This window comes from Galleria mellonella, unplaced genomic scaffold (genome assembly GCF_026898425.1).
Source record: "Galleria mellonella isolate WM207_F2 unplaced genomic scaffold, CSIRO_AGI_GalMel_v1 utg57, whole genome shotgun sequence".
Lineage (NCBI taxonomy): Eukaryota > Metazoa > Arthropoda > Insecta > Lepidoptera > Pyralidae > Galleria > Galleria mellonella.
The window spans coordinates 5,100,686-5,161,633 of record NW_026442119.1 but is presented as its reverse complement, the minus strand read 5'-3'; the positions used below and the strand labels follow the sequence as shown (position 1 = coordinate 5,161,633).

The window sequence follows — 60,948 nt, the reverse complement described above, 5'->3', positions numbered from 1 at the left end:
TTAAAGTCAAGGTTCACAATAGTATACAGAGAAGACGTTACCATATATGAAATATTGACACAGAAGGGAAACTCCTTTGATGTGTTTCCAAAGTGTAGTGGACGTCACAAGAAAATTAAATAAATTAAACAAAAATATATTATATTTTATATTAACCAAATTATAGTTTACCCTTTTTCTCATCAGGTGTAAAAAGGATGCATACAACACAGTTTAATAAGGTTTATGAGAGCCTTTAAAGTTTTATAAATTCGATAATCAATTTAATAGAAAATACCAAAATACGTTAACATATAATTAAATTGAATTTAAAGAAAAGTTCAGTTCGAATAATAGGCTAAATCTGATTATTGAAATATCTACCCTTCGGTGACATAATCTATGACATTACTAGATGAAGAGAAAAAAAAAAAAGAAAAAAAAGAAAAAAAAGGGAGAGCCGGCAGATCGGCGGACGCGCGGGAGTCGCTTTTAGGAATTGCGCAATAAAAGAAAAAAAAAAAAAGGAAAATGGCGCGGGAGTCGTGTTTTAGGAATTGCGCAATAAAATAAAAAAATAACTGGGATATAGATCTAGGGGGGACTGGATCGATGAAGGGGTTTGAGATCTTAGTGTATCACTATCGATTAAGTGTGTGAAATTAATCAATAGAAGACTGGAGAATCCGGTGAGCTTGTTCCATTTATTACTACGTAGTTAGATTTTTGACTGTGATCACAGGCAATGTCTATACTTAATATTTCCACCAACTATTGAAATACATATTTACTAGAGTCAATATAAGCTTAGGTAATGCGTTTAATCTTTAAATATTATCACATTTGATAATATTTTGACTTCAATATAACGATGATGATGAATAATCTATATGATGATATATACCTATGTTATTCTATTCATATACAAAACCCTAATTAGACATTTGTTTAGTAGAACTTTATCACTTTGATTCAGTGAAGCTGATGTAAACTTAGGTTCCACTATTACAAAATTGTTGTACTTGTTTAGATTTGGAGATTACTTTAGGAATTAACTATCAAGCGATTATAACACCTATATAAAGACAGCTTATTATTTAATATAAAATTATTTATTTATAACGGACAGGCAAGCTAAAGTTATTATAGGTTGATCAGGGAGTTAGTGGATGCAGGGGCTCGGGCCATTCCTTGTAATAGTCGGTGAAAATTGCCTGTGTTCAGTCGTGGGTTGGTGATGGTTGAGACGATGATGATGATGAAATATTTGTATTTATTACACTATTACAGTGTTGGTTTGGAATATCTGTTCATACTTAACGCTTCATGGTGAAGTGTTTTTATACCATTACTCGGTCGACCAGATTAATGATTCTTAGTCTATATTTGATTATCCATGACTACATGTGGGGATTTGTTTTACACCAGATGTACAAAGAGACAGCTTAACTGTTGCAAGTGATATTATGTGAATGTAATACTTTTAATACATTATTAATTGTGTTACTAGATAAATTCATGTGACTGTGGGGTGTTTATGGTAAACAAGCCTATATTGTATAAGTAGATATTTTGTCTTGATTTGTTATAAACTTTAATATTGATTTTATTGTAGTAAGCAAGCTGATAATAACAATTCTGTATGTATTACTGGTTTCTAATAATATTTAATTATGCTGATATTATAGGTGTGGATTTATTTCCTAATGGTAATAAAAGTACTAAAAGATTCTCTGACTATAGTTACTCTTAATTAGGTATGAGGTTCAGTATAAAATTGGTACTGTATGACGCTTGTGAGACTATGTATTTTACTCATATATAGAAAGGAAGTTGTCCTGGCGTTAAGGTTTGTATGTGTGTTGTTTGTTCATGTTATATTGACTAGACAAGTTCAGACAGGGTTAATATTAGAGAATATTTACTGGATTTATATTTAATATACATATTTTGAATATTTTATGGGAATAGAATGGAGATATACAAGTAGTAAAATATAATATTAGTATTTTATAAATTTAATTATTGAGTTAGTTGTATATGTTGGGCTGTATCCAAGGAGATATGAACCTATTAATATCAAGTTAGGACAATTACTTTAAATATTAATAAAGCAAACACTAACACTGATTATTCACTTCTTTAATAAATTTACATTAGAGGTTAGGAATCAAATAGATAGCATATTGGGAAAATCTTCACCACACATGTATTTGAGGAATGTTTTTGATAATTAGTACTGTATGTATATATTATTGCAAGTACAATTGCAATAAGAATGTTAAACTTCTAATCTTCTGTTCATTCTTGAATTTGAAAGTAAGCTTGACTACTGATATGAATATAAAACTGCAGCATTACTGGATACTATTAATTATTTCTGGTGTAAACCATGATTATTTATGTCACTGATAATTTAGTTGTATATTACGGTTGATATATGATGATTTTATATTTAATTATATTAAACAAATACAAATAAACAAACTTGCTAGTATTTGTTACGTTGACAGTTGTGATAGATAATCAAAATTCAATTCAATACATCAATACGTCATTCAATACGTCATTAATGTGACAGATGTCAAACAAAAGGAGATTATACACGTTATGATTCTATATCTAAGTCTATAGAAAATTTATATATTTTTTGTTATTTTATAATAACTGTAGGGGAAATATTGGAATTATTTATATGAGAAATTTCACTTAAATGATATGATAATTATTTAAAGACCTAATTTCTTAGGGATTTAATCATGATGATTTAAACACTAAAACACTTGTTTATCTGAGAAATCCTCTTAGTAAATAGGTTTACTAAGACACTAAAAGGAAGTAGATATAGTATAACTATAGTACAGCTACAATAATTGTATGGGACTTACTGTCCTTTCTATACAAATATATATTTAATCTATATCTTTCACATTATAATTATGCAATATATTGCCTCTACTACTACAACATACACAAATAGGACTTATTGTCCTTCCTATATACCTATATATAATAATTGACCTGGCACTTTAATGTGTAATTTATCAGTACTTATGACAACAACCAATTAGGACTTATAGTCCTCTCTATAAAGCTACATAATTATTTAATCTGATTATTTCACAATGTGATTAATCAAACCTCTACAAATATTACAAAAGATCTCTATTACTCTCAACACAATAATAGCTTGTTGGACTTAGTGTCCTCAAACTTATAGAAAACCCAACTGGTTATTTCACGAGACGTTGTTAACTTGTGATTAATCAGTGTCTTTTAAAGGACTTATAGTTCCTTTAGATATATCTCTCTGAATAAATAATTGGTTAATTCACAATGTGGTTAATCAACAATAATATTATATATAATTGACTGGACTTATAGTTCATTCAATAGCACTCATTACTTTTAGTAGCTCTCGACCTATGGGTTGGACTACTCGTTCTTAGGCTCCGGCCTAATCAACAGATTTAACTTGAACCTTGAGTATTCTTGGTATTAAGTAAATAATATTAAATTGACAATGCTATGTTATGATATAGCAATTATCAACATTATATGGCTTGGCCAATTCCAGGGTGTGGAAGGTATCCCCTATCACACAAATCTTCATCTCTATCGGACTGTCTTCACAGGTGATCTCTAATGTCACATTATAGGGCCGAAGGGTTATGTCCCAACAAAGTAAGTTCTGGTGTCTGGGTGATCTCACTTCTTGGTCTGATCTCTTGTGGAGCCGAAGGGAAACCCCCATTGAGTAAGCTCGTAACAGGGTGACGCTGGGAAACAGTTTCGTACTGTTAGTGGGTGATCTCTATGTCGCCATATAGGACTGAAAGGGTCATCGCCCATGAGTAAGCCCTCGTGTCGGAGTGATCCTGGGATTTCAGTTCCGATCCTTTTGCCTCTGGCAAACACTAATTTATACTGGAAGCATCGTGGGGCTGGTGGAGCCACTGTAATGTTGAAGTAAATGTACTTATGTTTGGTTTGGAACTGAGAATACTCATTCCCTTATTACCATCAGAGTGCATTAATAAATAGTAATACCCTTCCCTACCTTTTAGGAGGAAGAGTTATAGATAGTTGGAAAGTCTTCCACTGGTCCGGGCGTGTGAGGGGCCCGACCGCTCCCCCATTTTTTTTATTATTACAGTTATTCTGTAATTTACTATTAAATTAACATAACTTCCTTGTTACATGAATTATGAGTATAATTCATTAATTATTCTTAATCCTTAAAGATTTATCAATCATCTTCATTATTTAACTCCTATCATATACCAATTAAAGAACCTTTTAGTTACTACACACACAACGGGTCCTACATTACTAGACGATCACACATTTATTTATCTGGCCAAATGATCAAGTGTTCTACTATAAGATCTGTTCAATATTATATGTTTATTGTAAAGGTTATATGATTCATAGGGTGTTTGGGGTATATAAGGCAATATAGGTATGGGGTTATATTGAGGGTGTTAGGCCATTCCTTAGGGTAAGTTTTCATTAGATTTTCATGAGTTTTCATTAGGTTAAGCCTTCGTAGGCTTTTCTTAGGCTTTGTAGGTTTTCCATGTGTAGGTTAGTTTAGAGGGTAGTTATTTTATAAAGGGGTACACACACAGGGGGGGGAGACCATCACACACTCTTCAAACCGAAACACAGCCATGCAAACAACTGCTTTACGGTTGAAACACGAATGAGACAGAAGTATCCAAGCAATCGACTTTTGTACAAAGTCTCCCTCTGGTAAATATAATACTTTCGTGAAATAATGAAAATATGAAAAAGTAGATTAGAGATGTATTAGATCTACTCTATTCTCAAATATAGTTTTATTTTAACTATTTAACCAGCGAAATTAGACGGTGATAAATTAATTTAAATTTTGACTATACATTCATCTTTAATATCATTATAAATATAAAAGTGAGTATTTGTTACCTCATAACGCCTTAATATTTTAACCAATCGCTATGAAATTTGCTATAGACGTTCTATATGAAATGAAAAATGTTATAGTCTATTTTTTTTCCGGTATGTTAAAATATTCCTGTCACGAAGTCGCGAGTAAAGGTTAGTTATATCACAAATTTTCGATAGATAAATGACCACTTTTTAAACCAGCTTAATTGCAGGGTTTCCCTAGTTAACTATATAGTTACGTATAAAATTTTCTACTTAAGTGTTAAGCAGTATGGGAAACGAGCGAAGATGCAATGGACTATGGTGGCTGTTCATGATGATATCGAGTTACTTTACGGTAGATTGTGGTAAAGATGAGGTTATTAATTAAGTAATTTATGGAGAAGGTAAAATTTATTCACCTATATGAAGGCGATTAAAATTATTATAATTCATTGTTGATTGAACATCTTAATTGATAAAATACGAGTCTAAGCCAATTTCTGTATGCGACTATTCTAATAAAGATCTACGTAATAAATACTAACTGAAGATATTATGCTACGCCATTTAAAGTGGGTCTTAATAATGAATAGACTCTTTAAATATATTTTTTTAATTATAAAATAATACTTATACGAATATAAACATGTACACGAACATATACACTTATGAAGTACCAAAGGTAAATTGCTTTTACTAGGTTCCAAAAATGTTAAATATTGAGTAATTTAATTCCGTCATATTAGGTTGTTGGGAAGTTAAATTTTCGAACATAATATATTTTTAAAAAAGAAACTTACACTATAAAAATAACTCTATTAGAGTTGATCAAACTCGCGGCTATCAAAAAGCGAATATTTAATACATCAATATCAATTCTTCGAAATATTAACGTGCGTTATGACTTCAAATGTAATTTCTAATTATTTCTTGATTATCATTTCAATTATAGCAGCAGTATTTCTGAACCGATACGACATCATAATCTTCGAGAAAAGAGCATATTTCTTTATAAAAGGCCGGCAGCACACCTGCAATGCTTCTGGAATACCCGCAATAACGGATGATCATGGGCGGCGGTAGTCACTTACCATCAGATGAGCCTTTGAGCCTGTGAGCCATGCGTGTTATAAAAAAAATAAAAAAATCAAATATATCCTTACATAGTACTGTAATATTTTGATTTATAACTTTTAAACATGTTTATTATAATTCTCTGTTGATTGAACGTCCTACCACTGTAAAATACAAGCCTAAGAAAATTTTTGTATGCTACGATTGTAATTTTTTTTTATTAAATCTACGCAATAAATACTAACTGGAGATGTAATGCTAAATCATCTAGTATATAAAATATTACAGTACAGATATATTTGATATTTATATAATATATTAACCTAAAAAGTAATATTTCAAATTTATATGTTTATAAATGAATAAATTTAGTATTAAAGCTGTCATCAAATTAACCACCTTCATCTAATAAAACTCCATGACGCCAAGAATCTCACAAGGGTGTAACACTATATCTGCTGTGGATTCACGGAGGCGATGCAGAATTCATTGAGTAACATCAATGGCTTTGGAATTCGGTGACGTAATGTTTATCCTGATAAATAAGTCATAAGAAATGCTATATTTCATCTTAAAAGATTTGAAAAGAATAGGATAACATAACTTTACAAGGGTTTATATAAGTTTTTGTACATGAGTCATAGTTAAAGGATTCAGTGGTATGCTATTACGATTAATCAAAATATATATAAATTACTTTTTATTTTAAAACTAATCCCTTCCTGTCAATGTTTCCATACGGTCTAAATATGCTCGCCCTATAAATCGTCTAGTGTAAATTAATAAAGTGGTAAAATAATGTAATAATTTAAATACATAGGTTAGAAAAAAGTTTTAATTTTTATGAGTAAAGGGGTAGGGGTAGTATCAGCATAAGAGTACCTATCACATTGCCTAGATACCAATTTAGTTCATTGTTAAGAGATCCCAAACTAGGTACTTGGTTTCCAATTAAATTATAATTCCAACATGAAATCCAATTATATAAAAAATAACTTTAAAATATTGAGAAAAATAGTAATATAAATAGTTTTATCGAAAGAGATATGATACGCAATCAAAAACTCGTTTTAATATATATAAAATATACGACCCGTATGTTCAGCTTTCATAAGATTGGAATGATTGCGTGCGTTGTCTATATCTATTTATTGGTATGTCATTGGTTTTACATTTGTGATTTTTATATTTATCACGCTAATAAATCCGAATTTAGCAACGTAACATACATATATCCATAATTAATTTTAATAGTAGCGCCTTTTATTCAGCAATAGGTCATTATAGGATGTTGCTTGTATTAATAACTAATTTGATATTCCTTATATTACCACTAGATGATATGGCTTCTCAAAATGGCTGTCCAATTAAATCATGTAATTTAATCTACCTTCCAGAAGCTTAGAATTAACTATGATTCGAATAACAATATTTGTATATTGATAATAGTCATGATTAATATTAATTATCCTACTAATATAATAAATATAAAAGTTTATCAAGTTGTTTAGATGTTTGTGACTCATCATATCATCATAATATCGGCCGTTAACTTCCCAATTGTTGAACATAGGCCTCCCCCTATTAGGGGGTTTTTCCAGTAGTTGCTTCGATATGTAAGTAGATTGCAGTGAGGCTTTGATAAGGTTTTTTTAATGGATTATAATGAAATAGTATTCCCGCTTACGCTAACGGTATACGCTAACGGGGCACCAGTGAAGGATGATAAGTGAGAGTGAAAAGATAGGTCAGTAAGCACATCATGACTTTTTTTCTTTTTTCTTTTTTTTTATCGTGGGGAAATGCATCATGCAGATCCATATGCCCCGGGGGAGGCGTATAGGTACTGCCGGACTCCTACCAGCTAAAACCACCACGGCATCCCTCGCCGCGCCAATGTGTCGGGGACCCGGGTTCAAATATATTATTACCCTATCCTAACTAATAAATACGAAAGTATGTTTGTTACCTCTTAACGCCTTAACTAATCACTATGGAATTTGGTATAGAGGTACTATATTGAATGGAGAATATTATACTTATATACTTATAGTTACTTTTTACTCCGGTTATTAAACATATTCCGGTCACGCGGACGAAGTCGCAGGTAAAAGGTAGTTAATATTATAATCGCGAAAGTTTGTAACGATGTTTGTTACCTTTTCACGCAAAAACTACTGAACGGATTTGAATGAAATTTGGTACACGAGTAGTTTATATCCTAACTTAGTGTATAGGACTTCATATACTAATTCATGCGGGTAAAGCCGCAGGATATAGTTAGTAAAATATGATTCCTACTACAATAATTCATTATATAAATTAGTTTATAGAAATCAGTACACCCGCCTCTCAAAGTGCCGAACTCTGTAATTTATATATCTCCGGTTCTATATTTAGTAAAGCACAGATACTTACAAGAGACAAAGTTCCACTTCCTAATAAACCCTTGGGGAGTTATCTCCACGCTTAATGCTTGTCCCTGAGCGTTACTTCTGTTTTTCATTATCGCCGACATTTTCCCGTATTTAGTTCCTAACATGAAAGAAACCAAAACTACTTATTGATACTAATACACTTCTTAGTTATAATGGACACATTTCACGTGTAAAATAATATTTGTGTTAGTTACGTTTCTAAGAACAAATTATTGAGAATAAGTTAGAAGTTAACAATTAGGCATTTGGTATCGCAAAACGTTTTCATTTTCAACATTTCAATATTGCTAAAAATAAATTGAGCGACACAGTATACCTTGTTATGCCCATGTTACTGTTCATATCTATTGGCAACAGTTACTACTCTCCATTAAATGACCGTCAGCTTACTTGCCATTGTGAGTTCCAAAAAAATTATAACAAATACGCGTATATACATTATACCACCCACAAAGAGAGAGGAGAGGCATTAGAATTGCTTAAAATTGCTTATAATTATAAATTTTATATTCCTTTGTGGACTAAGACACTGATTCTTACAACGAAAATTCTATATACACGAGATCCACACATTCTGAATTCAAATATTTTCAGCTAGTTGTATCCTGGGGCTTCATCTACGTAAATCAGTATATTTTGCTTGTTTGTATCAGCCGTTAACTGTCCAGTACTGAATCCTCTGTACTGTGAAGGCTATGTCCACCATAAAGAGGATTTGTCCAGTAGTTACCACGCTTGTCACTGTTAGTAGGCGGGTTGGCAACAGTTTGGCTTTTAGTGATGTTTTAAGAGGGTCACTGCTGCCCATATCTCGGTCATAAGCTCCCCTAGTTGCCTCTTACGACACCCACAGAAATGGAAGGGGTGCGCTAATCTACGCCGGGACCTACATGACAAAATCAGTATTTAAAGTATCCTATGTGATAATTCAGAATACAACCTATTTGTATACCAAATTTAACTCAAATCTGTTTAGAAGTTTTTGCTTGAATAAGTAACAAACATCTATCTATACAAACTTTCGCGTTTATAATAGTAGTAAATATAGATTATATAACTAGAAAATATCTCCTTATTTATTGGCTTGTGTGTTTACTATAGGAAAAAGTACTGTAAGAGTTTTTGCGTTGTTAAATGTACTTGTTTACTCACATTGTTAGCAAATTTGGCACTCCTACGTCTTTGTATCTTAAAATATTAACAACGCTACGCTTTAACTGCTATTAATATCACCCTACAAAACTATCATTACAACTAGTTATCTTATAATTAATAACTAGATTAATAAGCAGTTCATTGGCATTCCGTATATTGATGCCAAGCTAATACCGCGTGACTGTCAAAGGGAAACATTAATATCTGGTCTATTCAACCTGTGTGTACTGAATAACTGAATAATAAGAGGTTGCGGTTGTGTAGTCTAATGATGATTATAGCATTATTGTTACCATCTCTCTTTATTGTATTAATAATATAATTAGTTCTATAGATAGGGAATCATAATATGTAGGAGGTAAGTTAAGTAAAGAAACAAAGATCATCATCATCAATATGATATCAGCCGTTAACTGTTATTGTTGAACATAGGTTGGGGTCTCTATTGGAATAATTTTGCCAGTAGTTGTCACGTTGGCAGGATTGCCACCGCAGTTAGGCTTTGGTGATGTTTAAAGAGGGACGCTGCTGTCCATCTCTCGAAGACTAAGTTTTCTTAGTCGCCTTTTAGGACACCCACGGGAAAGGAAGAGGGAGGCTATTCTATGTCGAGAGAACATGGCGATAGAACATAAATATGTTACAACCGATTTTAAAAACTCTTTCATCTATATAAAAATGCATTATTAGCGTATGACATAGGCTATTAATTATTTTTAAAAATTCTACCTACTCGTATAAAGACAGGCCGGATCGCTAGATAATAATATAGTAGTGTGAAAACCAGTTGATTTACGTTACGTTACGTTACGTTACATTAGCTACGTTATTTATTATAAAAATATTGACTAAAAGGATCTACAATGCAAAAACGAAAGATCTAGATACTAGGAGAAACGTAATGGGTGAAACAATAGAATGTATCTAAGGATAGAGGCCTTTGATACTTGATTCTCTACGCTTATCGTGTAGTCTTTGTGTGAATAAGTAGGTAGGATTCTCGTGTAACAACATTAATAATATTCTGAAAATAACAATACAATTTAAACTTAGTCTTTATCCTAAATAATCTTCACTTCTGCAAACAACTACCTACCGTGCTCTCATCTACTCGTAATCCCTGTTTCCACATCTCTATCTTACTTTTGCTTAATATTCCTAGCAAATGTTTGCATGCCCTGCCAAATGTTTCGTAAAAACAAGGTCTTATTATAAGAATTCTGGGTCCGAAATGAAAACACGAGTAGATAAGTACTCCATTACGAAAGGCTTAATTTTAAACTTCGGACGCAAAAGGGATTTACATTTTTTAACCTCCGTGGCAAATAGGGGGTTGGCTTTAAAATGATAATATAGATTAGAGCACGTTTTGTTTGGTACTGATTTATTTTTTATTTCGTATACCAAATAAAATGGTGTTCATGTAAAGCCCCAGAATAATATTATTCCTTTCACACTTCCATTAGTAGAAAAATATATAATTAGGGCATTTATTTGATACTTAGATGAGATAAAAAGGAGCTGGTAGAGGAAACCGTAACGTGGGATTACCTTCAAGGATGAAGTAGATTGAATGACGACCAATTGTTGCAGGGAGTTGAGAAATATAGCTGCGCGTACATTGTGAGAAAATATAAGAGAATTTTATTTTCAGTAGTGAATGATAAATGGATTAATAATTATAGTTATGAATGAATTAATGATAACTTTATTTGCTTGAATACATTAGAAGTAACATAAACAATATCTCTAAATTCAAACATGTGGTGTTTAGATATAACATGAAAATTTAAAGTTTTAATATTGTGACGTAATTGGAACAGAGATTATTTATTTTTTTGTTACTTAGCAAAGCTATGGTACATTAAAAAAATAAAGTGTTACTTCATTTTTTATATATAATATAAGCTTTTGATGCACACTTCAAAATGCAAAACAGTAGGGCCATGAAACCATAAACTGCACTGCACTGTACGGCGATTCAGTAAGTATATTAAATTACAGGTAATAAAAAACTTTACAATGGGTGGCAAAAACGTGTATGCTGTCCGGTACAGTGACGGGCCTGAGGGATGCCTGCGTGAACCGGCCTGTGATTTTATGCGACATTAAATTACGGATGAGGATTTATGTAAAGCCTCAGTTGGTGCGCCCACTGATGTGTGACGAAGTTAATGTTCGAATAATTTTGAAAAATATACCGGATACAATGTTAAATGTATGGTTAACAGCTGGATATATTCTGCGATATTTACTTTTCATTGTGTCATTTATATACTTATATCGAATATGTAGGTGTAAAACTAAATAACTCACTTTATTATCTCGAAATAATTGCCTTCTACTATTTTTTTACCGATTATTTTTTCTATCAAAATTATAAATAATTGGAAAATATTCTAAAAAACATCGACAAATACTAAATATAATATCTTAATAATGTATTACTACTGCAAAATAAGAAAAAAACAGTAAGCTTTATATAACTTTTATATAAGCTGAAAAGCTTAGCTTGCTTTACTAAAATAACTTAATCTTTTAGTCTGTTTATTCTATTATGCAAACATTTATGTGGAGGATAATAATATACTAGCCATGTCTGCAACTTCGTTCGCAAGGTGTTAACTGACTGGAATAAAAATACCCTATGTCCTTTTTTTATCTAAATAATACGTGTATACCAATTTTGATCAAGACTGGTTAACCTTTTAAGACACCAAAAACGTAAATGAACAAACTCACTTTACTTTTTACAGAAATTTGTAAGACTGCTGCAAGTTAATAAAGAACATCAAGATAGATACAGGAAATCAGCAGAAAAAAGAGTGAACTTTTAATATAATATAAACAGATTACTCCTTAATCTTCAACACACTTAAGTAATAATAAGTCGAACATAATCGGAAACTAGCTCCAGATGTACTGGCGCCGTATCAGAGCCTTTAAATTGCACAAGTTTTAAAATTAGGTCGAATTATACATCCCAAGTCGGATTCTTCTAAAGTTCCGCTGTCCGCCGCCCCAGCACCAATAAATTGTTCAAGGAGAACAAATAACTTGACTTAAGAAATTAGCTTCCACTAATTGTTGAGGAGGGAATAGAGTTTACGGATTAAAAGTTCCTTTTTTTGGGAAACGTAATTGTTAAGTTCATGGTCGTATAGTTATCGAATCATTTTTATTAAAAATAAGTTATATTTAATAGTGCAAAAAGATGAAATTATTAATTTTTATTAATTTTTTTTATAGCAATTGTTGTTTTATTTTATATACAAATCTTTTTGAACTAATAGGTAACAGCCATCCATTACTGGTTATTGCAAATTGATGCCTCAATGGACAAAGCTTATTTTCATGTATAAAAACAGAGTGACACGTTTATAGTGACATATTGCATCACAACAGATTTTTTAACGATAGTATAATATTTTTTAACATATTAATATAAAACTTGCAAATACACATATGAGTAAAAATTTTAATATTATAAATGCGAAAGTTTGTGAGGATAGACGTTTGTTACTCTTAAAGCGGATGATGTTAAGAGAGAATAATATTTGTAGAATGTAAACGTTTATTAATACAGTAATAATAGTAATATAATTGTAAAGAAGGAGAACAATAGAAAATATAAAAAAGGTATAATATTAAGACGATATGTGTGCCGTGGCGCCAACAACACATTCTTTTTTACATATACGCATGCGCGGCCTGCGCGCGCAACCCGTAGTCGCCGAGCGCCTGCGCGTCCTGCGCGCGCATAGGTACATCAAACAAGCTGCGTGCGCGACCGACCGTATTACATATATATATAAAATATTTACGCTTGTCTGCGTGTTTTTACAAAATAAATAAAATATATAATTTTATAAGTATGCTACATCACCCCCCTCCAGAGACCGTCTCACGGGGTAATAATATTTAGGGAAGTGAACAGTACGACCTGATCTCGTCTTGCGGATATCATTTCTTCCAGTTTTGTTAGGCGTAGTGTGTTGTGGCGAATTTGTGGAAGAAGTGTTTGTATTGTGTGTTGTGTTATGATTGTTTTGTGTGTGATTGCTTGATGATTGATTACTAGATGTGTGTGTGTCTGGTGTGGTTGTACTCTTGTATGTGTTAATGTCATGCAATATGTAAGCTGGCTTTATTCGGTCTATAGATACTGTGACAGGGTTATTACGTAAAAGTATTTTGAAGACTTTGTCTGTTCTTTCTAGTACTTCGTGTGGCCCAGTGTAAGCAGGTGTTAGAGGTCTGCGACAAGTGTCGTCCCGAAGAAATACGTGTGTGGCTGTTTTGAGGTCTTTATATACAAAAACAGATCTTTTGCCATGATACGATGTCGCTGTGGGCTGTAACCTTTTAGCGAATGAACGTATTCGTGACAAATAATCAGTTACATCTGGGATAGTACTTTCCTCGTATTGGAAGAAATCTCCTGGTAGCCTAAGTGTTTCTCCGTATGTAAGTTCGGCTGATGAAGCATGAAGATCCTCCTTGTATGCATTCCTAATCCCAAGCAGTACCAAAGGGAGAGATTCCACCCAATTAGAATTGGCATGACAAGTAATTGCTGCCTTTAATTGTCTATGGAACCTTTCTATAAGGCCGTTGCATGAAGGGTGATAGGCGGTCGTTCTTCTATGTTGGAAACCGATGAGTTTAGATAATTTTTTGAACAGGCATGAGTGAGACAATAGTATGAGGACAGCCAAATCGAGAAATCCATCCATTTAGTAGAGCCTTGGCCACTGCTTCAGCTGTGATATCCTGGAGTGGTATTGCCTCAGGCCAGCGAGTGAATCTGTCGATGGCTGTAAGGCAGTATCGATATCCTTGTGACAGTGGCAGAGGTCCAATAAGATCAATGTGAATATTACTGAATCTCGATTTTGGAAGCTTGAATGTACCCAGAGGTGAAGAGACATGACGAGTGACTTTTGATCTTTGGCAAGCCAAACAAGTCCTTGCGTATTCTCGACAGTCTTTTTTTATCCCTGGCCAGACGTACCTCTCTGCTACCAGTTTGGAGGTAGCATTTACTCCTGGATGACTAAGCGAATGAAGACTTTCGAATATTCGCCGGCGATATTTCATTGGAACATATGGTCTCACAGCATTGTCTTTCTCATCACAATACAGTTCAGACAGTGTACCTGGCAATTTAATCTTTTTTAGATATAGTGATGTGTTGCTGTTCAGTAGCAGCTGTAGTTCTGGATCGGATTGTTGTGCTTTCGCTAACAGCTCTAAGTCCACTGGTTGAACTATTTCTTCTACTCGTGAAAGGGTATCAGCTACTACGTTATTCTTACCTGAAATGTGCCTGATATCTGTTGAAAACTGCGAAATGAAGTCTAAGTGTCTGAACTGTCTTGGAGAGCAATTTTCCTTTCTTGAGTGAAAAGCGAAACATAAGGGTTTATGGTCTGTATAAATAATAAAGTCACGTGCTTCTACCATGTGCCTGAAATATTTGATTGTTTCGTAAGCTCTTCTATTTGCTGGTTTAAGTAATTAATAGACATACCAGAAGATGTTGCTACCGATGTGGATGCTACTTGCAGAATTGGAGGTACAACGTCATGTATTCTGTCTGCCAACTCGGCTAGTTCTTCTAGTGAGGCTTTCGGTTGTGATGCAATAATTGTCTGTGTACTTGTTGGTAGACGACTGGTCCATATAGTACGTAAAAACTCTTCCGGCACCCCAGGCCCAGCAAGATTCTGGAGATGTCTGACGAACTGAGAAGGTTTGCGATCACCAAGCTCTTCATGAATGAGGAGTTGTTTAACCTTCTTCTCTCTCGATGCTGACAATCGTTTAATAAGTTCAGTTTTAAGTCTGTCGTATTTGTTAGCCGTCGGTGGGTTTGTGATGACATCTTCTACTTCCGCTGCATATTGTGGTTCCAATTGGCTTATAGCGTAGTAAAACTTCGTTGAGTCTGCAGTAATGGTGGCTAGTTGAAATTGCCCCTCTAATTGTGCAAACCACAAAGCAGGTTTTTCAGGGTAGAATGGAGGTACCCTGACTCCCACACGGCAGGATTCCATGTTCTGTGCGCCTGGCTCTACGCTCATCTTGATATTCGTGAACAGTTGGAGGTCACCAGTAAAGCAAATGGTATTAAGAGGATGTATAATATTTGTAGAATGTAAACGTTTATTAATACAGTAATAATAGTAATATAATTGTAAAGAAGGAGAACAATAGAAAATATAAAAAAGGTATAATATTAAGACGATATGTGTGCCGTGGCGCCAACAACACATTCTTTTTTACATATACGCATGCGCGGCCTGCGCGCGCAACCCGTAGTCGCCGAGCGCTTGCGCGTCCTGCGCGCGCATAGGTACATCAAACAAGCTGCGTGCGCGACCGACCGTATTACATATATATATATAATATTTACGCTTGTCTGCGTGTTTTTACAAAATAAATAAAATATATAATTTTATAAGTATGCTACACTCTTTTACGCAAAAACCACAAAATAAATTTGATTAAAATTTAATATCAGATCGTTTATATCCTAAATTAGAACAAGTTATTTTATATACAATTTACGCGGGCAAAACCGCGGGATACGAATATATAAAAATTATATAAAAAATATACGTTTTCTATTTAATATGTTCTATTAATATTAATCGAAAGACCAAACGATAGGCCACTATGAAAGAAAATAAAATAGATAATGGGTATGTGAATTATAAATACATCGACATATATTCAAACAACATTACTTGCCTGCGGACCTCTTTTGCAAATTATATACTACATGGCTCACTCTTTACACCTCTACTCGTTTTGCAAATTCATATAGATCATTATTGGTTAAAATTATAGCTCTAGCTTGACGCTATCTTGCAGTAAATAATTTATGAATTATATATATATATATATATATATATATATATATATATATATATATATATATATATATATATATATATATATATATATATATATATATATATATATATAGATAAAAATATTTAAATATATACAAGTTATATATGTAAACCTACCAGAGCAGTACATTTATTAATTTTTTTTTAATGTGCAGAAATATAACCCACTACCTACGAAAGGTAAGGTCGTGTGTTAAATCATTGCACTGGCAAAGTCATTAAAATAATGTCATAAAATTTTGTTTTAAATTTTTATACAATTGTTAATATCAAAGATGATAGTCCTCCTAACTGGAAGTATTTATGTATATATTAAAAAAATGAACATCGCGTAACATACACTTACAAATAATAAAAAGAAATACGGGTGAATTGAGAACCCCTCTTTTTTAATCTTTATATTGAACAAAATTCACTGTAAGAACTTTAAAAATTACATGCAAAACAACTTCCATATAAGATTTTGATGCAAGTGTAAAATTTTGATTCGATGTTGTAGGTGAATGAATTTCCGCAATTTACTTAATAATCCGTTCGCTTATTTTATTGTTTTATGGACCTGAACTTACAACGTATAATTTCTCTGTATATTTTTTGATTAATACATTTTCAAAGAAACAGTAGCATGTTTTTGATTATAATAGCGTCCATTAGCAATATTTTATCGTGTTTATCTGAATATTGTCAGAATTTGAATAATTGTTATAATAAATATAAAGGTTATAAACACATATAGTGATAAACAGAATCTACAATGATTAAATACATATGAATAAAATAATATAAATGAATAAATATTTAGTAACTATATTAGTTTAGTATTAAAGTTAATTACCTTTGTACAAAGATGATATATACTGAAACATAATATTTTCTTTTTCTTTCAGACCTAATATATGAATATTATTAAACATAATAAAAATATATTCTTATAATAATATATTATTTTTTATTAGAACTTTCCATTTTCTTTTTACTGATATATGTAATTTATTCACAAATAATATGTTGTAAACATAATACAATTACCTTTGAATCAAAATAAATTTAATATAAATTTTGTAATACTTAAGTCAACAAGAATATAACCTTGTTATAACTTTAATAACATTTATGAAAAACATTATTGTTATGTACGCATGTCAGTCTATAGGGGAGGCTTATGTCCAGCAGTGGGCAATTAATGATTGATAAGTATGATGATTGTGACGCACTCACTGACATTTTTCAGTATTTATTTATAAATAATAGTGTAAAACATGTTATTAAAAAGATAATCCCTAATTACTCATTTAATCTTCCTTATTTAATCAGGATTTCTTCATTTTCCTCTATTAAGAAAATTCAGTGCTGCAACCTCAATGTTTAGGCCGCTTTCTTAAAAATAATATTCTATTTCAAAAAGGCTGCAACATTATATGAAACGTCATTTCTACACGGCTTAAAGGAGCTAACCAACAATATGCCAACTGTAAATAACCCAAATCTTTTCAGTTTTCTTATATTAGTTTCATTATACCACAGGATTATGGGCGACTCTGGTATTATTAAAGAACAAAGGAAAATTGCATCAGGACTCCAGCACGAAAACAATTTCGGTAAAACTCTGGGTCAGTCCGTAATTACAACGGCTATTACTGTGAACGATGAAAAATTTGATGATAATGAACTCAAAAAACTTTTTGTGAAAAATTTTAATTTATATAAAAATTTAGAGCGAGAAAGAAATAAGAATAGGACTGTTGAGATAATAAGAAAAACAAGGGGCGCTATGAATAGTACTTCTTACCGCGGAATGGAATGTCTTTCGTGTTTTGCAAATGGAACTTCGGCGTTAGATGAAAATTGTTATAGGGGATCTTCGTAAGTATTTTTCTCTAATCTTATATTTTTAGTTTATTATTTTTACTTTTATGTGCGTGTGCGTAAGAGATATATCATCATGTGGTCCTGGTATAGAATGGGCCACCCCTTTCTTTCGCGTGGGTGTCATAAGAGGCGACTAAGGGAACTTAATGGTCAAAGGATGGGTGCTAGCGACCCTCTTACAATATCACCAAAGTTTAACTGCGGTTGCTAACCAAGGTAGGTTGGCAACTATAGTTACCAAGCATAGCAACTACTGGCAAAACATCCCAATGATAAAAACAGTCTCTGAGGGAGGCCTATGTTCAGTGACGGACAGTTAATAGCTGGTATGACGATGATGTAAAGAAAATTAAAATAAGAAAATATCAAAATAAATAAACACAATACAAGATTAGAATTTTATTTTTTGTACAATTTTAATTAAATATAACGTTTTTATTTTTAGACTCCTCAAAAAAGAATGTGCAGAAACTGAAGTGTGTTTTACAGAAATTAATTTTTCTTTCATTAGAAGAGGTTGTATTGTTCCCAAAAAATTAAACAGGACGTTTGTGTGTAAATGTTATTTATGCAATGATAAGCCATGGAATGATTCTACTTATTACGATTATAATAAAATCAGTGACTGGGGATACGATAACATACGTTTTCAAAAACCACTGGCAGGAATAGATTTATTATGCAAAGTTTGTGATACTACAGGAACTAGTGAAGTATCTGATAAAAATTGTAGATTAGGTCGAGAGTAAGTACGGTTTTTTGGTTTAAACTATACATAATTGGTAAATCTTTCCCGTGAATTAGAATAAAAAACATAAGCTTATTGTCTGTCTATATGTCGAATTGTATTTAAATCCGTTTAGCTATTTACAAGTATTAGGGAGAAAATATCAAAATATTTAATAAACTTTTACACCTAATAATGCTAAACTTACCTAAATCAATACAATTATAGATTTATAATCAGAATTACCGGACAAACTTATAACTTAATAAGAAATATTATTAAAATGTTCTCATTGTCAAAGCTAGCACCGACTAAAGCAACAAATAATTCATTATTCATTTTATTCACTGTGATATTTGCGATTATTGATTATTATTAGATGATATTAGTGTTAGTGACACGCATAAAAAAGAAGATTCTGTCAAGTCCGAATTAGTTGACCAACTTTTAGGTTAAATATCTAATGAGATATATACGCAACTGCAACTCAGCATAATTAGTAAAAGTTTTGTTAATTGAGTATTGCATATAATATATTTTAGATTTAGTTTATATAATAAATATCCTATTATACATTTTTGTTTTTCTTGCAGTGCAGACTACATGGTTTGCGGACGCAATCAATTATGCTATGTAAATATTGACAATAAACTAAATTATGTATCTAGAGGGTGTACACAAATGCCAGTGTTTAATTCCATGTATTATTTATGTAACAAAACATCATGCAACAGTAAAGAATTTAAAAATCCTAAATCAAAAACTCATTTAAGAGAATTTGTATATAGTTTTTTGAATAAAAAATTGTCAAGATCTAGAAGTTATGTAGTTAACATTCAATACATAACAACGGCTATTTTACTGATTTTGAGTGTTTTTTATCTGTAGAAATATGAAACCTTATTTGTTATAAAATAATAAATACAATGTCACTTGTTTATGTCAATTTTTAAGAAGACAATGTACTAGTTTCTGTTTATTATTTGAAGTATTTAAAATGAGATTAATTTTTATTGTCGTATATATTAATACGATATCTGCTATAAAATCTGAAGAAATTGAACCTACAGAAAGTAAGAAATATTTACGTTATTTTAGAAGACAGTTGGAAGAAGTAATTGAAGATAATGTTACAGAAACAGCGACTGTTGATGATCGATATTTAGTATCATTCCTAATTAAAAATGTAAAAAAGATTTTTAATGACTTATATGACACTGACTCTACTAAAGTCACTACTATATCAAATATCGAGGCCATTAAAAATAATGTTTTAAAACTTCCTACTCGCAGCACTTTATTGTACTACGTGAATACCGCGTCAACCATATTTAATTATGATAACTCTAGTATTACGTCTTTGACCAATACAATGCCTTTAAAAGATAATTCTACTTCAACTACATTTATAAATGAAAATGAAACTTTAGCACAGTCTTCAGATGACTTTTTTGAAGTAACTGAAAAAAATGAATTGATCCATCTATCAAAAAATTTATTGTTTTTTGAAACAGATCAACAGGACTTTAATATACTGCAAAATGTGGATGCATATTCACTGAATGCATCCGGATTGGACATCCTTGATTCAAGAAGATCATGCATAGCGTGCAATAATGTTGTATCAGAGAATTGCAATGATCCTAAAAACAAATTGTATGTTTATGTAAACTTAGTGGAGTAGATATTAGTATTTTTCTTGTTAAATTATTTATATATTTATTCAGAGTGTTTATAATCTCATTTATCAAAATAATTATTACAATATTATAAAATACTTAAATTTAAACAAGCTGACGACCATATTGATGAAAAATGATGACCGTAGCCATAATAGGTGAGGCATAATAGAACATACTATGTTTTCACTGGGGGGAAAAGGATTGTAAGCAATGGAGTTTGACAGCCCCATTGCTAACAATATGCCTTATTAGGTCGACCTCTACTTGGTTCCCCCAGGAAACCATTGTGAACAATTCTTGTTGAATTCATCACGATGGGCTAACTGACCTACTTTAGCCTCTCCTATCATCCTTCACTGGTGCCCCGCCGGTATATACCGATGGCGCGAGTGGGGCTACCATTTTATTATTATCCATTAAAAAAAACCTATGATTCCACTCTATGGTGTCATGTCTACGTACCCTGTAATTTTACTGCCACTTTTTTGAAGTAGGAACACGAGTCGAACAGAGATGTCCAAACAGACTTGTACAAAGTCATCTCATTATCAATTATAATAAAATCAATAATAATTTAACAAGCGCTATAATTATTTTCAACAGAATTTCATCGACGATATGTGCACGCGACGACGACCTTTGCTATTCACTGCACACTCCATTTGGGATAATCGATCGCGGCTGTTTCAATACGAATCACAACCTAACTACATACGTGTGTTCGTGTAATCTATGCAACTACATATCAATTTCTGAAATGCCATACATATTTTCAAAGAAGCGAGATTGGATTGAGAATGTCGTTGAGCTATCACGTACAAGACATTTTAGAAAATCAGTCTTTAAGGATATGTCGTGCTTGAAATGTGAAGTCAATATGACAACTAGTACAGGAGATATACTCGACAAAGCTAACTGCCTTGAGGGCAATGTGTACGTACTTGTAAAAAGTATACATAATTTCAGTCGATGTTATATATTTTTTTATATTAATAACTAGAACACATAAATCAGTACAAAGTATCCTATGTGCTAAATTAGAATATAACCTGTCCGAGTAGCAAAGTTCATTCAAATCAGTTCAGTATTTTTTGCGTGAAAAACTAACAAACATCAATTAATTGATTCTTAGAAACTCACATTTTTTATATTAATTAACTAACTTTTTGCATGCAACTTCATACACGTGGATTTTAAAAACAGAAAAAAACCAATGATGTAAACAATTTCTAAAGGGCATATCAATATAAAATAATACCAGATTTTAAATTAGATCTTTAGAAATACAATTGTGAAAATTTCATCCAATTTGGTATAGCAGTTTTTTCGTAATGCCGCAACAAACATACCGACAGATAGAAAGACATATATACAAATAAAAAAAAAAATTAAAAAATAGTATTGGTATGATATTTTGGCTTTTATTAGTCTTATTAGAACAAAAAGGGAATATAATTATTTTTTAAATATTTTACAGATATTGCCTAGTTACGATTTTATTGTAATAGTAAGATTAATAGGATATATGATACATAAGTGCTTACATAAAACCACTCGTAAAGTAACAAAACAAAACAAAAATTGATTATTTTGTATGAAATTTAAAAGATACTTATACAATTTGAAATTAGTATGCTACATATACTGAAAATTTGATAATCCTCATCACAATAACTTTTCTTTTTATCTATTATTATATTTCTATTTCCAGCGGTACACTACCTATACATGAGTGCAAAAAAGATGAAATATGCGTTGTTAAAGCTATTAAAAGTGATGGATATATTTGGAGAGGATGTATCAAAGGCCCATTATATAACTATTGGTGGACATTTTGTGACAGCGATCTTTGTAACTATGATGCTATTGCTTCTATATACGACACTGATTGACATTGATATTGGCTTTCTAATAATATTTTTTTAAATATATTTTTATTTTATTTTTACTGATTTTTTTTTTACGGTGACATGTAAAGGTGAAACAACATTCACTTTTATTATTTTTTGTTGTTTTTTGTAATTTAGTCAAATAATAATCCAATATTTTTTTTAACTCGATATTATTATATATTTAATATACATATTATTAAAACTTGAAGATCATATTCTAATATTTATTTTATGAATGTAGTAATTGTGAATTTATTATTTGAGGCGGAGTTTGAACATTTTTATTCTTTAACTGACAAAGCGACACTAAGTACTTTATTGAAAGTTTCATGTGGGGTACAGCATTGAAATATTGACCTGGTTAAAACATAAAAAATGAGATATCAAACCTAAGTTGTTTAAAAAAAATATATTGACATCATTATGAATGTGACTTTTACAATTATTTAATTCTAGTGTGTAATTCTCCCCAAAAATTAAGAACATAATAGATGTCTTATATTACTACTACTAATGACAGAATTGTAACTATTTCTAGTTAATGACTTCATTAATTAAATATTTGGATTTTATTTATCGTCGTATTTAGATAATTTTTATTAAAAATATTTTTTTCAGTATATATCATAAAAAGTAAGTTCAAATGGGTTGCAACGAGAAATAAAATTGTATATACGAATTTAAAGTTATGCAGTCAACTGCATAGGAATACGACCGTCGCGAAAGTAGCTGGGATCACCTGAGTAAGCCCTAGAGCCTTACACAGATATAATTTAATTGAATTTTACGGTTGTAGAGTTCCCCCTTTGAAGAATTTCATCTAGTGGAAACACTCATGTCTACGCTCAAGTAAAACTCTGAACCGCTGATCTGGAATCAGCTGTGTTTATTGATATTTCTTTATACATTTATATTTTGTATTTTCTATATAATTAAAAATATATTTCCTATTATTTGAAAGAACAATGGCAACTATTATATTATTGCAGTAATTGTTGAAAATATTCCGAATGCTTTTTTTATGTTATTTAAATGGATAATAGTAACTCCCGTGTATTAATTTAGTTGAAGTCAATCTTTTGTATCTTAAGATGGAAATTGAGAGCTAGTTTCTTAACTTAAATCTTGTTTTTTTTTTTAAGTTCTCAAAATATTGTCAATAAACAATAAATTCAAACCTGACGAAAAAAAATTAAGTTAATAAGTAACACAGAAATGTTATGTTTATTCCGTTATTTTATCTAGAGATTTCAAATGAAACGGCTTGAATATTTCAAAATGCTTTTTATACGTAGCTACTCGTATCATCGCAAAGCAGGGCGAAAGCTCAAGTGGCCTCCAGTTTTCTTCCTTTATGCTTCATTCCGGTAGGAATTCTCGCTGCAGATAGCGCTGTTGATTTTGATATTGCATGGAAAATGTATGCTTTTAAAATAAATATCATACTAGATTGTACTTTTATATACAAATTTTATATGCAAACAAGCTGAATGTCCATTTGATGGAAAGACATTAAATGGACTATAGACATTACAGAAAATACTGTGGCGATTATGGAATTTACGGCCACTTTCTACCATCGTTACAGCTCGTTATCTACTGTGAATTCACCATATACTTGAGAGTCTAGATGATCGCGGTTTCAAATATGTTTTCTTCCATGAACGGCTCAGTATTAGCTCCCTGTCAAGGTTTTTCCAAGAGAATACAGCTTAAGTTTCTTTAAATAATAGTTAATAGTATTTGAAAAGAAGTTACCTTAAATATTAAAATTTTGCATGCCATTGTTTTGGCAAAACACGACTGTTCCTAACATATTATTACTACCATCTGTATACCGTATTTTTCAGCAAATAAATTATATAATTATTATTAAAAAAAGAGGTAAATAAGTTTCGTCAAGGTCAACAACGCGCGCGTAATGACTTTGGCATTGCATGCATTCATAAACTACACATATATAACCGCTTACCATCAGGCTGGCCGTATGCTCGTTTGTTACCTCAGTGATGTAAAAAAATCACTGCATTCCTTACGCAATGCTCTTCAAAATAACTAAAATGTTATGCTTCCGCACACTGCAATTTTATAACTATATCAATAACCGTTAAATCGGAACGCAGTTATGCAAACAATACTACTATGTAGCAATAACGTGAGTGGGACAAGCGTACCCATGTGAATTATCGTAAATAAGACAAAGTATATTCTTTTCCATATCAAGTATCATACATTATGCTAAATAAAAAATGCCAAAAAGTACCAAACAAAGTCACTTTCACATATTATAGGATTACATAAAAACATTATATATGCATTTATATTTTTTTAAATCATCCCAAAAGAAAATATCTGTATTGTTTTCTTTTATTATGTTGTCATAATAACAGATAATTATAATAAAAGTGTTTACTCTCCAATTATATTATTATATTACATATAGAATAGTCCAATAAGTTACTAGTAGGTCGACATTAGCGTTATACTCTGTAGGAATGTTCCATAATGACCGCATATATCTTTTTAATGAACTACTAGCCTCATTTTGTTATGCGAAAATGGTCTTCTGTGGCAGCTCCCGAAATGTATTGTTCGTCTTATAAATACCAGAGTCTTCTCTTTAAAATATATGCTAAGTGAATTTTCCCATTAAAATTAAATTATTGCATTGAGAGTTTGTGAAAGCAATTTATTGTACTCAAATATTCCGTGAAATTATTTGAATTTTCAAGCGACTCACAAAATGTGAAATCTCAATTTGTATTTAATGTAACTATGTGACAAGATTATGACAATAATTCTAAACCGCTTCGATACCTCTTTTTACAATCTTTAGGATTTACTTACTGTCCTGTCAGCCATATATTGATAGTATAATACTTAAAGCCACTGTCTCCTTTTGTAAAATAAAATCTTGCACATTTTTTAATTTTTCACTTGCTATTACCCGCGAGTTTTTCTGTACATCAAATTTCACAGTCATTCAGCCGTTGAGAGGTAACAAACAAACAAACATGCTTTCACATTTATAAAATTTTTAAGAATATTGAGGATAAGGATTTATTATTACAAAATTTACAGAAAAGACATGTTTTATTAGGATTTGAAAACCACGTAGGTTAATGCTAAGCAATTTTTACTTTTAGACACAAAAATGCGGTTTCTAAATTCAAATAAGTATTTATAATATATTTTGTATATCGAAATATCTTCACCCATTGATTTGTTTTGTCATGGCTGAAGTTGCTATGTTTTTGCGAAATAAAATATATATATTTTAATAAATACTTTCAACCTTAAACATTTCCTTATATGTAATTTACAATCATATGTAATTTAGTGGATAGTATTATTACAATACAAATCAGATGGTCATTAATCTTTAAACACAGTTAAAAAACAAATACCCAATCATCTCGTCACAGAATGTAACGTTGAAAGCGCTCCATATTTTGTAGCATCAATTTGAGTGGTCGAAACTCAAATAAAAAAAAGCACTCCTTAATAATCACATATGTACAGGCGATCATTGCTTGCCCTTACAATTTTATAATAACAGAGCTTTGACGTCTAATGGATAAAATGATAATGACTGGTATATAAAACGCAGAAGGCACGCTAGTTTGAAATGCCTCAAGGCACCGAGAGTTTCTTTCAACACATACTTCTTCTGTATATTTAATGTTCATCTAATGCGCACTATCAAAGGCGACTGAGTGAGTCTGAAAGGATTCAAGATTCGCAATCGTGTTGCAGTAAACAAGATACCATTTAGCCAAGGGCAAACTCGGTACTGTTTTGTACACGGATAAACGTGTCTTTAAAGGCTTGCTATGAGAAAATTATGGTGGAGAGGTGATTTTGTGTTTCTATAGTGTTGTGATCTATTCATATGAGCAATAAAGTAATGGTATACACTTATGTAAAATCAAGCGAATATGAACTATATTTCTATATTACATTAGTTCATTTTCTGTAGCGATATGTGTGACCTATTTTAAGATGATGGAAGTGTATCGAATTAAAAATATACTTCTGTAATATCCAAACTAGGTATACAAGTATACGATACCCGTATATTACTGTACAACATATAGGTATATATCACTACAAAACGATGCGAACGCACTATTATACAAGAAGTTTTGTAAGTTCTAGGGTATAACGATATTTTTTGCAACTACCCTGCATTATCAAAAATAAATGTTTACTTATAGATTATGCTTAGCAAAAAGTTGATTTTTAATCCAAAAAGATTAACTATCAAGCAACGCACATTTGTATATTTATTATTTATATTGTGTCGGAAAAACAATTTCAAGTTCAAATTTAAAAAATCGAGCTGTTCTGGAAGTTTGTTAATCCAATTATTTGCAACAATAAAAAAATATCGCGACTGATTTAATTCAAGACCAGGGGTAACTTTGTATAAAAGTCGTTTGCTTAGGTACATTTGTCCCATTCGTTTCTACCATGAAGTAGTTGTGTTTGCATGGCTGTGTTTCGGTTTGAAGAATGGGATATGATAGTGAATGTATAGGGTATAAAGGCATAACACCTTAGTCCTCAGGAATGTCAATGCATGTGGGCATCATAGGCGAAACAGAATACATACTCTGTTATGTACATGCATACATAAGGTGTGGCATCGCGAGATTCTAACATCAGTGCCCTTAAAAAGAAGTATAACTTTGCCTCTAGGTCCTTCAAAAGAGTTTTGGCCACAGCGAAGTCAGAGCATATTGGTAGAATTGGCAAGAGATTGGCTAGTTTACCTTCGGGATCTCGAGCTTTCTGGTCTCTTGCCAAAGCTGCACAAGGGAATTTCTGTCAGTCATCTTTTCCACCATTGCGCAGGGAGGATAACTCGTTGGCTCTGAACGCCAAAGAGAAGGCCGATCTCCTTGGATCTCTCTTTGCATCAAACTCGACGTTGGATGACGGGGAGAAACTACCGCCGACCATCCCGCGTTGTAGGAGCTCTATGCCGGATGTTAAATTCACGCTAAGATCAGTGCGTAGAGCACTTCTCTCCCTTGAAATCCATAAGTCGAGCGGGCCCGATGGCATTCCTCCAATTGTGCTTAGGACGTGCGCACCAGAGTTGGCTCCGGTTCTTACGCGTCTTTTTCGGCTCTGTTACTCATCAGGTATAGTCCCAAAGTTTTGGAAGACTGCTCTGGTGCATCCGATCCCTAAAAAAGGAGACCGCTCAGATCCAGCTAACTATAGGCCCATAGCTATCACTTCCTTATTCTCGAAAGTCATGGAATCAGTTATTAACCATCAACTGCTCCGGTACCTAGAGGATCGCCAGCTGATCTCAGACCGCCAGTACGGCTTTCGACGGGGACGCTCGGCTGGTGATCTTTTAGTTTATTTAACACACCGATGGGCAGTGGCAATCGAGAATAAGGGAGAGGCCTTAGCTGTTAGTCTGGATATTGCGAAAGCCTTTGATCGGGTGTGGCATAGGGCACTAATCTCAAAACTACCTTCGTTTGGGTTGCCTGCGAGATTGTGCAGTTGGGTCGCCAGCTTTCTTAAGGAACGTAGCATTAAGGTCGTAGTCGACGGAGCATGCTCTGACTTAAAACCTGTGAATGCTGGTGTCCCGCAAGGCTGTGTACTATCTCCGACACTGTTTCTTCTGCATATCAATGATATGTTACAGATCAGTGATATTCATTGTTATGCGGACGACAGTACAGGAGATGCATTATACACCGGTCATGCAAAGATCTCGCGGGCACATACCGATGAGCTCCGGAACAGACTTGTGTCTGAAATCGAAACTTCACTCGATAAAGTTTCGATCTGGGGTGAACGCAATCTTGTTCACTTTAACCCTAAGAAGACACAAGTCTGCGCGTTCACCGCAAAAAAGACACCGTTTGTCGTATCACCTCACTTTCAGGGCACTTCCCTTGATAATAAGTCGAGTCTGGGGATTCTTGGCGTCGATATATCTAGCGACGTCCAGTTTTGCGGTCATCTGGAGGAAAAAGCTAAGATAGCTTCCAAAAAGTTGGGGGTGCTCAATAGGGTGAGACGGTATTTCACGCCAGAAAACCGCCTGAAACTGTATAAAGCTCAAGTGAGGCCACACATGGAATACTGTTCTCACCTGTGGGCAGGAGCGCCACAGTACCAACTCCTTCCGTTAGACCGCATTCAAAGTCGGGCAGCTCGAATTGTTGACGATCGGCGTCTTACTGTCCGGCTCGACCCACTGAAACTGCGTAGAGATGTTGCATCTCTGTGCATCTTCTACCGAATTTATCATGGGGAGTGCTCTGAAGAATTGTTCGGATTGATACCTGCTGCAGATTTTCACCATCGTACAACCCGCCATAAACTAAAATTTCATCCCAACCATCTGGACGAGTGGCGGTCCTCCACCGTGCGTTTTTCAAGGCACTTTCTTCCACGCACAACCACTCTTTGGAATCAACTTCCAGCAGCAGTATTTCCGAACCGATACGACAACATAACCTTCAAGAAAAGAGCATATTCCTTTTTAAAAGGCCGGCAGCACACCTGCAATGCCGTAGGTGTTGTGGGTGACCATGGGCGGCGGTAGTCACTTACCATCAGGTGAGCCGCATGCTCGTTTGCCCCCTGTGTTGTAAAAAAAAAAAAAAAAAACATCTATAGGCGATAGTTACCACTTTCCATTAGGTGGGCTCTCAGTTTGTTTTCCATTATAAGTTAAAAAAATAATTAAATAAATCAACCCAATATCATATTAGTTGGCTAAATTTTGATATGTTTTTATACTCGATGCTTTATTTATATAAAATAAGGCTAAACTTGCAAAATTTGAGATTGTTATTTAATGTAATATATATAGGTAGTCGTTATATTGACATTTGAATAATATTTATACCAGATAATATATTTTTGCTTTTTCGAGTAATAAATAGGTACGAGAAAAATCTTTATTGCAAACCAAAAGTCAAAAGGTTATACATGAGCCTGCGGGCTGCATCTTCAACCTCATCATCACTTCCCATCAGTTGAGATTAAGGTCAATCGAGGGATCCCATAATAGTAAATCATAGTAAAGAAAAATTTTCGTTCCCTGGTATGAGAAATAATAAAAAAAATCTAATAGAAAATATGAATCTAGCATTTATGTACATATATGAGTACATTATATTACAGAATTTTATATATTAGAAAGTGAGTTCAATTGTTTATTTCTTAGCTTTTTTATACTCATGTAATTTTTGATATAAAAAAGGGCATAGAATATTTTTATACTGCTCATGCAGGCAAAGATGCGCACGACACTAGTACATATATAATAAAATTTATATCTATAGATAGAACTGTGTAGACATCAGAAATTTCTCTCAGTAACTGTTGTTACTAAGTGACTTAAAATACCCTCTATAATTATGAATTTAAACCGTTTTCCTGTAGCTATTTTCCGAATTAATTATTTCTATTTAGAGTAAAATAAACCCAACATGATTATAATTTAAAGCGTGATATTTAGAAAGTCTTAATGATGACGACAAATATTTAATAATTTAGTAATTTCACGTAAATAAAATAGAGAAAAATAAAGAAGACAAAAGATAAAAACTAGTAGATATATCTATCTCTTTAATAAAATATAAAATTAAAATTAAAAATTAAAATATAAAACTGAAATATGAAACTGAATATATATGGCGGGGTACCAGTGAGGGATGACAGATGACAATGATGAGGCAGGTCAATTAACCCATTGTTATGAATACACCTAGAATTCAGCTAGGACCTAGGTTTCTAGGTCGATCTCCACGTGGCTCCTATGTGGAGGTGGACCTGACGGGATATGGATAAACAATGGGACTGGTTTTAATAGCCCCATTGCTAGCAATATACACGCTCAGGTCGACCTCCAAGCGGTTCCCCCTGGAAACAATCATGGTTAATTCTTTTCGAATTCATCATGGTGGGCCAACTGACCTGCATTCATTCTCTCCTATTATCTACCACTGGTGCCTCGTCGGTGTATACTGATAGCGCGAGCGGGGATTCCATTACATTTTATTCCAGTAAAAAAAAAAAAAACAATGGGAATGATAATTTGCATTACTAACAATCTTTTCTCCTCTCACCTGATTGGGTATTATTCCGTGTTAACTGCATACATAATTTTATGATGATTAAATTGCATTTTTTCTTATTATATCAAAAGCTTGCTCGTTGAAAGGCCATAACATTTATATATTCTTTATTGCACTTGTAAATTACATAGATAATACATTTATAAATATTGTGAGCAAGGGTGGACTTATCTCTGAAAAAGATCTCTTCCAATCAACTCGATACCTACAGTTCGAAAACATGTCATTAGTGAGCAGCTAAAGTGCACGAATGTTATACAAAAAACTATTAATATTCTGAATATGAATAATTATTAATACAAATCAATGCATTAATACAAAATATTTATTAAAAAAAGGAATACGATTCCAAATATAAAATATTTTCAGTCTAATACGTTTAATGTTTTAAAAAAAAATCTCGACATTTATCGGTACCTTTTGTTACGTTTGAATTAACTGATTTCTTTTCGTGGAACAAAATGTACTTATTTATTTAAGACTTTCAAGTCGCCGATATGTAAATGTTTGTACTTCAATTAAGTAGAATTATGAAGACTCGAAAGCGTCTCTTAATTTATTGTTCGTTTTATTTGGGCAGACGCGGTCTGTCTCAATTCCTCGCTTGTTTTGACTGGCGAATCGTCAAATTACAGTCTTTGTATTTCCTGTATTAAGATTTGTTTATTGTTACCAGTTAAATACTATTGATGAAATTTAATAACGTTTATTAAAACGAGTATTTATATTGTTTTATGTGTAAGGAAGCGCCCACTGATATCAAGTGTTTCTAGGTCACCTACTTAGCACAACGCCATCTTCTCCCTGATTAATTTTTATGAATAGTCATTTAAATTTGAAAAATGAACAGATAAGCACCAAAGACTCATTCAAATAAGTGGGAAATACTGCTTAAGTAATGTATGTAACATTAAGTTAATATACGGTATATTTCAACAGCACTAACAAACAAGGCCTACACGATAAAGGAATGATGAACCGAATACCGATCAATATCGTATGTAATTAAGGCAATATTTAAGAAATCTCACCATATTATCAAGAATGTGGCCCCTATGTCAGCGGCGACAGTAATATATTGCTGACATAAAACCTCGAGATGCGTGTAGATATCATTCTTGGATAGTTGGTTTCCGTTCAAAAGGGCCACCATCCTCCCAAGTTGTGACTATAAAAATGTGGAAATATAATAGATAACGCATGGCCAGCATCGATCTAAGTCAAATGTTGGAACAATTTTTATTATTTCGTTTCTCATGAATTGAATACATTTTAAATTCAATACACAGATTGAATATCTACTTGTTGAATTATAAAGTGTGGTAGTGCATGTTCAATTAGTTTATCACTGAATAAGATGTTTTGAATAAAATTATTCGAATATTTGTAATATTTACATTTATACTAACTACGAAATACTATAATATTTTCATTTTTTTTCACCGTATATAATGGGTGACATAAAATTAATGCACATAACAGATAAAACATTAGCTTCCTGACTATGTCGACTATATGTTGCATTTAAATATTTGAAGAGTATTTATTAGTTGACTAAATAAAAATAGAAAATCTCTTTTCCTAGAAAAATCGTTTATAGTATATAGTTTTTTCCCCGTAGATGTAGTAAGAAGCTACTAATAGTCGAAACTCTTAAAACATCACTACCTAACCTAACTGTGGTTATCATCTTGTCTGCCAAGCGTAACAACTACTGGCAACAGTGTTAGACACTAAATAGTTCTAATAGAGATATGGTATGTCATTACATACAAAGTATTATTTTTTATTCTTATTTTTTTACCCGATAACTTATTTATTGTGCTGTATCATTTTAATACAATTACATTCTTTATTTATTCACTGAACTAAAATGCTTAAGGCATATTTCATCCCAATATCACCAGCAAGATAAGATTGCTAGGTTTTATGTTCGCATCAGAGAAAATAACATGTGTCAATAAGTCGTCCGCGATGGAATTCTCTGGTACTATTTTATGTTCTCCCATATATTCCATGAGTCGTTCCATCAAAATTTTATTAGGCACAGTGGCTTATTATTCGTACCAAAATGTTTGTTTTCGGCTAAAATAGATCCTTTCTTCCTTTTTTTCTTTTTGTCCGATAACGTTTATAGAGTACACTATCAAATAATATACGATTTTACTCTATTTATCTAGATCTATTTTGGTGAACACTTTATAAAAATATTTATACAGTTAGTTAAGTATTAGAATTTTTTTTAGTTATTAGACTAACGAGCATACACAAAATTAAAATTTATGTCAAATTTCACAGAATGAAGAAAATGTTTATTTGTTGAAATCCAACGTAATATTTGCCAGAGGGAGACTTTGTACGAAAGTCGTTTGCTTGGATATCTCTGTTCCATTCGTGTTTCTACCGTGAAGCATGACTGTGTTTCGGTTTAAAGCGTGGAATATGGCAGTGAATTTACAGGAAACAGAAGAATAACACCTGAGTCCTCAGAAATGGCAACACATGGGGGTATCATGAGCGAACAGTATACTCTGTTATGTGCATGGTACTGCTCACGTCTATAAGCGACGATTACCACTTTCCATTAGGTGGAACGTCCGTTTGTTTGCCATTGTCAGCTGTATAAAAAAATTGCTCGAATGCTAACGATATTGAGTGTCACTAATCAGCATTTTAAGATTATCGCCATTCACCAAACTGGTTTAAGTTCTTATACGTCTTGTAATATTTTACTTATATATAAAATAATTGTGCTGTTTAATCTTTCTTTTTTTATATATAAATTACTACTTTTTATTTGCAATATCGTCCGCGTGACTAGGGAATATTGAAAAACCAAGACAAAAAATTAATTAAAATCCTACAAACACTTGTAAATCAAATTTTCTGGTAATTTGTTGTGTTTTTATGGTTACAAAGTAACAAACTCACATTCCCACTTATATACTAATATTTAGTATTTTTTTTATACATTATTTTTTATATTATAAATACTGTATCTATAAATGTTTGCAATACCAGGGGCATTACGTGCGTGCGTTGTCGACCCTAAAGAAACCTCTTAATCCCCTTTTCGAAGAATTGGGTGTGGATTATATCCTAACTTAGCACATAGGACACTTTATGTACTGATTCATGCAGGCGGAGCCGTGGGATAGAGCTAGTCCTTAATAACGTTACAATATCACTAATGAATGAAAATAAATAAACAAAAAATATATAATTAATCGATGTCGTAATTACTCGTATATGTATAATGAGAATTTTATGAATTTACTATGTTTTTTGTTTCCGACAGTTGTTTCGATTTCATCTGGAAGTCTTCTTCAGAGAACGTATAGTAGGTATATGAGCATAAGTTTTAAAAAAATATGTAAATAATTTATATCATGTTACATTTTCACGTCTAACAGATAAATAATACAAAAGTGTTCTTACTTATTTTGTTTTCAGATGAAGCAGCACGCATTTTATCACTTTTTTCCCATTGATGTCCAAACGAAAGTCCAAGAGTTCTCGGAAGCATCAGATAAAATATTTACGCTTGAATTAAATGGATATCAGATTACAATCAACCATACGAATCAATGTAATATATAGTTATTTCTAAAGGAAGCGAAAAGAAATAAACGTAATAAAGTGATACCTAATACACACGACTGTTAGTTTCGCAAGTTTCCACGATTTATGGTCAGTTATTGTATTTTGTCGCTAAGTCGTTATGTCTCTTATAAATAATATAAGTGAATATAACCTTAATTATTGAAATCCATCAAGGCTTATATATATCAAACCATAAATCTATCTACCTATATAAATTCAAATATATATACAATATTTATTTGAGTTTAGAATGAGGAATCGTATATTTGTAACTAAATTTTGCAATATCTGAATATTGGTGCACAAAAAAAACGAAAGCTTCATTAATCACAAATTCAATTTAAAACAATTACATAAATAGGTTCCGTATTGACGACGTTATCGCGTAACATGTATACGCAAAAAAAGATTACAAGCGAATCGAGAATTTCTTCAATCTGGAAGTCGCTTAAAGACATAACGCTTCTTTCTTCGACTGTCGGGTAATAACTTAGAGTGTTAATTGATTGCTTGAAAGTCAGCTAACGGTGATCGGTACGAACCATCATTATTTTCAATGAGCTACCATCGAAATATTGTGATTTACTCGCTATCGTGGTAGAGATGGGGTCATCACGGTCGATGTTTTGTGCGTATTGTTTCAAATGTCAAAAGATTCATCAATCAGCGGTTACAGTTAGTTGGACGGTTGCCGATGAGAGCGATCAATGTGGTATTGTAACTTTGGTCTGTCTATTAGAATAGATAGGTACTAGTTGTTATTGTTGGTGTGTAACAATGCAGATTTCTTGTACAAATACCAAGAATTATTTCTTTTTTTACATTAATTATTTTATACAATTTTAAGATGAAAATGTAATGATGAGCCAACTTGAACTATCGATAAGTATACGCTGTTGAAGTATAAGCAAACTAGTCAGTGTCGTTTAATACAAAATACAGGGTACGGGGGCATAACTTAATAATAATGATGGTGTAAGATAATTTACAATTTGACGGAATTATTATTTATTAATTTGTTGTAATGTGTGTGAAGGAATATAATTTTTAATTCATAATATTATTTGATTTTTGTAATGATACTGATATTGTTGATGTTATCTGTCCATTTGTTGATTTTTTTTTATTTGTATCCATTAAGGGGATATTTGCAAAATATTTGAATTTAACAATTTAGCTCTCATGAATGGCAACTCATGGGGGATGCCATAAGCATCACGGTTCTATCTGTAATATGCATGATGCTGTTCGTGCGTACAGGTGATGGGCGTAACATACAGTATACTCTGTGATATCTACAGTATTGTCTATATCTACAGACAATAATTGCCTTTTTTGTCAGGTTGGCCCTCAGCTTGTTTGCAATTGCTTTATTTATTATTTCCATGTGGAAAAGATTATAACATGCTGCTGCTCCTTTTCATCAGTGAGATGAATAAGAAGGATACAAGGTCAATAAACTCGTATAAGAGAAAAAACATCCATATATAAGTCTGTACCGAATATATCATGAAAAAAACTATACTTCATACAAGTTTGGAAAATAGAATAAAATAAATGTAGCTTATTCACCAGTACCATAAAATAATAATCACTTTGTGATTTATCACTATTGTTATCATTATGAATAACAAATAATAATTTTATTAAATGATTATGAATGAAATGTAGCAATAATTTACACGCCTTGTTGCAGTAATGTTTATTTATAAATTATTCTCATTGCCCGCCAAAATAATCAATGATCCATTGTATACGGCGGCAGTATTTGCCGACTACAGTTTATTTTGCGTTGTATACCAAATCCTTCACTGTCAACATCGCAGAGACAGTCGAGTTATTAATGTCGATATCGGTACAGACTCTTGTCGCACTTACCAAAAATTTTGAATTATATTTGATCATATTTTAAAATGCGTAATCGTGCATTCAAAAATTCTAAATAATAGTTTAAAAGTAATATACATATTCAGTACAAGTTGTTTCCGGCGACGTTACCTGGCTAAATCAACATATGATATATCCTATTATGTATTTTTTAAATGTTTCGTAAGGATACATTTTATTTTAATTCTGATGGAAAGTGATAACCGTCGCCTATAGACGATATGACTGATATGATGATGATATTGACTGTTATTATTATATTATATCTCAAAAAGTGATAAAATCGAATAGCCTTTCTGTCATTGTCCTTTAATTTTACTTTTAAAAGAAATAAGAACTTACTTTCATTGCCTTAATTTTATTAACTTTAATTAAATTTTATGTAAAATTCACTCTCAATTACAAAACTAAATCATTTTAAAGTTAAATTTAGTTACAGCTATAAAAATCTCTTTGTACAGGGATTATATGCTTAAAAGGATTCTTAAAACATTAATTAAGTCAAAATTGTAAAATTAAATAAATTATTATTATCAGATATCGGACATTCAAAATTCAAGCAACAAAACAACACGAACAAGCAAACATCAGTCAATTAAATTTAATTTTATTAGTTTAACCAGTTTAGCAATAAATCCACATTTTATTTCACACTCGGCCTATTGTTGTTCCCGAGACATTTGTCGTTTTGCCGCCGTAACAATGAAATTCGAAGCGTGATTGTTTGGATTCGCATCGGCGGGCTTTATTAAAATTCTTCTTATTTGTTAGCGACGTTTTTGTCTCGCGACACGTTGAATAACGATACCGAACGCGTTCAACTATTTGGGGTTCGTTCGTGAAGTGAATAAAACTCCATATGAACTCGGTATTATGTCAATCATCATTCTAAAATAATATATTACATCAGTTGATGTTTTAGAGAATATTTTTTAATTATACTTCCAAGGTTTTTATTTCGTATTATATGTAAAAACCATAAAAAGACATAAAATATAACACATAAATGAATCGCTAAATTGTTAAATTAAGAATTTACCGTCTAAATATATTTTTGAAATATTCACTTGCAATATATTGCATAAGATATGAATATTAATTACTAATCTAAAATAACATGCGTAGGAAATTATTTAGTTGACAGTCTGTACATATAATTTATAAAATAATTTTCAATGACAGTTAATGTTTAGTTTTGTGTTGAAAAATGTTGAATTCGGAATGAAACTAAGTAAAATTGGAAAAAAAGTTATCATAAATTCGAATTCATTTTTTAATTATAGTTTAAAATTATTCACTTATTACGGCCATTTACAGTTCGGTACCAACAAGGAGTTCACCTTAGAGCTTAGATGGTGGCATACAACGCAGTTTCAGAGATGTTTCCTCCCACGAACGCTTAGGTTATGAGATAAACTCCCTATCGAGATTTTCTGAGACTGCAGCACGGGATTCTTAATAAATAGAGTAAAGAATATTCTTTAGGCTCAGCAACCTCCGCGTAATGCCCTAGATATCACAGGCGTTCATAGACCGCTTATTATCAGGTAGGTCTTATACTTACTTGCCACCTCAGTAGTATAAAAAAAGAACTTAAAAATATAATCCCAAGGGCCCCTCCACACATTTTTTAAACATCTCTTTCACGGTAGATAATTAAATATCATTTCAGTGTTAGCGGTTACCAGACTTTTTGTACTGTGTTAAGCATCCCTTTGGCATTTATTCTAGTGCCTCTTGGGATATTTTAAAATTTCGTCATCATTTAGAAGTCTCCAGCGAATCGTTAAAGCTCTGCATGTCTCGAGTGGTATTCCCGATGCAGATATTCTTGCGAAATATTCGACGACATCTCTGAAGAGTCACTAGAATGCTGTCAGATTTTTTAGCGCCGTTTTAAGACGAAATTCTATCGTTTCGAGGGAATTTTTCACCAAATTTTAAATGGTAAAAGAATATTTAATGGTAAAAGAAGAAGCAACTTTGAAAAGGAAATAGATATTTTACGGATAAAAATGGAATGGCACACTATATTATTATACTATTGATATGCAATGATAATTATATAATTGTAGTGGAGAAATAAATTATTAGAATGATATTAGATCCATTCCATCAGACCCATCGTGGCGAATTCGCTACGAGTTAACCACAAAGGAAACTGCGTGGAGAAATCCCGGACAACAATAATATACATTGTCAGGCCAGTCTGACGTAGTATATTATTAGAAATTGTACCACTAATTATTATCGTGTGGTCCCAGCATAGAATAAGCCATTCCTTCCTTTCCCGTGGGTATCGTAAGAGCCGACTAAGGGAGGGCGAAGGATGGGCAGTAGCATCCCTTTTAAAACATCTTTAAAGCCTGATTATGATTGCCAATCCGCCTGCCAAGCGTGGCAACTACTGGAAAAACTCCTCAAGGAGGAGGTTTATGTTCAACAGTGGACAATTAAAGGCTGATATGATGTTGGTGAAGAATCCAATTCTCTCTCCCACCGTCTAAAAGTTTTTAATTAGACCGTATTTTTTATGAATTAATGAATTAAGTATTCTTTTAGCAAACGGTAGGTTTTAATTGTTAATTTTGGGGGGAATGGGATTGTTAGTAATGGGGTCAAATAGCCCTATTACTAGCAATATACCCTGTCAGGTCGACCTCCACGTGGTTCCCCTGGAAACCATCGTGACTAATTCTAGTTTAATTCGTCAGGATGAGCTAATTGACCTACTTTCATCTTTATCTGTCATCCCGCCAGTGTATATCAATAGCGCAGATGGGGTTACCATACCATTATCACCCATTAAAAAAAATTGTTTATTTATATCTACATGAATTTTGTCTTGATTAAACTCACTTTATTTGTAGAATTATGCCTTAAATTATTTGAAGTTATAAAAGTACACTAACATGGGCTTATTTTAATTTTTTTTTAATATAATAAGTCACAGTAACAATTATCTATAAACATAAACAGCACCATGCACATTACAGATATAATCTATGACATCCATCTGAAGCTATTACTGTAGATTATCGTGTTATATTTTTGTATAATTTCTTAATTATACTCAGTCTTCAATTTGGAATACAACATGCAGATTTGTTTACAATCTGTTTCTGCGTTTACGCGCTAATTACAAACTACAATATTTTTATGTCAGTCTGCAAAATAATAATTAAAATCAACCGTATTTCCTAGTAAGGTAAGATGTTGATTATTTCCGAAACTGGCTTTACAAAATCAATTATGGCGAATTGTGTCCAGTTTGTGTCCTTAATGTATTGATTCCATAATGTCAGTCATACATTTCAAGTATCTCAAACGTGCTAAAGAATAATTCTTTTATACTTATTAGGTAGGTATGTTATTATTATATTAGTTTTCAATTATGTAAGATTTATTTGCTTTTGTGTGATTAGCGTAGATATAAAATACTTTACGAATAAAATACTTTTATGAATTAATAAATTTATTACTCACAATAGAACACCTAATAACAAAATTAGGATTATGTACTTTTTTTTTATCATTAAATTTATTATACGTCACATGGCAGAAAAACTGTACATACGATTTTGTTGTCAATTTTCGACATAAAAAATTCATAATTTTTGAGAAATATGTTCATTTTCACTAGTAACGATTTTATTCTGTACTAGCTTTTTGAACGCTATTTTATGTTCGTGAAATTTTGAAGAAAAAACTCAATAAAATATGCCACTACTAGATGGTTTATCAAAATAAAACATATGCTCGATTTTCAATTAGACCTTCATAAACACAACCGTGAGAATCACATCCAATTTGGCGCAGTAGTTTTCGCGTAATGCACAAATATACAGACAGACAGACAGAATTTCTTAAAAAATATTATTTTAGCAGATGCCAAAGCAATATTTTTTTGAAATTTTGTATAAAGAGATAAATTATATAAAAATATATATAAAGAGTTTTAATAAGAAAAATAGATATTTATCTTATTAAAACTCTTTATCTTATTTTTTTCTTAAATATCTCCTATATATAGACATCGTTTAGTTAATATATATATATATATATATATATATATATATATATATATATATATATATATATATATATATATATATATATATATATATACATACATACATATATGTATATATATTAATAAGATCGTATTAATGTTATACTTAAGAAGTAAATAAATTACTTTTCGAACAAAATTTAATTTTGTATAAAAATCATGCAAGAACGTAACGGTTATCTATTTTAATGGAAGATAAGTTTTGAAGAACAGGAACAAAAGTTATGAATATAAATACAATGATACCTACTTTATTATCTTTATATTGATAGCTTTAAAATTTGAAATAACAGACCATTGTGTTAACATAATATTTACGTTGCCACTTCTATTCGTGTCGATCCCAATGAGATTAATGGCTAATCTTCAGTGCTAAATAAACAGCAGGCTGTTAAAAACACCTGTCGACGTTATTGTTAGGGACTCGCATACAAAATGCGATCGAAAACATACATATCGTTATTTAGCAATTGGTTAATAGATAAATTTGTTTATAGCCAAACATCTCATTTTATTTCTTAACTTATCATAAGTTATAATTCGTACTTTATCTTATTAATATGTATAATAAAATTGCTACAGGACGATATCTGTACACAGGAGATATTAGAGAAAAATTAATGTTCACCACAAGAATTTTAAATGAGTTTCTAATTTTTATTGTTTCTATAAAGAAGTTAAAACAATATTTTTACGTATAAGGTATTTTATAAAAAAGAATACGAGGGATCTTAATAAGATAAGTAGATGCCAAAACAATAATTTCTAAGAGTTTTGTCTATCTGTATGTCTATATGTTTGATCCAGCAATACGTAAAAATTACTATATCATTTGATTACATTTTTCTCAGTTGTATTCCCTAAGGACTAAATTAAAATGTAATATATATTTTATCATAATATGTGATCTATTTCATATGTTTTCCTCCTTCTGAAATGCACGCGTACGAAATAACGGGCAAAAGCTAGCAATTAAAAAAAAATAGTTTAATAGTAATAGTTTTTGACAAATCAGTGTTCTACATACAAAACTATATAATAATTTTAGTCAGTGATCAGTTTGAAAAATAATTTATACTATTGAGGTGATAACCATCGCCTATACATAGATATGAATATAATTTGCTCATTTTTTATACTTAAAAAGTTTGAATAATAAACGCCTAATTAATGTCTTTACAAAATTTCACATTTATAATATTAATAATTAACATTATAGTTTTGGTGATTAATCTAAAAAAATAATTTATACTATTGATTAAAAGTGATTGTTAGCGCCTATATATAGAAATGAATATAATTTGCTAATTTTTTTAAATTTAAAATATAATAAAAATAATTAATGTCTAATCTTTACAAAATTTAACATTTACAATATCAGTAATTAATATTATAATACTGGTCAGTATTATTCAATTCCTAAAAAAAAAAACTTTCCGATTAATATTCCGATTTAATTTTGCGATTTCCATGCGTTTGCGATAGCGAATAACTAATAAATAACGTGAACACCTATCTAATCTGGTGTTCGCAATCAAAGCAAGATTTATATTGTATTCTCTTGCATGATTAGTAAATATAGATTATGTTATGGCCTTCTTCTGTACGCATATTATTATTATAATATAACCAAATTTTATTCGTTCGTTTATATTGTCTTTGAAAAATATACATATATATTGATGTACCAAAAAATTGGAATTTTTATACCAGAGTACGATAAGGCAGCAATAGAGTTATTAACATTTTTTTTTATTATATTAAATAAAAATTACATGATATAAGTATAATGTAATTTACATTGTGTCTATATGGATTTCAACGGTGACAATTTTATGTTGATGATGTTACAAATATGTATCTATAATTACTTTATTTATCTATACTAATAAAATTGTTTGCCCTGATTGACTATTCACGCACATCTAGAACTACTAAGACCATTATTTTATATAGGTTTTTTTATTAGGTTTATTTTATAACATAAGAAAGGATTTATGGAAATTTCAACTTAAAAAACACAGAGGTTAAAAGAAACGACACCATGCAAAGTCGCGAGCAATAACTAGTTTTATACATAAGTCAAAATTGTAATTCGGACGGAAATTTTTAGACATTTGTTACTGTGCGTTGTTTCCCAAATTTGAGAAACAATGAGATTTTCAAAATAGGGTAAGTATGCATACCAATCGGAATACATCAATTACTCGTAGGTGATATGCGACAAAATTTACGTGATGGCGGCCATGACGGTGGCAACTAAATAAAACTAATAAAAAAAAAATACTAGGAAATCAATTGAACGCTGAATTTGAATAAAGATTTAAATTTAGCAAAATTTATTTATGATTTGATACCATTTGCACTAAAAAAGAAGCTCACCTCTCACATTAAAACGACTATAATTTAATAACATTCACGAGTATTTATTGCTCTTTTGTTCTTCTTTTTTTTTTAATATAATACCTTATTTGATCTATCAATAGTCATAATATATCAGGAATTTGCCGTGGTCCAGAATGCCTAGTAGGTGTACATGGAGCCATAAGTTTGAAAAAGCCTAGTCTATAAAATATTTTATATAAACTATATTCGCGCGTGGCGAGTATTCGCCATTTATATTATAAAACTTACTTGTACTCGTACTGTGCTTGTTTCGTTGTAGCAGAAAATTGCTTATTGTTTTGGTTTTATTGTGTGAGCACATACAGGAATAGTTGCCAAAAGTCATTTACACTATCCAGACACACTTTGCATACAAAGTGTGTCTGTCTGTTTATCCCGGAGTTTAATTATTGCAGTTGTGGGTTAATCTTCTTTAATGTACACATAATCGTTTTTAATGCGTTATGAAAATTATATATGATCAAATATAAATATGGAATTGCAGGTTGTTGCTCTCGTTTTCAATTTTAAAACGTAAATGAGACCAATATTTTTATTTTAAATTTTTATTTTTCGTAAATAAAAATAATTTTTATTTACGAAAAAAAATATCTAGACGAAAAAAACCTAATTATGTTATTTACTTTTACCTCTTTTTTTAATAACTTAAATTGCACAAAATTATTTATTTCACAGCAGCTTTATGAACCGAATGGTAAACAAATTCTTACCCCCCTTGTTCGTATATTTATCGAACCAATATATAAATGTTTAGTCTTTAATTTGCGCTAAATTTTCAATTTAAAAGAAAGTGACAAAATATTTCAATAGCTAAAATAGTTTTGTAGGACGTTTTAGTTTTTATGAATAAGGTGATTCTAATTTTAATGACGATAAAGTTCTTAGATTTCTATGAATGGTTTATTAATTGTGCTATATAAAAAAGTGCATCATTACAAAAAATAATTCGTAGTTAGAAAATAAATGTAATTACTTCATTTTTTCATCCGGCTCGAAGGACCAGAAAATGTATAGTATTTATATACCTTACTATGGTATGCAGGTTGTAGTGGATGTAAAGTCCAAAGGCACTTGATATTATTGAATATTTATTATTTTAAAAGTATATATAAAGAGATGACGTGTTATACGTGCTGAGTGGCGGGAGCGAGAGAGCTCGTAAGAACGAGTCAGAATGAATGATTACTAAACATTATTATTTACTCTTAATTAGTCATACGTTTATTATCTGGGTTACAATATTACTATTTAAATCGCAATATCTGAAGCAATGTATGTATATGAATCACAATAAACAGTTATGCAAACCATTTTAAATAAATAAACTTAAAATTATTTTTTTTAAATTTACCACCATTAGAATACGTGAGCAGTTTGGGACATTAACCATAGGGTGGTTTACCATTACGACCCCGACACATTTATATAGGGTAGTTATAAATTAAATGTGTGTACCAACGCAAACCTCTAATACAAGACGTTGGACGCTAGCCCGACCTTAATACCAGCCTTGAGCTTACAATGAAGGGAGCCAAGAAAGGAACACGCATAGAAGGAGCGGAAGCATCAGCGGAAACGAGAGTCATTATATTCTAAAAAAAAATTAATTTATAATTAATATCAACAATATTATGCAAATAAGCTTGAATTGAAATTTGTTGTATGTCTATATATTATCTAAAAATAAGCCTAAGGGAAATTGATGGTGTCAAGAAATAAGCAGCAGTGTTCCTCTTAAAACATCACCAAAGACTGGGGACGCTGAGTTCAGCGGCGGTCTGTTGACAACTGATATAAGGCAAATTTATAAATAAAAATAGAAAAATATATCATACAAGTACTGTTTGAAGACTTAACCGCTTTTAATGCGTTAGCAAATCGCTACCTTAATCATGTTATGGAGTTTGGTGCCAGAGTCGCAGAATAATGGTAGGTAGTTGAGTTTCAGCCAGCCACGCTCTATTTCACGGTTGTTCGTTCAGCATACTTGTTTTATTAATTAAAGTAGTGATAGTATTTTTAAAATTAGTAATATAGGCTAGAATTTAAACCATTAAAATCCTTTCAAAGAACTCTTTTGATGGGGTAATTGTTCTTTTTCCCCAAAACTCATCGATCAAAAATTTACAAAATCTTTTTAAAACTCAAACAATAACGCGGACCCACCTTTTTTGTTAATATGAGAGACACTTTTTTTTTATCGTTTTTGGACACATTTTTTATGAAGATTGTGTTCCACATAAAACGACTTCAATTGTAGCAAAACCAGTTATTTTGATTTAAAAACTAAACTACTAAACCGATTGTGGCAAAATTGCGATTGGATCTGGAAGTATGTATCCTTTTATGTAAAAAAGATTTTTTTTATACCACGGAGTTGGCAAACAAGCATACGGCCCACCTAATAGTAAGTGGTTACCGTAGCCTATGAACATGTATTTTTCAAATCTGCTTATAACCGACGAAGTTATGAAGTATCATATATTAAAAATACAACTAAATTGAGAACCTACTTCTTTTTGAAGTCGGAAAAATACAAGCAAATTGAAACCTCTTTATTTTGAAGACGCTTTAAAAATCTTAATCTTTTATCAAAAGGAAGGTGGTTGCGAGTGGTTTAAAACGAATTTTTCAAGAGAGCTCCAGATAATGATAGTTGAAAGGTTGAACGTTTAACATCTCCTATAAAAGCTTTTCAGCAAAATGAGCTGTAATGACACTGAAAACCACTTTCTTGTCTAATGTTTCCTTTTACTATATACATTTAATATAAATGCAGAACAGCAAAATGGATTTTTGAAAGTTCAAAATAAATCTCGGGGGAATTAAAAGTTTAGACGTCTAAATATACTTTGTATTTAAAATATAAGAAGAGGAGCCAGGTGGTTTAAGTCCTATGTCAGATTAACCTGCCAATTAGCATTTCTGGAATATTTTGTTTACAGCAACTTCTTTATTTTTTATTAAGTAATACGTAAGCGAATAATGATAAATCTACATGTGTATATATGTACAACTGTAATCTCTTAAGAAGTACTTCAAATAAGTATAGAATTTAAAAGTATTACATATTATAAGATTATATTTTAGTATGGATCGTAAAGACTTCGTCCATTATGAATCAGATTTAATGCTTTTCCTTTTTATTGAAATGATTTGTTCCTGTGTTAGACCTAAAAAAATCATATCGAAAAAAGTAAATAAGTATTTTTATCAGTTTATAAGTTTTTTATATATTGAATCTAAGGTCCCGCAAACATGAAAGGTAAGATAAGAAATCGCTACACTGCCAAAGTAGTCAAAACTAAGTTAGTCACTAATTATTTATTAATCAAAACACAACGCGAAAGGAAATCAATCGATATCAAAAACGTCTTCAGTAGGTGAATACGCTATCACTCAGCGTCTACCTACTTGAACTTTCTCACTTTGCTAGCTTAACTAACGAAACTTTGATATCTGTTTCGGTTTAAGGGAGCTAGTTTAAGTCAAGAGACTCTAAAAAGAACATTATTTCGTGCATATAGGTTACTATGTGGGTAGAATTAAAATATGTAGATATTGCATATTAATAGAAATAATTTAATATTAAAATCATAGCCTTTTCCCCTATTTTATGCTACGAATAATATAATATATAAAGCATTTTTTTTTAATTTATCATTTAGTATATTGCTTGAGTTGATGCATCGTATCCAGCAGTAGTTAATAAGTTTTAAATTTAGTTTTAAAGATGAAGTACGCTTACCTAGAAGTTTGATATTACCAATCGACTTGAAGAGTCTAAGTTTATATTTCTTCGAGAACACGAAAGCAAGAATTATTTTTTATTCCATAGCAGTTTACACTAAGAAAGATGACGCGCGCTGTTCGTTTGAATTTTTTACTCATAAGTTCTGTATCTAAAAATCCCTTTTAATTAAGAAATCCTATTCTTTACAAATATTATAAATGACTATTTTATTCCTTTTACAAAATTATTAAATAAGTACATTGAGATACAACAAAACTCTTCAAAGAAAATGGAACCATAGATAGCATCCAGAAGTGCTCATTACTTCATTGCAAAAAGTCTTGGTAGAGTCATAAAGGCAATTACTTCAACATTTTCTTTTCCTTTGCCTTCATAAAATGCTACTGTTTTCTTTTAATATTTTATTATTTCTTGGTAAAAATATTAGCACCCGTAGAGTTAAACAGAGCTTTAATTTATGTAGTTAATATTGTTTAATGTTTGGGCCTAGTTTTATTAATTTTTAGTCTATTAGTATTTTCATCTCCATTCAAAGTATGACGTTTGATATTTCACTCAAATAAAGGATTTATTCTTTTGTTTCATACTGAGAGGATGGCAAACAAGCATACGGTCCATCTGATGGTAAACGAGATTACTGTAGCCTATAGATGCCTGTAACACCAGGGACGTCACGCACACGTTGCTGACCCTTAAGAAACCTTATTACGCCTTTTTAGAAAAACATCATGCTGTAGTCTCTAGGGAAAATTGCGGTAGGAAGATCATTTCACTACTTGAGAATTCGTGGGAGGAAGCTGCTCTGAAACCGCACTGTGCGTGATCATTTTGGTTCCAGGCTCGACGATAAAAGGCGGTAGGCATCATATTAAATACTTCTTATATTCATACTTTGTAACGTTATTTATGTATATAGTAATTTATTTTATGTTGTACTGCTCAATTCAGAAAACAGATCAAGAAAATTGAGCAATAATTAATGTAATGATTGGTATCGTTAGTAGTTCATTTATTATTATTTTAGCGAGTAATTGAGTTTGTAATAGTTAAGTGGATTACTACTTAAGAAAAACGAGCATAATTGAAAAGTAATTAATTGTGTTAAATTGTAAATTAATGAATACATTCAACTTTAAAGGTGATAAGCGTCTTAAGTTAGTTTTGTTTAATAAATAAATTCTTTAATAATCGTTATCTTTTTATGCAGTCTATTAGTATAATTTTAAAATATTTTAAACTAAATACTAACTGCATATTGTGACTGTACATTCTCATTAAGGAGCTTAGAAGCAACTTTACTTAGACCCTTAGTTGTCACAACATTAAAAAGTTATGTTGTAAGAGAAAATATCTCGCAAAGTATGTTTTATCGCAGTTTCGAGTTAAGACTTTTCACGTAAGCTTGTGGACGTCGCTAATGATGTGAAAGACCTTTTGGCTAACAAAATATATTATATAAAGGTACAGGCATATTAAACACATGTGGCAGTATTTTTTTTTATACTTTTTTTTTCGTATAATATCGTTGAGATGGCTACAGCTGCTCGCTACTTAACAAAACTTAAAGTGTATGCAGAAAACCGTGTATCATTTAATACTTTTTAATAATAATTTCTCTTTATAATACATATACATAAATATCTGTAACGCCTGTCTTCCATTAGGGTAGGCAGAAAAAATGGTATGCCAAATAATCCGATTCAAACAAACGTCTTTCGCTTCTTCATTAGTCTTTTCATACACGCTTGCCGGTTATGGTTACTTTTAATTTGGCCCTTCTTCAGCATATCGCCTACTTGGTCGACATACATCTGTCTTGGGAGGTCCCTACCGATATCTCTATTTATTCTTTCTCTATAAACCTCTTTCATAATTCTTCTTTCATCCATTCTCTCCAAATGGCCAAATCATCGTAATATTCCCTTTTCGATTTTTGTCACTACATCGTCTTTCAGTCTTCACTTCTCTCTAATCAGACTGTTTCTTACTGTATCTTTTAATGTAATTAAATATAATATCTCTGTATAATCAAACATGATATCAAATTATAATTATTTACAGTTTAACTGTTCAAATAATAAGGAGAATATTAAAAAAATTTGCAACATTGCATCATTTGTCTATGTTCATATTGAATGTGAATGTGAAAGGGACTCCATTTTCCGCACTTAGCCTCTCATTTGGGCCATTGTGCGTATGAGTCGTGGCTAGTGCAGCCAACCTAGCTCCGTCCAGAAGCGCAGAAGCTTCCTGGGTTCTTCACAGGCCTCACGGAGCGACCTCACCGTTCCGAGGATTTCTAAACGTTGATGGGCCACAGCCTCACATTCCAGGATTACGTGAGCTGCCGTTTCTTCGGCGTTGAAACAGCCTCGACATAGAGGGCTGTCTGTGGCTCCTATTGTGTATAGATGTTTGTTTAATGGACAATGACCCGTTATTGTCCCTATCATTGTTTTGAGGTTTTTTCTGTCTAGATGTAATAAACGTTTCGATAGTCGTTGATTCAACATAGGTACGGCCAATTTTGATTGTCTGCAATCAGTAGCCTGTATCCATCTTTGGTTTTGTATGTCAGAGGATCTTTGACGAATCCACATTCGAAATTGTGAGAATGGAAGAGGAAGGAGTGGATACGGGCCTACCACCCTCGTTCCTGAGCCTTTCCTAGCTAGTTCGTCTGCGGCATCGTTACCATAAGATCCACTGTGCCCTCTTATCCATTGGAGGATAATACGGTTATTGGAAGATATCCTATCCAGTGAATGGTGGCATTCAATTATTAGTTTGTTGTTTGTCTTGTTGTTTCTTAATGTTTTTAGTACTGCTGCGCTGTCGGATAAGAATCTAATACTATAACCATTTATTCCTAGCTTATGTACAACTGCAGCAGCCTCGGTTATTGCAACACATTCGCATTGGAAAATTGAGCTGTGGTCGCCAAGCGGTATGTGCATGTTTATATTAAGGTCTAAGGAAAAGACTCCAGCTCCTGAACCGTTCTCAGTTTTGGAGCCATCGGTGTATATGCGTAATTCATGTACACCGGATTGGTCCTTTTCCTATGTTCATATTTATACCTGTTACAAATGTACTATAATATTATTATAATAATATAATTATAGAAGTAACTGTTAAGTAAAAATGTATTGATTGAAGGGTTATTTATATTGGAAAATAAACCACCAGCCAAGCCTAATTATTTAAATTCTAACATAGAAGAAATAATATTCTCACAAGTACAGCGTATATATCTCGAATTTTTGGATTATAATTATAAAATAAAGAAGCCGAATTTGAAAATAATAGCCGCTAAATTTTAATTTATTTGTCCGGATAGCCGTAATAAAGTCGGACTAAATATAAAAACAGAGTGAGTCAAGCACCTCTAAATTTCGTGGATATTGCCCGGGAAAAAGATTTCCAGCAAAATAGGCGCAGTAAATGTAGGTAGGCGTTGTTAATTAAAAAAGTCGGCGAAAGCCGGAAAGTATTAAAGCTCCCTCTTACGAGTCTGATCATAGGACTTTAGTGCAGGAGTCACGATTATATCGTCCGGCTATTGAATTCCAATAGGGGTGTTTGTTAATCAAATAAATTAATTAAAGCAATTATGTATATTATGGAGAAAATAGCGTAATATTGTAGCTGAAGTGATTCTGTAGTAAGTAGTTTTTAAGATCTATGAAGATTTTGAGGACTTGAATAAACCTATTTAATGGCAAGCTACGTACGATACCATGTGATCTTGGTATAGAAAGAGCCACCTCTTCCTTTTTCGTAGGCACAGATAATATAATACAATACTAGTAGTACTAGTAGTGCTGTGGTTGTCGTAAGAGGAAACAAAGAGAATTTAATGATCGAGAGATGGGCATCAGCGCACTTCATTACCACCAAATTTTAATGTCATTGAATATACTGTGACACCCACGGCACCCTAATGCGTTAGCATTCCTGAGGACTTTTTTAATGCTTAATAATGGAATGGTAACCTCGTCTGCGCTAACGGTATACGCTGGCGGGGTAACAGTAAGAGATGATAGGTGTGATAAAAGAAAGGCAGGTCAGGTAGCCCATCATGATGAACACCAGGAATTTAGCACGATGGTTTCCAGGGGGGACCACGTGGAGGTCGACCTGAGAGGGTGTATTGCTAGCAATGGGACTGATAGTCCGCAATACTAACAATCCCTTTCCTCTCTGAAAAGACAGAATGTTAGCTCATCGTGATGAATACACCTGGAATTCAGTACGATAGTTACCAAGGAGGCCCCGGGGCGGTCTTATTAATAAGGTATATATAATATATATGGATTACTAACAATCCCTTTCTCCCAAGCTGATATGTTAGTGATGCAAATCTTTAGTAGATCAGAAGGAGAAATACGCAGGCGCGAACAGCGATTTTGTTATAATTTTTAAAAATTATGAAGTTTTTTTTTCTTTGAAAAGTATGGTATTATTAAAAGCTAAAGTTATGAGTTGACAGGTATAAAACAATACCAAATGAAAAACAATATGATTGTTTAGAATTAAAAACGCCAGAAAGGAACCTTTTTATACCCTGTTAAATGTTAATCCGACCGTAATTGCCACAATTCTAACCTTATCTTAATTTCTGAGTTTTAAAAGCAACTGCAGAGAGGAATGTTAAAAGGAAGCGCAAATTAAAAGTATTAAAAGAGTCTGTTATAAGTCGTTTCATTACAAATGTACAGACGGACAGACACTGACATGGAAATAAGTTTTCCCCGAGTTAAGTCTCATGAATATTTATCTCGCTTCCTTAGGGAAGTGTAAACTTTTGAACGTTTCCCACTTGATCAAACTTTACTTTTAGCCAAGATACAGACTGCGTATGATCTTATTTTTTTTTTAATAGTATAATAATATTAAAGTATGTGCAGAAAATATTAATTCTGAAATTGCTGTGATAGATTGACGGACAGACGAAATCGCTTCATAGGGCTAAAACATAGTTACTTATAAACAATATTATGTACTTGGAAATAAAAATTCCTATTACTGTTATAAATGGTGTCATAAATAAGCATGATGAGGTTACATTTTGTCAGAATGACAAATTTACTATTAAAAGAGACAAATACAATAAATTTTTTTTATGATACTTAGAACGGCGAACAAGCTAACAGCTCTCCTGATGGTAAGTGGTAACCGTCTTCTATAGACATGAACGGTAGCATGGACATCGTAAAATATACTGTGATCGGGAATCATGGTCATAGATGCTCCTAACGAGGGGAAAGGGATTGTTAAGAATAGGCATCTCACAGCCCTATTGCTAACAAAATATCTTATCAAGTCGAACTCCGCACGGCTCCCCCTGGAAACCATCTTGGTTAAGTCTTTATTAATTCGTCACTATGGGCCAACTGACCTGTTTATCTTTACCTATCATCTCTCACTGGTGCCCTGCCAATAGCGCAGGCAGGAATACCATTTCATTATCATATATTAAAAAACTAATTTCATTTATACCACTGAGGTACCAAACAAGCATACGACTCGTCCAATGGTAAGCGGTTACCATAACCTATGAACGCCTGCAATACCAGGGGCATTACGCACGCGTTGTCAACCCAGAAGAAACCGTTTTTCCCCTTTTTGAAGGACCCCATGCTGTAGTCACTTGGATGATGATGATGAAAAATGTTCCTAATAATATTTAACTTACAAGTACAGGACTTACATTGCTTACAACCTTGTCTCAAAGTAAAAACAATAGAACGAGAGACGATAGCTACCGACAAATGAAGCGCGCCCAACAACGTCCCGTTCGCACAAGTTTTGTTTGGAATTAGGAGCAAACACATTAGGTCGCGTGTTTGTATAGGCGCTAGCATTACTCGGCAAACTTGTTTGATCTAAGACAAAACAAACTGCGACTAATCAGGCCCAACTTCACCGATTTGATTTTTAAAATGTTCTATTATGCGTTTGTAATGTGTTCAATTACGATGCGAAGAAATTAAGTTTTAAATTAGCTTCATTTGGGTAGCCATTAGCTGGTAACTTTGTTTGTAACGCGTACCTTATAATTATCATGCGGTTTTCTTAACATAAATCTTCTTTCAGAACCGTAATACAAGTTTAGTTGAAATGTTTCATGTTCTTTGATGTTATTTTCACACGTAGATGTGAATCGTGTATTTTATCTTGGTGTAAATTGAAAATAAGCTAACAAATGTAGGAAATAGTACTTAACAGTTGCTATTGTTATACACATAAAAGAAATCATAAAAAATTACATTAGCATTAGCATATACAGATGTAACCTGCATTGCTACTCTTAAAGATGTTTTCTTAACAATTGTGTTAAATTTTAATTAAGTTCAAATAGAAGGAAGTTGTTAGTAGTTATTAGTGCGTAAATTACGCAGAAACTATTTTTAGCAACTGTAAACCAATTTTTTTATAATTATCTTTTTATTTAAAAGACAAGGTTCTAATGTAAGAATTAGATCTTAATTTTAGACAATTAATTATTAATTTCGTTTTTTTTTCCTTAAATTATATTTCTTTATTTCGTAGTCTGCTTTAAGTATACGCGTTTTTTTTTTTAGTTGCGACAAAAATACCTGATAAATAAAATAAAACTTCTAATTTAAAACAAATATTACATTAAACAGAATATTTCTTATTTAAATATACCTACCAATCCAATAAAACCACGGATCAACGTCTGACTTTTGTTTAACTCGCGAGACGAGTTCTTGTTTGGAAACAAACAAATCAACGTAATAGCAGCGCTGAAACTTTGTCAATGTCCTTTTAATCTACACATTTAATCCTTCGGACATTACGAATGCGTTTGAGATTATATTTTACTCTTGTCAAACGATAACACGCCCGGACCACACATTTATCGTATCTACCTCTAATTAAAACCCTTTATAGAACCCGGCGCGGTATAAGTCAGTATTGCGAGATAAAGATTAATGTATCCTTGTCAAATAATTTACGGTGTTGATAGCGAACGTGTTGTCCATTTTGCATGTTTTATTACTAGTTTCATATAATAATATTGCAATAACAAGAGGTTTAGTTACATTTATATGGTACTTAATTATGTTGTTTTATGGGCCTTTCATCGGTTGGTTTCTTACTGGAGATAATTATCTGATAATAAATAGTGTACCGTAAATGATTTAGGTACGAAATTTTAAATTAATAAGATTCATTATTCTCACAGGATTAAGATTATATTTTGTTTCTTATTATAAAGAACGGTTAATTTATTATATTATTTTTGGGATTTAGTTTATTAATAAATAAATATATAATATGTAAATAATATGGACAGATAATGGCCGAAATGATGATGATGATAAATAAATGAATAATAAATATTAGGATATAAATTTAATAAATACGAAATTTAAAGTTAATAAGATAAAAAGTTGTCAAGATTAAGTTACCTGTTGCTTTTTAATTACAGTCATAAGCAAACAATACAATACCTATGGATCACAGATGGTATTTACTTTGGTATTTACCATACCTATGGATGTTTACTATGTTGAAGTGTAGAATGTTCCATATAGAAAATCAGAAATATACACAAAATTATAAAAACGTCTTCATCTTTAGATTATCCTATTTTAAAAGAAAATCTTATTTGTTTTATAATGTTTTTTTGAATCGATTTTTACGAATTTTGTAGATCCTGAATATGTTTCTTACTAAGGACATGCTAAATTGATTTGGGTCCGAGTTTACAAGGTATCCAAAGTTTAGGAACAAATAATTTGTGTGATTATGTAGCATTTTTTATATGTACTCGTAACTTACAATGGCAATAAAAATTACGGCCCACATCATACAAAGACAAATAACACCACAGATACCACTGTATATAATAAAATGCTTGTGATGCTCCTTGTGCATTGTCATTCTCGAATATTAAGGTATTATGCATTTATATTCTGTAATTTTGATTATCTATGTCATAATCCTTATCAGTATAAAATCAAACACATAGTAAACATGAATTTGTAGAATATTTACATCACTTACTCAAATATTCTTGTCTATTACCACCATAATTTGACAAGATGGTAATAACGTGAGATGTCACGTTCATCAAATCACAAGGGTGCTCTTTGTAGCAAGCTCTTTATCTAGTAAATGGGAAAGTTTCATCAAACTTGTTTAATCAGTTATACGTATTAAGTACGTAGCACGCACGCTTAAGTAACCGTGCATGTTCTTAATATAAAGTTACGAATTATTTTAATACTGTTTCTATTTGATTATATATCGAGTGTTAATTGTTTGTTAGTTAAATCTTTACTAAGATTAAACATCTGAAAGAAAGTTTGTTATTTGTTGGTCCCTTAACAATTCTATCAATTATTATGAAATTTAGTGCACACATAGTATTTTAGATGGAGAAATACATATATGAATATGATTGCAAACTAGTTGGACTGCCCTTACATCGGTTACTGTTGTAGTATCTCAAATGGGATGCTTCAGCAGAGACCAAATTTATTTGTTTATTATTTCTTGTTTTCTGTTGCTTATTTATTTTATTGTATGATGTACTAACATTAGGCTAAGATTATAACTACTATATATATATATATATATATATATATATATATATATATATATATATATATATATATAACTTATCAATAAACTTATCCCGGTCACGTAGATAAATTCACAGGTTAGATAGTAAGTTACAAAAACATAAAAAAGACATGATGATGACAATAATTCCCATAAAATAAAAAGCAGCATGAAGCACATACCCATTTTTCACCATGCATAAATGTAGCAAGCCTCCCACCATTACATAGATTAATTTAGTTTGTTATAGATATTTTCCAATAATAGAAAGCTAATAAAGGAGCTATTTATTATTATTATAAAGACGACATGAATCTATACAATTATCCACCTACACAACTTTATGTTCATCGCGAAATACTGTATTATCGTATTACTATAATAAAATATATTCTTCATTGCATTCATATATAAGTACATAATAAATACAAATATTAGTGATTACAAATAATATGAGCGAAGTTGGACTTATCTATAAAAGAGGTTTTTTCCAGTAAACCCAACACAATGGGATAGAATATGTATAAATTAAATGCTCAGTTACAAGAAACATGTTATAGATATGTTATATATCCAGAGAGCCGGACATTTTTAGAAGTATGTACTTAATTCTAGCGGAGTGGAATGAAATCATGACGAAAGGATGATGAGAAAAATCTCCAACATGATAGACTTGTAAAACGACCATTAAAAATGTATAGCCGAAAACTATACAGCTTGAACACCGATATTGAAAAAAGTTATGAATGCCCTGAATAATTAATATTAAAGAAGAAGAATATATATATGTATATATAGTATACACATTTTTCTTCATATTTTTCGGCATAATTGATTCACATTTGAGACAACGGTTAAAAGTTAAAACGAGTATCTAGATGCTACTTTCCCCTGTTTAATAGAGACAAATTTTAGATTTAATATAGTAGTATTACTTATACTGTAATATTGCGCTCTTATTCATAAAAGCTGGAACTTTATACAAAACTTATTTTAATTAATTAGCCCGTAATGTCCAAGTTCTTTTACTTTCTTTCTACCTAAAAATACAGCACAAAATAAAATGACAAAACATTTCAATTACACGATGTTTCACATAGAACAAAAGTATAGCTTAATAATATGTAATTTTGAGTAATTTATACTTATAAATTAAATTTTAATAGAAACTTTATATTTTAAAATGTCTTATCATATTTCATCGTATACAAGATTTCATCAAAGCGCCAACTCACGTTCGATGGAAAAGTCGAAACAAATTCAAATTTAACGAACGCAATTTCAAATTGTAAATTTGTAGCAACTTCACCACGAAGTATGTTAGGGGAAACTTCTTAAACACATCTCTGATATTAAATATAAGTTAAATAAAGACAGTTCGCAAGTATTGTTGGCTCACGTGAATCTTATTTGAGAAACAAGTATAATTCCAGAAACTTCCAAGAGCATTCCTTAGGAAATTAATTTAATAAATTAGTTGAGTAACAACAATACAAAGTTTCGTCTTAACAACTGACGCGAAAAGTATTTATTTTTATTTGTTTCGCTATGTAATTTGGATGATATTTATAATGATAACGATTTGTATGCTCATACAATTTATATTAAGTATTTACCCTAAAATTTTGCTATGTGGTCCCGACATAGAATGGGCCACCCCTTTCTTTCACGTGAAAAGAACTTAACGGTCGGGAGATGGGCGGCAGCGTCACTCTTAAGACATCACCAAAGCCTAACTGTAGTTGCTAACCCGCCTGTGAAGCGTAATGACTACTGGCAAATCCCTTCTTCTGGAGGAGGCCTATGTTCAGCAGTAAACAGTTATGATGATGATTTACCGTTAAAAATACAAAATTTAGATCTGATTTAAAATATATATATTGAACTTATCTTAATCTGTTCCTATATACCAAGATAAAATCCAAAGATATGAAACTTCAAACTATGACTACAAACTATGAGATTATGCTTCTTGTCAAAAGTTGTATACTCAAAAGATACTCGAACTGGATTTCGATTTCATAAATCCATGATGATTAAAATATTAATAATTAGCAACCCTTGAAGATAGGTATTTCATGGTTAAATTGAATATTTTTCCAAGAAACATGGGTTGGAAAAACTGCAAATAATTTAATATCCACCATACACTAACAGCCCTTGTCAGCTAAGAGAGGTTAAAATTTTTATGTTGGGTTTGAAGCCATATTTCTTTAAGAAAAATATTTAATTACACTGGTAGAATCCCTTTAAAAGGATAGCACGTATTTCAAAATCATCTAAATAAATACACAAAGCAAGTATATCAGAATTATTTCACTATGCAAAACATTTCCCTGTTACGTTATTATCAACGGTGAGACCTTAAAACTTTGCAAGCCTATGAGGAATACATTTACAATAACATATACATGTATACAGCTATGCTGAATTCGTGGAGAAATTGAACGTTTACACGATCGTAAATTATTCCTCAAGTTTATCGCTAGTGAATATTTATTACAGACGTAATTAGGTTCGTGCCTTCAAGGTTTGCGTAACGGGAGTCTATCTAAATAAATTAAACATTCCTTTTGAGCATACAGTATATGCATGAGCGATTTGAATTCGGATTGTCGATAAACACTTAAAACTGTTTGCGAAAAGCGTAACATTAAAATGAGTAAATAGGTACCTACTGATTTAGTGAAGATTTTAGTGATGAAATAAAAACAAAATTCTAATTGAAGTTTAGTCTTTGAAGGTAAATAAAATATTTTAAATGTATTATATACATTGTAATGAACCAGTGAATATAACAACATATATAAAAAACATGTTTTGCAATTTACCATACATTTAAATGTTTTATTTATACCTAACATAATACATTAATACAGATTTGAAATGTTATGATTCAGATACAAAATCCCTGTAAATGGTCATCTAATAATAACGTGTAAAATTTTTAATGAATTCTTTGCAAATTACAAATAAAATCCAAAAGAAAACTGTTTTATATTTGTACTAACAAAAAGTAAATTTCGACAGTGAATTTATTCCAAAACACTACTGAGTTATTTTAATATCCAGATAAGAAAAGAATCGTGATTCGATTTAGTAGAATTTGAAAAAGGAATTTAACCGTTTTGAATAAGAATTCAACAAAACAAGAAGTAAACAAGAACTGTACATAAATAATTAGTTTAATTATTTTTAATGTCGCTTCTTGAAATTAAATAGGATGAGAGTAATAAATATGCTGATTGAAATTTTATTCAACTAGCACTGCGTCTAAAAAATAACACATTCAATTAGATTAGTAGCAAAATAATAATACTTAATTCAGTTTTCATATAATTCAATCTATCAGTGTTTCGTCATAAGGTATATTTTTAAATAAACAGACACTAATACAGTGACTATTTGCTATTTCACATTAATTGCAAATAATATCATGTATAAATAATAATCCGTACTAATTTAAAATGTGAAAATGAGTTTGTTTATTTATTTGAATGGCTTAACTACAGTAATAAAATTTATATAAGCGTACATGTATTATTTGGTATGTATGTATTAAAAGTAGAAAAGTATTACTTTTTATCCTGGTAAATCCAATTTTTCTGGTCACGCAGACGAAGTCGCGGATATAGACTAGTTATTAATAAAGCCAGCCTCCAACTCTGAATATTTGAATATGGAATTCTAAAAATTTAATTTATTTCGAATAGAGATAACAAATTGGTACATAATATTCCGATTACTGAGATCAGGGCATCTTTCAAATTGAAAGGAGTGGATTCGCCTCCGGCGATATCCTTCATCAACTTCGATTTTATAAAACCCTTTCGATTTCTTCACCCAAAACCTTTTAACGATTCTCTTGATTAAAACTCGTAGATTTTAAAATTACAACTCCTTGAAACACTGTCTATAGACATAAATAAAAGAGACAAGATTGTAAAGTTTCTAATTAGTGTCGTTGTCGGCCTACCAACTGTCACAGATTATTATCGCGTTTTATTGTTTAACTCGACCATATGGTAAGGTTCCTTCAAAAAAAAATAACAAACTGTTTTATGATCTTCAATGTCGTTAATAAAAAGCGGCCTATATTGTATATACTGTAAATTGAACTAAAAGTAAATATAACCGCCGTAAATTCCATTTAGCAATATATTTAGTTAATGACATGAGAATGTGATTTAATATCCATAATACCGTATTTCTTCTAATTCTTCTAATAAATTATTTACTAACGATTTTTACACGTCTGTTAACCTACATTCATTAATATTGTACATGAGCTTAACCTAATCCTGATTAGATTATTTCTGTATTTATCTATGTATCACAGTAGCACAGTGTACGAGTAAAACTTTTTTAATAAATCTATTTACCATCAGACGGGTCGTATCTTTGTATACCTCAAGAGACAATATAATATATATAAAGTATGTGATATTTTTTATCTCATATGCTGGCAATCATTGTTCAGTAAAACAGACATATGCTTAGTATTATAGAATTTTATAACATCGATTTCAAACTAATAAATATTTATTAATCCTTTTCATATTTTTCTACGATATTTACGAGTACATTATCTGTACTGAATATTTTATAAGCTAAGCAGACTACATGTATAAAACATAACAGCTTAGTACTTTAATAACCTCATATTTGGTAAAAATACTAAATAAATATAAATACTAAATAAAAAGTAACAACAAAAAGAATAGTCGACATATTATAAATTTGTAATATCAAGATATTACAAGTTATTGCCGCATGGTCCCAGCATAGAATAGGCCACCCCTTTTTTCCCGTAGGTATCGTAAGAGACGACTAAGGGATTATAATGATCGAGAGCTGGACAACATCTCCCTCTTAAATCATCACCAAAGCCAACGCGGCTGTAAAGCGTAGCAACTAATAGTCAACTCCTTCTTATAGAGGAGGCCTATATTTTTTTTTGATGGGTGAAAATAATATGGTAACCCCGCCTGCGCTAACGGAATACGCTGGCGGAGCACCAGTGAAGGGTGATAGATGAGAATGAAAACAGGCCAGTTAGCCCATCATGATGAATTCATCAGGAATTAACCATGATAGTTTCCAGGGGGAACCGCGAGGAGGTCGACCTGGTCGGGTATATTGCTAGCAATGGGATTCTCAGTTTCCATTATTAACAATCCCTTTCCTCCCAGGAGGCCTATGTTTAGCAGTGGACAGTTAATAGCTCATATAATAATATCAGAGATAAAATTCATGAAGAATCGAGTCGGTCAGTTATTAAATGCGTTGAGAAATCGGTCAAGCAAAATATCAATCGGTCATAACCTCCGACGTCATGTCATTGGTAATTAACGACGTTATTGCAGCCATCAAAACTCTGACTATCTTTTGTACGGTTGATCAGCTCGAGCCGACTGGCCTTTACAGTTTTTCTTCAGATAATAGGGCGTAGGCATGTGTTTTTGCGGTCAAGCGCGACGGTGTCGCGTTAATGAGTGATGTGCATGTGTCAGCTTGTTCTGGATGCCAAAGATTAAGTGTAGGTATTTAAACTTGCTTATATATTGAAAATATTATCTATATGTTTTTTTTTATATTTAATTTATAACAAAATATAATAATATGTTTTCGAAAAAATAATTTTTACTTTTTAAAAATCTCGTTGTCTCCTCTAAACCTTTAAATCTCAGAATTAATACACAATCAATAATTTCATCATAATCAAATAGTAAAAAAATTACCTATCCCAATTATAAGTAGGTAATATTCGGTAGGTAATATGTCAGGTAAAGAAAATTATGTGTATTTTTATTATTAAGGTCCTTAGAATAATATTTTCGACATAGCACATA

The 60,948-nt window shown here is 31.6% G+C and overlaps 2 protein-coding genes across 2 annotated transcripts; both read left to right on the top strand.

The window, feature by feature from the left end:
• Window positions 1–15,811: 15,811 nt before the first annotated feature.
• LOC113509898 (uncharacterized) lies at window positions 15,812–19,964 on the top strand. The gene is made up of 4 exons (XM_052899407.1): window positions 15,812–15,918; window positions 17,975–18,343; window positions 18,795–19,094; window positions 19,670–19,964. Exons 1-4 carry the CDS (start codon window positions 15,812–15,814, stop codon window positions 19,962–19,964), a joined length of 1,071 nt encoding a protein of 356 aa, XP_052755367.1.
• Window positions 19,965–20,047: 83 nt separating this feature from the next.
• LOC113509899 (uncharacterized) lies at window positions 20,048–23,021 on the top strand. The gene is made up of 3 exons (XM_026893326.3): window positions 20,048–20,732; window positions 21,362–21,691; window positions 22,470–23,021. Exons 1-3 carry the CDS (start codon window positions 20,074–20,076, stop codon window positions 22,648–22,650), a joined length of 1,170 nt encoding a protein of 389 aa, XP_026749127.2. The 5' UTR covers window positions 20,048–20,073; the 3' UTR covers window positions 22,651–23,021.
• The last annotated feature ends 37,927 nt before the right edge of the window (window positions 23,022–60,948 follow it).

Bases quoted from the DNA above. Each gene is read 5' to 3' on its own strand.
- LOC113509898 (XM_052899407.1), top strand. From the start codon at position 15,812: ATGTGTGCCGTGGCGCCAACAACACATTCTTTTTTACATATACGCATG. The intron at 15,919-17,974 runs GTACATCAAACA...AAATCTTTTCAG, and splicing joins CGCGTCCTGCGCGCGCATAG to TTTTCTTATATTAGTTTCAT. The intron at 18,344-18,794 runs GTAAGTATTTTT...TTTTATTTTTAG, and splicing joins AATTGTTATAGGGGATCTTC to ACTCCTCAAAAAAGAATGTG.
- LOC113509899 (XM_026893326.3), top strand. From the start codon at position 20,074: ATGAGATTAATTTTTATTGTCGTATATATTAATACGATATCTGCTATA. The intron at 20,733-21,361 runs GTATGTTTATGT...TATTTTCAACAG, and splicing joins AATGATCCTAAAAACAAATT to AATTTCATCGACGATATGTG. The intron at 21,692-22,469 runs GTACGTACTTGT...TTCTATTTCCAG, and splicing joins AACTGCCTTGAGGGCAATGT to CGGTACACTACCTATACATG.